This window comes from Diospyros lotus, chromosome 6 (assembly GCF_014633365.1).
Source record: "Diospyros lotus cultivar Yz01 chromosome 6, ASM1463336v1, whole genome shotgun sequence".
Lineage (NCBI taxonomy): Eukaryota > Viridiplantae > Streptophyta > Magnoliopsida > Ericales > Ebenaceae > Diospyros > Diospyros lotus.
The window spans coordinates 36,704,937-36,771,826 of NC_068343.1; the positions used below are offsets into that span (position 1 = coordinate 36,704,937).

General features: G+C 37.0%; 5 protein-coding genes and 1 non-coding gene across 6 annotated transcripts; 3 read left to right on the forward strand and 3 right to left on the reverse strand.

Annotated features, from left to right (window-relative positions):
* The first annotated feature begins 2,610 nt into the window (after positions 1–2,610).
* Positions 2,611–6,399, forward strand: LOC127803196 (disease resistance protein SUMM2-like). Its single transcript, XM_052339268.1, has 2 exons — positions 2,611–2,838; positions 3,038–6,399. Exon 2 carries the CDS (start codon positions 3,056–3,058, stop codon positions 5,849–5,851), a length of 2,796 nt encoding a protein of 931 aa, XP_052195228.1. The 5' UTR covers positions 2,611–2,838; positions 3,038–3,055; the 3' UTR covers positions 5,852–6,399.
* A 6-nt stretch (positions 6,400–6,405) lies between these two features.
* Positions 6,406–9,821, forward strand: LOC127803197 (uncharacterized). The gene is made up of 3 exons (XM_052339269.1): positions 6,406–6,738; positions 8,686–9,443; positions 9,572–9,821. The coding sequence occupies exons 1-3, from the start codon at positions 6,412–6,414 to the stop codon at positions 9,696–9,698; spliced, it is 1,212 nt and encodes a 403-aa protein (XP_052195229.1). The 5' UTR covers positions 6,406–6,411; the 3' UTR covers positions 9,699–9,821.
* A 9,377-nt stretch (positions 9,822–19,198) lies between these two features.
* LOC127804500 (uncharacterized) lies at positions 19,199–21,133 on the forward strand. The gene is made up of 2 exons (XM_052341371.1): positions 19,199–19,334; positions 19,452–21,133. Exons 1-2 carry the CDS (start codon positions 19,199–19,201, stop codon positions 21,131–21,133), a joined length of 1,818 nt encoding a protein of 605 aa, XP_052197331.1.
* LOC127805397 (small nucleolar RNA R71) lies at positions 19,559–19,665 on the reverse strand. Its single transcript, XR_008024129.1, has one exon. It is a non-coding gene; the product is annotated as a small nucleolar RNA R71 (small nucleolar RNA).
* Positions 21,134–33,529: 12,396 nt separating the features above from the next.
* Positions 33,530–41,894, reverse strand: LOC127804302 (peptidyl-prolyl cis-trans isomerase FKBP43-like). The gene is made up of 14 exons (XM_052341149.1): positions 41,735–41,894; positions 41,284–41,357; positions 40,938–41,170; positions 40,397–40,536; positions 39,794–40,127; positions 39,262–39,498; positions 38,966–39,085; positions 38,708–38,881; positions 38,396–38,635; positions 34,429–34,705; positions 34,231–34,318; positions 34,095–34,136; positions 33,927–33,975; positions 33,530–33,798 (listed from the first exon to the last, which is right to left on the reverse strand). The coding sequence occupies exons 1-14, from the start codon at positions 41,745–41,747 to the stop codon at positions 33,717–33,719; spliced, it is 2,103 nt and encodes a 700-aa protein (XP_052197109.1). The 5' UTR covers positions 41,748–41,894; the 3' UTR covers positions 33,530–33,716.
* A 17,391-nt stretch (positions 41,895–59,285) lies between these two features.
* Positions 59,286–60,200, reverse strand: LOC127804502 (uncharacterized). Its single transcript, XM_052341372.1, has one exon. The coding sequence runs from the start codon at positions 60,198–60,200 to the stop codon at positions 59,286–59,288; it is 915 nt and encodes a 304-aa protein (XP_052197332.1).
* Between the last annotated feature and the right edge of the window lie 6,690 nt (positions 60,201–66,890).

A 66,890-nucleotide genomic window follows, 5' to 3' on the forward strand; every position in this document is an offset into this window, starting at 1 on the left:
TTGCTACTAACTTTACAAATTCGACCTTAATTATCAAAATTATAAGGATTAGATAAAATCGCCAAAACTCGAAAAATTTTAGCTTTTTGGTGCTAATAGCCCTATTACTTTTTGTATTTTGAACTCCTATGATTTACTTTAACCCTTGATATTACAAACTAATACCAAAAGAATCAAAGCAAATTCATTTGTGTTACTAAAGAGACATATTTAATTTTAAAAAATAAATAAATTATAATAATTTAAATATTAAAAATAAACCACAAATTAAAACTACATAGAGATCGAGAGGAATTGACCCTTTTTTAGTCTCATGAAGATCATTTAAATCTCATATAAGTCTCTTTAAATTTAATAAAAAAGTATTTTTTTGGTCAAATATTAATAAGATTTTTGTATATATCCTAATATTTAAAAAGAAATCACGCAATGAAAAATCACAAATTAATTTCCAAGTGTGTTATCTTTCAATCAGTCGTAGAATAATGGGGGAGATTGAACAAATTCACAATCCCATTCATTCTTGATGCCCATCAAGAAACGCATGACATGAAGAACAACTTTGGAATTATTGATGTACATTTCAAAGTCTAAATTCAACATTATTGGAGCATTAGTCATCAAAGTCGATCTTGGGCTAGGGTTACAGCCCAAGAACTACAACTAAGGGGACCCAAAAATTTTTATTAAGCCTATGTATATATGTGTATAAAAAATTAAAAAAAAAATTAACAAAACAAGTTACCACCTTCCCCGTCAATGAAAAGGAAAGTCAATCAATCAATTATCAATTTCAAGAAAAAATGTAATCAGAAAGAAAAGTCTCTTATTAATTATATAATATAATATAAAACAAATAAATAAAATATGGGATACACTTGATAACTTTTATTTTTTTTATTTAATTAGTATAAAAGAGCACACCTGAGAAAATTTTTCCTAGGCCCTAGAAAAAAGACCGGCTCTGTTAGTCATGACCCCATACTCTCGTGCCCCTTACTTTCATACCACAAACAATAATATCAAATAAAAAATTAAGCTTTTATTGTCCTTTATTTTTAAATTTTAATTAAAGTAGAAAATAGAAAACATTGTTTTTTGGTTTTTCAAATCAAATCAAATCACTCTAAAATATTTAAATAACATTTCCTCTCTATAATTGCTAGATCCAGTCAGCTCTAGAATAAATCAAAGCACAAAAGAAAAGCACACGAGGACAAACAAATAAAGGAGATAATATATATATATATATATAATTATGAAAAAAAATATTATTGATATACCTTTATGTACATTTTAGGCTACACAAAAGTGTATCAATGACGAAAAAATCTCTGATGAGGTGTATAGAGGAGCGTGAGGCGCATAGAGATTATGGGTATTTTGGTCATAATACATTTTTATGTAGTCTAAGATATACAAAAATAATGTATATCTAGCATGATTCAATTATAAAACAGCAAGGAAACGGATATAAAAGACAACAGGACACAAATATTTTGAACAATTTTCATTCATTGGCCAAAATGCTTAATAATCATAATGATTGATAAGCTTAATTTTAATAATTGAAATTACTAAATTATACACAAGTGGGCTTACTAAATAAATTTGATCTCATCCAAAAATTAAGAATTACTAGAAATGTGTTAGAATCCATTAAATTTGCAATGAAATATAACAAGGTGCCCTTAAATCTTTTTTGGGCAAATAGTAAAAAAAAAAAATCTAAACATTTTTTACAAATTTATAAATTTTTTAATTTTAATAATTATATCTTAATTAGTTCAATTAAATATAATTTTATCTAATATTAAAATTAATTTAAAAAGTGTGTATCATTAGTAATGTGATATGCCATCTATTGTAAAAATATTTAAATAATATTTTTCTTCCCGATTGCTAGATCCCGTTAGCTTTGAAGTAAATCAAAAATCAAAGCAAAAGCCCGCATGGGCAGTCCAGTTGGTCAAGAAGGGGGTATAAAGTGCCTCTCGTGGTGAATCTTAGATCAAGACCGAGGATCGAGTCTCGTCAGTAACAGTGTAGGAGTTTCCTCCAAATGGGGAGCTCTTTGTGCACAACGAGCTTGGGTCTAGCCACTGTATCTGGCTGAATCACCATGATCAACCCCTTCACATTCTGTTGGGTCAAGGTGTGAGTGCGCTCGGAATGAGCAATTTCACCTTTTAGACCAAAAATCAAAGTAAAAAAGACAATTACATGAGAAAAGGTAAAGGAGGGAATATAATAATTATGAAGCAGGTAAGACACACAGGAACGAAGACGGATATAAAGGACGAGAGGGTGCAAATATTTTGGACAATTTTCATTTATTGGCCAAAATGCTTAATATATGTTCTTATATTAATTTTAATAATCATAATGATTGATACGCTTAATTTTTTTTAAAAAAAAAAACAAAGTTTTTGTAACTTTCAGTCTAAACCATGACATAAACAATTATATGTGCGGTTTATATATAATTTATTTCTTGAACTCTAGCATGCATGTGATTTCCTTGGATTCCTCCAAATTGGCTTCTTATATAAACGCCATTCGCCAATTCGGTGCTTCAATTAAAAAATGAAGGCCTCCAGAACCTTATAAGGGTAAAGGTGCAAAATAAGCTGACGAGGAAATACGTAGAAAGGAGGGCAAAGCTGGGAAGAAGTAGCAGCCTCTGCCTGCCTGCCCATTCTTTTATCTCTTCCTCTCTCTCTCTCTCTCTCTCTCTCTCTCTCTCTCTCTCTCTGCATATATATTTTGATGATTAACTTGCTGAGTAGCAACACCAAGGATTAACAGTTTGTTCATCTTGCAAGCAAGAACGGCCGAGTGAGTCTCTCTCTCTCTCTCTCTCTCTCTCTCTTATTTTCTTTGGCAGTTGAATCAAGATATGAGTTCGAACGGTCCCAACCTAGATAGAAAAAAGAAAGAAAGAAGAATATTGTTTGGATGATCTTCTTCTTCTTCTTCTTAATCTTCAGACACACACACACATATATAGCTACCTCTTTGAAATCTCATTTCACAGGACGAGAGGAATTTGATTATGACAAACATCATGGATTCATGTGTGGGGAAGATTCTCAGTTTTCTCGCTGATGGAGTGATTAGCCAAGGGGCTTATGTGATTCAATACAAGAACCAGGTCCAGCTACTCGAACAAGAAAATAAGAGGCTCGGTGAAAAAAAGGACAGAATCCAGGGAATGGTGGATACAGCCACAAACAATGGGAAAGTCATTGAAACTGAGGTCTCCAGTTGGCTAAAGGAAGTAGAACAGATGGAAGGAGATATCGCCAACTTCCTGCATCAACAAGAAAACAGAGAATCTTTCACGTGTTTTCCGGGCTGCATGTGTCCCAACTTATTGTGGCGTCACAAGAGGGGTAGGGATGCTGACGACAGGAAGTCGGAGGTCAGTAAACTGATAAGTACGGGTGACCGACTAGAGAATTCACCAGTGGCACGTGATGCACCTTTCCAATGGGAGCTGCACTTTGATTCTCCTCATTATTACACCACGTTCCCATCAAGAGCTTCAGTTTTTGAGGAAATCATGAATGCTTTGAAGGATTCTGGGGTTGACATGATTGGGGTCCATGGGCCTGGTGGTGCTGGGAAGACGACGATGGTGAAAGAGGTTGCCAACGAAGCTAAGATACGAGGAATTTTTGATAAGATTGTGTTGGCAGTCGTGTCTAAAGATCCGAACACCTCAAAACTACAAGAAGATATTGAACCCCAACTGGAACTCAAGTATGAACGAACAAGTGAGTTAGGAAGAGCAGATGAGCTACGAAAGGCATTGTTAAATGGGAAAAGAAAGATACTGGTAATATTGGATGACCTTTGGCAAGTACTAGACTTGAAGGCAATTGGAATTCCTATTTCGGGCCTTGGCGCAAAAGGTTGCAAAATTATGCTAACCTCGCGTAAAGAAGAGGTGCTCAAATGGATGAACGTCGGTCGTTCAGTTTTTTTCATTGATTACTTGAAGGAGCAAGAAGCGTGGGAGCTGTTTACGAAGGTGACAGGAGGTTTTGGAGTTGATGAATTGACAGCAAGAAAGGTATGCAAGAAATGTGCAGATCTGCCTATTGCTATAGTTGCAGTTGGAGCTGCACTAAAGGACGAGGAAGTGGTTGAGTGGCAAAATGCACTTCACGAATTAGAGAAGTCCCCCCTAAAATACATTGAAGGAGTTGAACTAGTGGGTTATACCCCCTTGAAGTGGAGCTATGATTTTCTAAAAGACGAGGGTGCAAAGTCGTGCTTCTTACTCTGTTGTTTGTTCCCCGAAGATGATGAGATTTCTATTGATGACTTGGTTAGATATAGCTTTGCCTTGGGGTTCCTTGGAAGGGTGGATACGTTGAAAGATGCGAGAATTAAAGTACAAGCCATGGTTAATATGCTGAAAAGGTCCTGCTTGTTGCTAAATGGAAAAAAAAAGAATGATGTCAAAATGCATGACGTTATTCATGACCTTGCAATTGTTATCACGGGGGAGAAGCAAACAGAACACGGAGGTGGTCGTGATTGGCCAGGGCGACAACAGTTCATGGTAAATCACGATATTCGAGAGTGGCCGAAGAATGATGCCTGGAAGCATCACACAGCAATCTCATTGAGGATCAATGATGACAACTTTCCTTTTCCTTGCAGCGTGCTCGATTGTCCACTATTGCATACCCTTGTATTGGAGCATGGAAAATCTTCACCTATAATTCCAAATAACTTCTTTCAAGGCACGAGGGATGCAATCGTTTTAGATTTGAAAAGCATATCGTTGGAGCTCTCATCATCAGTTTTGGAGTTGGATCATCTTCGAATGTTACGTTTAAGTAATTGCATATTATTGAGAGACCTGACTACAATTCGAAATTTAAAGAATCACCTTGAAATACTTAGCTTTGAAAAATCTAAAATAAAAGAGCTGCCACAAGTAATTGGAGAATTGACTCGTTTGCGGTCCTTGAATTTGAAGTGCAAGCAGCTAAAGGTGATTCCAAAGGGTGTGATATCTAATTTGATTTGTCTAGAAGAGTTGTATGTTACAATAAATTTTCAAGGATGGGATACTATTGTAGATGTTGAGGAAACGAGCAATGCAAGCATCGCTGAGTTGAAATCATTGACTCAATTAACAGTTTTACATGTTGGTATCGGAACAGAAAGTGTCAAGATTATAGTGCAAGAATGCCCCGGTTTATTTGAGAAATTGACTAATTTTATTATATTTATAAACTTTTCTGGGAGACTTTCTTCTGTTAGGGATGAAACCTTGAATGTTTTGAGTATTGAGAATATTCATCATATGGATGATGCATTTTATCTCTTGGTGGACAAAGTTAATGAGTTGAAGTTGAGGAAGATTCCGCATTTGAAAAGGGTATTCAAAGACCGAAAGGATCTCAGTATACACGGCCAGCAAAACTTGAGATTTCTACGTGACAAGCCAAACCTACAGTTTACACCATATTATGGAGGGGGATATTTTAGTAAATTAACCCTTTTAACTATTTCTGAGTGTCATAGCATGAAATCTCTCTTTTCCCCATTCTGGGCCAGAGCACTCCAACAACTCCGATCACTAAGAGTACACAATTGTAGGGAAATGGAACAAATAATTGGAGTAGTAGATCATCATCATCATGAAGAAGAAGTCTTAACAGATGAAGCTATTATTTTTAGCCAGTTGGACAGCTTAGAATTAAGAGGACTTCCACAATTTAGAAGCTTCTACCCCAAAATGGAGAAGACAACAATTGAAAGAAACCTTTCAAATTATACCACAAGGGCAGAATACATCTTCAATGAAAAGGCATGTATTAATTCTTAACATGCTTTCTATTTTTTATTTAAAATATTTTTTTGAGAAGCTGTTTGATAAAATGTTACCAACAAAATTATTTTATTCTTTCAATTATTTTTTTTTATTTCAAAAAATAAAGTTAGGACGAGTTATCTACTACTTTTCATTTGTATTGTCAAGCTAACTCCTATTATTTATTTTTTCACCCATTTTTTGTGTTAATAATAAATTAAAAAACTAGAATACAAAAATGCATAACCTAATATTAAATTTTATGTGACAAGTTTTTTTTCCCGTCTTAACATCGTTGGTGATTGATAAGTTACCAGTGGAATATATTTGAACAAACAAGCGATTCAATCCCCAAAAAGATCAAACAAATTATCTTTTTCTCAATTGAGCATGTTACATGTTCACAAGTGTCCTTCTTTGACATTGTTAGTTGAAGACCTTAACCCTAACATCCAAAGTCATGCAGTTAAATCTAAATTCAATGATGTGTTCCCAAAGTTGACATTTCTTACATTATATAATCTTCCCAAGTTGATGAAAACATGGCTTAGTGATGAGGACTACTGCTCAAGTTGATGAAAACATGGCTTAGTGATGAGGACTACTGCTCCTATGACGATTCCGTCGATTTATACCTACAAAGGATATCAATTATAGGATGTGATAGTTTGAGACATGCATTTTCAGCTTTTGTTGCTAGACATCTTGTGCACATCAAATATTTATTCATAAAAGATTGTCTTGGAATGAAAGTGATAGTGTCAAAGGCCAAGGAAGAAGGAGAGATGGATGATGGTACGATTAAGTTCAATGAATTAAAAGAATTGGAGCTTGAAGATTTGCCAAGTCTCAGAAGTTTTTATGAGTTCAAGTCTGAAGTACCACATTTATTTAATTACCAGGTACGAATACTCGAACTCTTCTAATGGACTTGTGTAATAAAAAAAAAAAATAGTTTTAATATGTCAACATAGAACTGTAATGCATCAAGTTTTAATCATCCCTAGAAGTTGAATATATTGACATACAATAGATAATTTTATTATAATTTTTATTATTTTCACTAATCTAGATTACAAATGTAGTCGTAATAAAATAAGTGTATATTTTATTCATTTGAAGTTGAATCTTCTATCATTATTAATTAGATATTATCAAGAGTTCATTTTATAATTTTTATTCTTTCTTTTGATTTTATAATTATAGTTTTAACTTTACTTATAAAATCGGGAGTTACTCTGGTTATGAGAGCCTCTGCCTCTAAACTAGGGTTTCTTAGCAAATATCTCACACCTATGCTTTGGCCATTGGCCAGCGATCAAGTCGCCATCCTTCTAGCTACCAGTTCCAAAGGTTTTCTTGATTTTCTTCCTCCATGGCCACTTCTCACGATAATGGTTAACGTCTAGTTCGTCAACGATAACCCTCTCACTCAATCTACAGGGTCCTTCCCTCACAAATCTCATTCTCTTTATCCTTACTCGTCTCACCAATGACCTCTCATTTCCCTCAACATTGACCACCAAAAATCACCCACAACCACCATCAAACCTGGAAACTCCCTTGACCCCACACAACTCCTTTCGAAGCATCTCGGATAATCCCCTTAAAATCTTAGATTTCCTTTGTAAATCTTACCCACAACCATTCTCACCCTACTTTTACATAAATGGCAAACATTCTCTTCCCTTTCTCCCCCAGAATTAGCCCTCAACCTCACCATTATCCTCACTAGGTGGTCATTTGCACCATCATCAGCGTAGAGTTTAAAATTGATGTTCATTCCATGACCCCTGCACACTCTTCCTCAATTTCCCAAGGTTAGCCCCTCAACCAAGGCTTCCATTCACTCTTAAATAAAGACGAATGAAGCCCTCCCGATGAGACAACATTGGGATTCAAATGGTGGCTTTCTATGACCTTTCCCAATCAGGACATGATGATGATGGAGATATCATGCTCAATTTGCTGTTAATTTTTATCTTGTTTATTTGTTTCAGTTTCTCTTAATGCCTGGTATCTTGTCTTTTCTTTGTATCCCGTGGTGGCAACCTTGTTGGGAATTTTGGCTTTGGCTAGCTTAGAAACAGCCTAAATGCAAGCGATAACCTTTTGGTCATCTTCTCTCTCTCTCTCTCCTTAAGGAGGCAAAAGTTAATTTCGTTACCCCTATGCAATACGATGATTTTGTTGCCTTGCTAGTCTCTACTAAATTTCCCCACACAAGGGCTGCCCATTCGCTCTGCTTCTATTTTTGTGTTCTTAAGGCTTGTTTTCTCTTGGTTGTTGTTGTTTTAGGCCCCTTCTTACTTAGCCAACTTGCTTTGTTGGGTTCTTCCTCCTTTTGTGAGCTTTGTCTTTAATGTACTTAGCAAGAATTTTTTTTAAAAAAAAATCTTCACATTAATGACACTACTGTGTACACATTAATCTTTCAATTAAAAGTGTCTATCTCTTGCATATATAGTTGCTATTAAGCTCTTAAAATGAATATAGTAAACCTATTTTTCTGTAGTACAAAAAATTAGAGGTATGCAATTTGCTTCATATATTGTGAAGGAAAATGTGAAGTATAATATTCATTCTTGTTGATGATTGCCAACATAAATCAAAGAAATTAAATTATAATTTATGGCAACAAATTTCAACTCATATAACTTGGCATTACTTTATTTTAAGCAAGTATTATTTTGAAGTGTACAAAAAATATATGAATATGTAGATTTTAATTAAGAAAGTAAAAATTACATCTATATTATATATATACAAATTTTAATTTTTTGTTATTTATTTTTAATTTTATTTATTCTATGAGTGAAAATGGTAATTACAAACATAAGTTTTTGCAGGATGCTTGTCCCAACATTAAAACTCTCACTTTGAAAGACTTCAAAAGCACAAGAGAGATACAACTCTGGGATCTGACTATCGCACAAGAACATTTGCAAAATGTGCGCTTAATTGGATGGCAAGTCTCAACTAAGGTTTTATCTCATCATGTGAAGAAAAGCTTTAGAACGATATGTTTACAAAATTGTGGGGGGTTCAAACATGTTATTGACCTTGACAACGCAATAAATGTTGGTGAAGAGCAATTTATTGATGTGGAAAGGCTAATGCTCTATGATTTACCTGAGTTGGTGTCTCTTAGGAGCAAGAATCTTCATGAAATTGAGGGCTTTCGAAGCTTAAAGTACATAGATATCAAAAATTGTCCCCAAATGAAAAGTCTGCTTACACATTCCATGGCTACGACTCTTCAACACCTAAAAAAGCTAGTAGTTGAATCTTGTGAAATGATAGAAGAGATTATTATTATCGAAGAGAATAATATTAATGTTGTAGGGGAAGAAAAGACAACTTGGCAGATTGAATTTTCAAAATTAGAATATTTGGTTTTAATTAACCTACCAAACCTCAAAAACTTTTGCAATGATAACAGAGGTTCTTTTAGATTTTTATCATTGTGCGAAGTTAGGGTGAAGAATTGCCCAAAAATGAAGACTTTTGTTTCTGGACAAATTTGCTTCCTGCCGAGGATGATGCGAGCCGTTGTAGGAGCTAAAGAGTTTGAAATCACAGATCTTAATGCATATTTTGAGGCCAGGTAAAATTGCAAAATCTTACACAATTTGTGGACACTTACCTTATATTTACTCATACTATTTTATATACTTTTTAATTCATTCCATTTTGAAAGTCCGTAGATATTAATTTGCCATTTTTCCCTAACAGGAAGGATGAGGGTAGCAACCACATGATGAAAATCATACAGTGGGCAGATGACTTCGACCGGAATAAATTACATAAGAGACAATATTTCGGTGATTTTGAGGACAGGCAGCCACACATATATTGGTGATAAACTCTTATCTGAAAAGAAACTTTTTTTTTTTTTTTCTTCTCAGTTTTCTAATTAAATATAATATTAAATTTGCTTAGTTAATTTGTTATCAACTCTTTGTTTGGTGTGGTACAATTTAAAATATTCTTTACACCCATATAAAAAAACTAAATATAAATCTTAACACAGTCTAGTTAATACAAATTTGATGAATTGCTCACCTATATATATACAAATTTGCAATTCAAGATCAATGCCCACGATGATAAATTGAGTCCATTTGTTGTGAGTTGTTGCTTTGTTGTCTTTCTTAGGGTTCCTGGGTGTTTGCTAGATTGCTTTTGGGACATTGTGCACATGTGGTTACATATACATATGCATATATATATATATATATAAGTTAGGATATGAAATGAAAGATTCATTTATATTATTAAAATAATTATAACAAATTAAGCATTTTTGTTTAGTTGGGTCTGATAGACATATATGTGTGTATAAACTTGATTACTTGTATATTTATTTTTGGATACGATCTATTTAAATTTATATTTGTCTTGTTTGAAAAAAAAAAATAAAAAAAAAACTAAAAAAATTGTGTAGAATGCCTTTCGAAACAATCTATTGGAAATCACAAACTTTCCAAATTTGCTTGCCGCAAGGGGTGATATTGATACGAGCCATGGTATGATATGAAGAGGTTGAAATCACAAATCCTAATGCATTTTTTGAGGCTGGCTACGTAAAATTGTAAAATCTTATATTTACTCATTAATTATTTATATATTTTTTTAATTTGTTCAATTTTAAAAATACGTGGATATTAACTTGTTATTTATTTTTTCCCAACAGGGAAAGGGAAAGAAGATAACAACCACTTGGAAGATAACTCCGGCAACCATTTATATGAGAGTGACGATTACAATGATGATTAGTACATCATGAAATACATAAGTTGGGTTGGTGATGAACCCTTATTGTAAAAGAAGCTCTTTTTTTTTTCTTAATTTTTTAATTAAATATAATATCAAATTCAACTCTTTGTTTGGTGTGATACAATTTGAAATTTTTCTTATATCCATATAAAAAAACTAAATACAAATCTTAACACGTTTTCATGCAGATTTGATGAAGAAAAACCTATATATAAGCTGAGCAATTCAAGATCGACGACGACTACGATAAATTAAGTCCATTGTGTGCTATTGGTAGGTACCCTTGAATTATTTCCTTTTGTTTGTGAGTTGTTGCTTTGTTGTCTTTCTTGAGGTTATGGGCGTTTGCTAGATTGCTTTTGGGGCATTGTGCACATGTGGTTACATATACATATATATTGTTCATGATGTTGGGATATGTAATGAAGGATTCATTTCTATTATTAAATTAATTATAACAAATTAAGTGTATGCTTTCTTTGAACTTTTAATTGCAGAATTTGTTATAAATTTGGTTAATTTGTATAAACGTGGTGGAGCCAAATTAAATTTGATCTATTCATTCAGAGAGCAATAGTTTCTTCTTGTCACCCCACTTGTCTACATCTATTCATACCTTGCTTTCACTTGTAATTCAAATTTAATTTTCATCAATAATTAAAGCACTAGCGATTGTAATTAAAATTTATATTTGCCACCATTGAATTTTTATAATTATAACTCGCTCGATTCAAGTCATTTTTGAGTTTGGCATAACAAAAATTATTTAAGACTCATTCTAGCAGTGATTTATCTTGGTCTCCCCTACGTAGAGGATAAAAAATGTTGCCCTAGTCTCTTTCTGTGTTGCACGAAAACACCTTATAAAAGTTGTTTCCCCGTTTCGAAAACGTTTCTGAAATATTTTCTATTCCCGTTTTGGACCCTATTTATGCTTATTTTTTTTAAAAAATGTCCGTTTTCACGTTTCCGTTTCTTATCGAAAACGTTTTCCATTTCTATTTCCGTATAACATAGGTCTCCTTCCTTGATAGTGGCAATGTTAAAAGAAACATACAACTATATATGTGGATAAAGAGGAAATAAAAGCTAATGACCTATTTGTTTCACTCTGTTCGAAAGGTAACCCACATCACATCACTATTATGGTTTGCATCACTGCACCACCACCCAACATGACTGTTCAAATGTGCTGTATACGCCATACCTAGCCATTATCCTTACTCTTATATGCTATAAACAAAAATTGATTTAGCAAAATAAATAAAAGCAGCTTAAATGGAGCATCCCTTTCCCCCAAATTTGAAGTAAAAGCCCATCAATGCGCCCAATGGCACTACAACCAAGTAATAGCACCCCACATTCACATATGCCACAAAGGTTTGCCATTCACAATATTCGTCAAAAAAAAAAAAAAATCATTTTTATATTTGCTCATTATCAATAAGAGGTAAAATAAATATTACAACATCATTTACATCATCATCTCGGGCTTACCACCCATACATTTTCAAAATAAAATGGCACTAAAACTTTAAATACAAAATGAAGTACTCTACTCATGCCCTCAACACTATACCCATGGATCTTGAGGGTAAGATATCTCTATATACATCTAATCGAGACTCATCCCAAATAACTATCTTCCTCTTTCCTGGAATAACAAAAGAAGCAAAGGTGAGTCACAAATCTCAGCAAGTATATAGTAAATGAAAACATTAATAGCTCGATATATGAAGGCATGAACAACTCAAAGCCAAAGAAAAATCACTACCCGACATTTAGACATCAATTGGATTCATGCCTTCTATACTTGACAAGAACATCCTCAAAGAAATATAATTTCTTACATTTTATCAAAAACCATTTTTCAAGATGGGCCATAAGACTTGGCAAGTGTATAGAAATAATGGAAAATGAATATGATCGGGCTTTCTCTAAACATGATACATATCATGTCGTATATGAAAACACACGCCAGTCTCATATACATAAACAACACACAATCCATGCCATGTGATTATATAACATGATACCCACCCATAACATAAATGCATAGATGCACACATAAGATCCTTGGGGCCCACATAAAATGCAAACACTGGCACCCAAGAACAGATATACAACTTGCCAGCAGTCAAGGACAGGCTACCAAATCAACCTCATGAGCCCAAGGCTCCCATACCACATCCATAGATATCATATACATCACGGTCCTTATCATGTTCCACAACACCCACAATCTCATCAAGGTCACAAGTTGCTGTGGGTCTCCACCTATAGTCTTATGCATCACAAGATCCAGTTGCTGTGGGCACCCACCCACAGTCTTACACATCACAAGATCTAGCTGTTGTGGGCCTCCGCCCACAGTCTTATGCCTCACAATCACAAATCAATTTCTACCACCATTACCACCGTACAATGCAGCAGATAATGAATGCAATGGCTCTTGCAGCATTAATGTGATGGCAAGGCCCCTATAAGCCAAGCATCAGGCCATACTACGCCCACGTAGGAATTCACACACGAATGCTCTAATGCATATGCTCGCCTGACATACACAAGTTAGCACTCACAGGCCATCTGTGTCATGCCAATGCTCACGCTCCCAACACATACAAAGCATGACCCCCTAATGAATGCAACGCATGTCCCAACATCATAATGCGAAGCAATATAGTAACCCAATGCAATGCGACACAGCCACAAGCAAAGTTATAATAAGTGACATTCACACACCCTCAATTTTCGTCCATTAAGATTCTTGGTTATTTCACACAATTCAACATTTAAATGGGTTCCACCACATCAATTAAGTACAATTATTTGATAATATTGGTAACCGGGTCAAGGTGGAAGTATTCAATTCCAGAATTTAAGATTGAACGAATTTTAAAGAATGAGAAAGTTACAAATCAAGCATACATTTCCAAGAAATCCCATAAGCTCAATAGTTTCCCAAATGGCTCAAATCATAAACCAAATCGAAACTTATCGAGTTAGGGTTGTAATAAAAAAAAAAATGAATCTTAATTTCGATATTAGGATAAAAAGTTATGGTCAAAGGAGTACAAGGTGCGTAGTGTAAGTCTTTGTTTGGACAAGTTTCGAAACATAGAGGGCAAGTTTCTAAATATATGTTTTTGTTTAACCATGTTTCAAAATATATAGGCCATGTTTCGAAATATAGGACTTAGGTTTCGAAACCTTAAGCTCAAAAGTTAACTAAACACATGCGAAACTAGAAACCCATGAACGACAAACTCCCAAAACACCCACGAACACAACCCTAACCCCCAAGTTGTCATTCCTTGAATAAAAGATGGGGAAAACAAGCCTCATAGAAACCAAAACGAAACTCAATGACACCTTTAAAGGAAATCCACAAGATTTGAGAAAAACACAGAACTAATGCATTTAACTACAAGCTTTCAAAAACCACCATTGAAAAGATGATAGCAATAGCTTTGATTAAATATAAGGATACACCTTGCACTAAAAGATAGGAGAAAATGATAATGAAGCTTGCACAAAATATAATAAAAGTGCAAGGATAACTTGCTTTCGTGATGCTTGAACCAAAATAAGAAGTGGACCGTCCGGGCCCAATCTCTGCCCTCTTCTTATACCCAATCTTGGTCCTCCCTCTAGACCCAGCCTTAGCCCAGCGTCAGCCTGCCACAGCATCATTGCAATCCCATTGGATATCCGCGCGACAGTCCCAGATCCTGTCCTCATTAATGGAGGCTCTCATTCACATTAATAAGGGTCACGTCACCACCATGTTACCGCCTGGGAACCTCCAACGGCACCGGATAGCCAGTCCCATCACCTATAAATGCAAGACTCATGCATGCAGGATGACATCTCCTCCTTCTATATCAATTAGCTCTCTTCAGAGCCAAGGTATGTTCTGATCCTTGACTTACTAATACACTACTTCTTTTACTCACTCGATCGTTGGAGTGCTTGCAAGTGTCATCCACCCCCCGAACAGACCCGTCGCCGGAGCCCACGCCCCGCCTTCGATTGCCCTCTTCGGTCAAGAAGGAACAAAAAGAAACATCCAGCTGCAATCTCGCTACTTGAAGCTTCAATGGAGAATAATAATGTGAGGGGGAAAAAAAAGATGAAAAAGGAGCAAAGAAGAAAAGCAAGGAGAATTCTCGGGGAATGAGGAAAGAAAGAGAAAATAAGAGGAAACAAGAAAAAATGAGAGGAATGGCATTCCATCCACTCTCCAACTACCCCCTGCACTTTTACCATTTTGCCCATCACCATGCACACACACTCAACCTTTAAAAGATGCCCCTTATGGTCATTTTGCCTTCTTTTTCATTTATTTTTCCATTTTCTTTTCACCCAATAATTCACACAAAATTATTTATATAAAATACCCATTTTACCCTTAACTTTACCACACTTGACATATAGGGCAAGCCCTCTTTAGATTTTTCATAATTCATTCTTTTTTATTAAATAAGATACACAGATTTTATACACATGGGCCCAATGCCCATTCCCCTAGCCTAACTCAATGGCCCAAACATATCCTTACGCCCAATGGGCTTCATAACTTCACTTCAAATAAAACACAACAAAATTTACACTTGCCTCAACCCAAATTTCAACACCCAATCCACTAAATTAAACATATAACAATAACATATGGGCTTAGGCCCATTGGCAACCCCTTTTTATTAACATAAAATATTTTTTTCCCACATATGATAATGTTTCCCTTAAATTTGGCCTTACTCAACACTCAAAATATTTCCAACATTTAATTTTATAAAGACAAATTCAAATGCCCCCAAAATATGAAATATGAAATAAAATTTTTAATAAATACTCTAGATGTAATACCCCCAAGAGTACAAAGAATTGTAGTATATATCGAGGATAAGTAAGGAAGGAAACAATACCAGTTGGATACCTTTTAGGTTGAATGTAGGCAAAGGACTTCTCAGGGGTCACCCATCCTTAAGCTTCTCCAGCTCAAGCACGCTGACCCCTAGTAAGTTCTTTGTCTACATTCAGCCCAAAAGGTATCCAGTTGGTATTGTTTTATTCCTTACTTATTCTCTATATATATTACCTATCTTTGGGCTCTTGGGGTATTACACTAGACCCACTAACGGGTTGTTACATAATGTAAGTGGATAATTCCTTTATTGATTCATCGCTTATTAATATCGTTTATTGTAAATTATACTTGTTGGGTCTTGTGACTCATATTTGTTTTGTATCATTTTAGGTAAGAGTGAAGCTCAATTGAGGGCGAGCTAGCGTAGCTAGGTTTTTGTGGGTAGTTGTGTGTATAGAGTAATCCCAACTAAAAGATCTGTGGAGGTTCGTGGAGGTTTGTGTTGAGGGTAGATGAAAAGGGTTTAATTTCGTATTTAGATTTTATTGCCCTTTTTATTTTGAGATGGGTGGTTAAACCCTAATGTGAATGTTAAATGAACGGTGATGCAGATGTTTATCGATATCAAAACTTGTGTTTAAAAAATATATACATGAGAAAAATTTCGAACCCTGACACTTCAGATATAGAATAAATATGTATGAATGAAAAGCAATATTTGAATATAAATATAAGAAATAGTTATCATGATCACAAAAAAAAAATTCTCAGTTTTTGTTAAATGTTAACACTTATTAGGCAATACAAGAAATCAGAAAGGTTTGAAAACCTTTATACATGCAATGAAAACCGACACTTGTTTTATTAATGATGAATGACATAAAGTGAGAATATATTGAATAGTATATGAAAAGATATTTTATGAGAATCAATTTAAATCTTAGAGTATTTTAATAAAGGTGAAGGCTATATTTTTAAGATGAGAAAAAACTGTTATGCTAATACAAAAAAAAAAGAATAGCTTATTCAACCATCTTATAAAGAAATACTCAAGTATTAACATTTATTATGCGATTACCTTAAAGACATGCATTTATATATGCAATGATAAGAGGAGCACTCTTGCAGAATGATAATGAAGTTGATCAGATGAAAAATGAAAAATCATTTTATGGCGGGAGAAAAAATTACCTTAGAGACATTTATGTGATATATATGGCATAGTATCAAGGAAACTACACTTGGTCTTTTTATAGACGCTTGAGACTTAGGATTTGCCTTGATACCTACACATACTCACAGATTCTTTGATTTAACTTATAACAATCAAATTAGTTAAAAACCATATGCATATTATATAGATAAAACATTTTTCACATAAATGCATAACCATATTTTTCATTTTTATATAAGAGAATATAGATAGACTTCATAAAAAAAGAGATAAAGCTCTAACAGTAAAAAATGTTCTCTTTTTCTTCTCTGAGTAACAACTATATCTTTCAAGATCCAACACCAGTTACTAGACTAACATTTAAGGATACTTGACTAATATAGCGTTTACTCGATTAGACTTTTCAAGTAATCGATTATCTATGGGGCTTACTTGAGTATGATTAAGTCATTACTCAACTAACTAAGAAGCCATAGAGACTATGCATCTTTCACTCAATTACTAAGCTAAACTTACTCGACTAGCAGATGCATTTACTCGAGTACAATCATTTGATATTCAATTAACTTTAAGATCAGAGACTTAACTAGAGATCAATCTTTCTTCACTCGACTAACTCATATATTTACTCGATTAACTAAATACATTAGTCGATTGAAAATAATCTTTGCTAATTTAAAAATATGCTAAGATCTTTTTATATAAAGATTTACTCGAGTACAAAATACTGATACTCAATTGAAAAAAAACCTATACTAGATTAAATATAAGATAACAAAGGAATACACTAAGAGGTTTGATAAGTGTCTTTTATACACTTATTTTGGTCTATAAACTTAGCATTTATACGTTCAATGAGCATGATTTCTACTTGATTTGGTTCTATATATGGTTATGTAGATGTGGAGCATGTGTTAAAGCGGACATGGAGCAAAAAGAGTGATTTTTGGTGCATGATGGGAGTGAAATGAAGTTTGGAGGCATGGTCGGGTTTCGAATTAAAAAGAAGCAAAAGAGTATCGAGAACAAAAAGTTGAAGATGATAAAGCAAGAGGCCAAAGAAGAAAGCTAGCGGGCTTAGAGCGGTATGCATACCGCTGTAGCACCGCTATAAGACTTAGTTTCTGGAGCTCATGGTCTTACAACGGTATGCATACCGCTGTAGGACCGCTTTAGGAATTATTTTCTGGAGCTCACGGGTCTGCAGCAACAAGCACACCACGGTAGGGTTCAAAGCTTCGTGACAAGGCCGTTTTAAGCCCGTTTTAATCCAAATAAAAGGGAAATAGACTCCTTCAAGGTGAAGGACTTTGATAACCTAAAGATGGCTATATAAAGGCTTATTTTTGGGATATTAAGGACCTTTTGGAAGGAGTAGAAGACGGCAAGTTGAGGCAAAAAGAGGAGATTTTCTCGAAGATCTTCGGTTTTGGTTTTATTTTTCTGTTCTTTATTCTTTGCAACATCATGAACTCCGTTTTTATTACTTTTTCGTTGGTTGAAACTATGTTAGGCTAAGTACTTTGTGGCTAGGGTGATTGATGAAACCTAGTTCAATGATGGTTTAATTAAAAGTACTTGGGTTTTATTTTATTCTTGTCTTTTGAGTTGATCGTTTGTTATGCACTAATTCTGTTTTGATGCTTGGCCGCCATTAGAACGTGTTTGTGATTTATATTGCTTTCGAGAGATTCAATATAGATTAGCACTTGATAATAAATGACATAAGGTTCGATAATAGGTAGAGATACCGTTATGCCTTGTGAAATCTTATTTTAATGATCATTGTGGATAAATGCATGTTTTTATATTTGCAGATTAATTAGAGATAATTAATCTCATATGTGAGCATAGATTCGATTGACCATCGAGAGAGGCTTTTGATTAACTTAGGATCATCGATTTTCAGCTCAAAGCAAGAATTATAAAACTCAATCACTGAGAGATTAAACCAAATATAGAACTACGGTAGATTCATGAACCCTAGCGCATTAGATTTCCATATTTAAAACCTAAAGAATTATTTTGTGTTTTCCTTTGGTGAGTTAGTTTTAATTTATATAAAACTTCCATTGAGTATTATTTGAATTGTGTGTGGCTTATTAAAGTTAATAGTGGTTAAAGTAGGGACCAAAAACCAATCCTCGTGGGAACGATACTTGATTCATCATTATATTACTTCTTACGATTTCGTACACTTGCGGGAAAGAAAAAGTCTAACAAGTTTTTGGCGTCGTTGCCGGGGATTGGTTATTTTGATTACTACTTTAATTAAGATTAGCTTTAACACTTGTGTTGCTTTCCTTATTCTTGACGCTGAATTATTTCAATTTTTGCTGTGTTAGGATTGAAATAGTGCATGCGGCGTTCAGAACGTCTTGATCTTGTCGAGTTTGATCCAGAGATTGAACAAACCTTTCATCAAAGGCGTCGTGAACAAAGAGCAAAAAGGGAATAACAGCAAGGCATTATGGCCGACAATGAAAATCAGCTTGTTTAAGTGGAGCGTACTGTTGAGATTAATGAGAGAGATATCTTGATGGGGGATTTCATGATGCCTCCAGTCGTTGAGAACCGGTCGAGCATAGTTTATCCTCCATATGGGCACAATAATTTCCAGTTGAGACCGGATGTGATAAATTTGTTCTCCAACAACATTCCATTCTATGGGAGAAGTGATGAAAATCCACACTACCATCTCTCTCGGTTTCTAGAGTATTGTGGCAACTTTAAGTATCAAGGGATCAACAAAGAAGCAATGAGGATGTGACTTTTTCCTCATACTTTGAAAGACAAAGCTCGGGAGTGGTTGGATTCACTATCACCTGGTAGCATCACTACATGGGCTGATTTGGTTCACAAGTTCACACTTAAATATTTTCCACCAGCCAAGATCAGCAAATTAAAGCATGAAATTTTAACTTTCCAGCAAGCTGAAATTGAGAACTTTCATGAAGCATGGGAACGGTACAAAGAATTGCTAAGGAAGTGTCCAAATCATGGGTTTTCTTTACCAGCTCAAAATCACTATTTCTATGCCGGGTTAACTCCTTACAGCCGTTCGGCGGTTGATTCTATAGCAGGTGGTTCTATTAGAAACAAATCGGCTGGAGAGTTACATGATCTTTATGAAACAATGAGTGAGCAATTTGTAATGTGGCCGGATAGGAGTTCAAATAGGAGAGCAGCTGGAGTACACGAAGTGGATATGAATACATTGATGTTGGCCAAGATTGATGCTCTTTCAAAACAGATGGAAAACTTAAAATACTCTCCATCAGTTAACATGGTGCAAGGATCTCTTCCAGTTTATGTAACTTGTGGGGCAAACCATCTGTCATCCGAATGCCCATTGACCGTTAGGGATCATTCACTCACAGAGCAGGCTGCTTATGCGCAAAATTTCCCACATCAACAAAATTTCCAGCATCCACAAAATAATCCATATTCTCCAACATACAATCTCGGCTGGAGAAACCATCCTAATTTTTCATATGGCAACAATCAGGGAGTTCAAAACCCACCAAAACAAGGAAGACCACATGAGGAAAAAGGAGGATGGGAAGCAGCAATTTCAAAACTTCAAGAACGAAGTGAGCGGACCGATGCAGCCATCAAAAATATAGAGACTCAAATTGGGCAGTTAACTAAAATTCTTACTGAGAGGCAACAGGGCACATGGCCAAGCAATACCGAAGTTAATCCTAAGGAGCAAGCAAATGCAATCACTACAAGGAGCGGGGTGCAATTACCAGAAATTCATGTTAAAAGACCAAGTGTGGAAAAGAAAACTGATGTTGAAAAGAAGACAACAACTGAGAATAAGGAGCCCGAAGATATAGCTGAACAAGAGGAGGTGATTCTACCCACAGTCAAGCCTTATGTTCCACCTATTCTGTTTCCTCAAAGATTGCGCAAGCACAAGTTAGATAAGCAATTTGAGAAATTTTTGGAGGTATTCAAGAAGCTACATATCAATATACCATTTGCGGAAGCTCTGTCTCAAATGCCCAGCTATGCAAAATTTATGAAGGAGATTCTATCGAATAAAAGGAAGCTCGAGAAGCATGAAACCGTGATGCTAACAGAGGAATGTAGTGCCATTTTACAAAATAAATTGCCACCAAAGTTGAAAGACCCAAGGAGTTTCACCATCCCGTGCACCATTGGCAGCTTATATTTTGAACGGTCCTTATATGATTTGGGTGCTAGCATTAATTTAATGCCATTCTCTATCTTTCAAAAGCTTGGTTTAGGTGAAGCAAAACCTACAAGGGTGTCATTGCAGCTAGCGGATCGGTTCGTGAAACATCCACGTGGAATTGTTGAAGATATCTTGGTAAAAGTGGACAAGTTTATATTTCCAGCAGATTTCATTATTTTGGATATGGCTGAAGATAGGGATATTCCCCTTATTTTGGGGCGACCTTTTCTAGCTACTGGACGAGCTCTTATTGATGTGCAAAAAGGATAACTTATGTTAAGGCTGAATGATGAGCAAATCACTTTTAATGTGTTTGAAGCACTGAAATTTCCTACGGCTTCAGATTCTTGTTTTCAGATTGATATTTTGGACAAAGAGATAGAAAATACATTCGCTTTGAATCAACCGTCAGATCCTTGGGAAGCATGTGTGATGCACTCACAAGTTGAAGATATCGACTTGGCTACGATTGAAGAATGTGTCAAATATTTGCAAGGATCTGAACTTATTCAAAAGGGAAAGCAGTACAAGGCATTGGGCACGAGACCTCCACGACCTTTACCTTCCATTCAACAAGCTCCGAAATTAGAGCTAAAGCAGCTACCATCCCATCTTCGGTATGCCTATTTGGGTGAGTCCTCTACTCTTCCAGTTATCATTGCTAAGTCCATTAACCAAGAAGAAGAGGAAAAGTTACTCCGGGTGCTTCGGGAACATAAATCAGCTCTTGGATGGACTATAGCTGATATAAAAGGTATTAGCCCATCTCTTTGCATGCACAAGATATTAATGGAAGACACTTACAAGCCGGTAGTGCAACATCAGCGACGGTTAAATCCTCATCTGCAAGAAGTGGTTAGAGCTGAAGTACTGAAGTTACTAGATGCTGGAATTATCTATTCTATCTCAAATAGTGCTTGGGTTAGTCCGGTTCAAGTGGTACCTAAGAAGGGAGGTATTACAGTGGAAAAGAACAAAAATAATGAGCTCATTCCAGTTCGACCTATTACCGGATGGCGGGTTTGCATCGACTATCGTAAGTTGAATGATGCAACGCGAAAAGATCATTTTCCCCTACCATTCATTGATCAAATGTTGGAGCGCTTAGCAGGTCATTCTCACTATTGTTTCCTTGATGGCTATTCGGGATACAATCAAATTCCAATAGCTCCAGAAGACCAAGAGAAGACAACGTTCACTTGTCCATATGGTACATTCGCCTACCGACGGATGCCGTTTGGTTTGTGTAATGCCCCTGCCACTTTTCAGCGGTGTATGATGTCAATCTTCTTCGATATGGTAGAAAGATTTATTTAAGTGTTCATGGATGATTTTTCGGTCTTTGGTTCTTCATATGACGAATGCTTAAAAAACTTGACACTTGTTTTGAAGCGTTGTGAAGAAATAAACTTGGTGCTCAATTGGGAGAAATGTCAGTTCATGGTCCAAGAGGGAATTGTATTGGGACACCGAATTTCAGTTAGGGGTATTGAAGTTGACAAGGCAAAAATTCAAGTGATTGAGAAGCTTCCTCCGCCCACATCCGTCAAGGGTATCTGCAGTTTTTTGGGACATGCTGGTTTTTATAGACGATTTATTCAGGATTTCTCCAAGATTACAAAGCTTTTATGCAACTTGTTGGAGAAGGATGTAAAATTTGCATTTTCTGAGGAGTGCCTAAAATCATTTACCACTCTAAAGGAAAATTTAATTTCCACACCTATTATTGTGGCACCAAATTGGAACATGCCGTTCAAATTAATGTGTGATGCTAGTGACTATGCAGTTGGGGCAGTGTTGGGATAACGAAGGGACAAGGTCTTACATGTGATTTACTATGCAAGTCGGACTCTCAATGATGCCCAAATGAACTATGCCACAACAGAAAAAGAGCTCCTAGCGGTGGTCTTTGCTTTCGAAAAATTTCGATCATACCTCATTGGTTCAAAGGTGATTGTTTATACAGATCATGCTGCACTGAAATATTTATTTTCAAAAAAAGAGGCAAAACCAAGGCTAATCCGCTGGGTCCTACTTCTCCAAGAGTTTGATCTGGAAATTCGAGATAAGAGAGGATGTGAGAATGTGGTAGCCGACCACCTCTCAAGATTGGAGCAACAAAATCAATCCGAAATAGGGGATATTAATGAAAAATTTCCAGATGAGCAGCTTCTAAGAGTGGAACGAGCAAGCAGCGAAACAGAAGTACCATGGTATGCCGACTATGTCAATTAGCTTGCAAGTAACATTGTACCTCCTGATTATGATTACCATCAAAGAAAAAAATTCTTTTCGGAGCTCAAATTCTATTTTTGGGAGGATCCCATCCTTTATCGGAGAGGAGCAGATCAAGTAATTCAGAGGTGTGTTCCAGAAGATGAGATGGAGATGATCTTAGAGCAATGCCATGCCTCCCCCTATGGTGGACATTTCGGAGCAACAAAAACAGCAGCTAAGGTACTCCAATCTGGGTTTTATTGGCCAACTCTATTCAAAGATGCTTATACCATGATAAAAAAGTGTGATAAATGCCAAAGAATGGGGAACATCTCCAGGAAGCACGAGATGCCATTACATGGCATTCTTGAGGTTGAATTATTTGATGTTTGGGGCATTGACTTCATGGGGCTGTTTCCATCCTCGTTCTCCAATTTATACATCCTAGTGGCAGTGGATTATGTCTCCAAGTGGGTCGAAGCAGTAGCACTACCAACTAACGATGGTCGAGCGGTGGTAAGTTTTCTGAAAACGAACATCTTCACTCGTTTTGGAACTCCTAGGGCCATTATCAGTGATGGGGGGAAGCATTTTTGTAGCCGGCATTTTGAATCTCTTTTGGCGAAGTACGAGGTAAGGCATAAAGTTGCTACACCATACCATCCCCAAACGAGTGGCCAAGTGGAAATCTCGAATCGAGAGATAAAGAAGATCCTTGAGCTTACGGTGAGTACTTCTCGAAAAGATTGGTCTAAGAAGTTGGACGATGCATTATGGGCATACAAAACGGCTTTCAAAACTCCGATTGGTATGCCCCCATATCGCCTTGTTTTTGGCAAAGCATGTCACTTACCTGTTGAGCTAGAGCACCAGGCGTATTGGGCAATGAAGAAGCTGAACTTTGATCTCAAGCAAGCTGGTGAGAAACGGTTGCTACAGCTAAATGAAATGGATGAGTTCCGGTTGGAAGCCTATGAGAATGCCAAGTTATATAAGGAGAAAACCAAGAAATGGCATGATCAACATGTACACCAAAAACAGTTCCAGGTGGGGCAAAAAGTGCTGTTGTTCAACTCGCGTCTCAAGTTGTTTCCAGGCAAATTACGTTCGAGATGGTCAGGACTGTTTACCGTGGTCCAAGTATACCCCTATGGGGCAGTTGAAGTGACTCATGACACAAAAGGCACGTTCAAAGTGAATGGGCAAAGGCTCAAATCCTATCTTGGTGGTGACTTCCCAAAAGACAAGGTTTCCACCGCGTTGGGCAACCTTGCATAAGCACATCGGAACCGTCAAGCTAACGACGTTAACTAAGCCCTTTTTGGGAGGCAACCCAATTTTCTATCCTTTCATTTTTATTTTTTTTTTATTGGTGTTAGTACTTTTATTTTCCTTATTTTGCATTAGAGAGTGCTTTGGGTAGGAGAAGTTCATCCTTTAGAGTTTGGGTTTAAAAAAAAAAAAAAAAAATTCAAAGGGGGAGCTCGCGCCATATCCGCGGCCGCAAGCGCGAGCCAGCAGAGTTTCTGCTGCTCGCGGGCGGGCCGCGACATGCATGCCGCGACTAGCCCGCGCCACAGCAAAGTTGCTGTGGCTCGCGGGTTGGCCGCGGCATGCATACCGCGACCGCGCTGCTGTGCGGGTCAGCCCATTAAGGCCGACCCCCCCCCTGCTTTTTCATTTCCCCTTTTGCTCTCACTCTCCCTTCTCTCCCTCCAAGCACCCTTCCCCCACCTTCGCCTCTTCTCCTAGCTTGCCCCCCATCCCATTTGCCAAAGTTCTCCCTCAATAGCCTCCCCTCCACTCCCTCCATCTTCATCATTTAAGGTATTTGTGAACTAATTTTTAATTTGTTTGCACGAATTGATACTTTTTTGTGGAAATGGGTGGTGAGTTGCTTGTGAATGGGAGTAATGAAGTTGTGGTTGGTGATGTTGGGGTTGAATTGTTGCTATTTGTTTGCTTTCATTTAGGGAATTTCAATGTATCCTAAGCCCTATTTGCTTTCTTCCTTTTCAGCATGCCCACCACGTGTTCGCTAAAATGCCTCAACCACACATTTCCACACATTTTCACACATTGCATTAGGAATTGAGGGAATGGAATGAATTCAGTTTGGGGGGGGGGGGATCTTGTGGCATCTTTGGCTCCTCCAAAATATTTATTTCTTACAAAATAAAATAAATCAAAACAAAAAAATAAATAAATAAATAAATGAAGAACAAGAAACAAACAAGCCAAGAATTAATTGATTCTTTCTCTTATTCATTCTCATGTTTTGATTTTGTGCTTCCAGGACCGAGCCCAAGCAAAGATGGCACCCAAAACTCGCTACACTCCAGCCGCAAACAAGGGTAAAGCCATTGTAACAAGTTCAAACACTTCCAAGCGGCCGCAAGCTGATCCTCTATCATATCCAATCTACCTCACCAACTCTTCTGCCCAGGTATCTTCCTTCCTTTTTAATGCCTTTCGAGCCCTTGGGACAATGGCTCATTTTAAGTTTGGGGGGAGGGTTTTGATGATCCAATCATGCATGATGAGTTCGCCTATTTAGTTGTATGACTTGTTAAAAAAAAAAAAAAAATTTATCTTGTGTTGTTGGATAGACGTGCCATCAATGATGAATCTTATTTGATACCATTTTGATGAAACAAGTAAAGATAGTGATGCTACTCATTTTGTTTTGTGATTCATTATCCATATGAGACGAATGTTTGAGCACAAGTGTCAGGAGGTTAAATGCATATGTTCCCATTTAAACTTTTACCCTTAAACCAACTTTGTGAGCAACTCAATCATCAAACATTATGAAAAGAAAAGTTTGGGGAAGGTTGAGCCACGATGGCAAATGTTGAGGAATGTGTTGATTCCGTGCATGTAAAATTTGTGTGGAATGTGTTAGGCATACTAAGAGAAGCTAGGCAATGACCATAGGCTAGTGATCTCATCCCTATGTCACTATGTCGTGCACCAAATTAAATTTGAGCCTGCATATATCTTATACCTTTCTTCGTAGCCTGAATGACTTGAGTGATTATGCCCGTAGAGGTATCTTAAAACCTGGTCCCCGTGGTCATCTGGCTTGGGAGTCATCGGCTGAAAGCTCGTTACAAGGGTCATTCAGAAAGCTTAATGGAGTGAAGGCTTCACATAAGATATCAAAAAAAAAAAAAAAATGAGATGGAGCATAAAATGCACTCGTTCAACCAAAAAAAAAAAAAAATCTCAATAATGGTGTCGATGTTTGTAACTCTTAGGGATTGAGAAAACTGGTGGGTTTGACTGTCTAGTAAATGTTAGCATGTCGAAGCATTCAAAATAAAAGAGAGTCTTCACAAACCAAGACAACGCCATTTTTAGCTGAGTCCAACCAAACTTGAACAAGAAAGAAAAGAGTGATTGAGAGCACCTAGGGACTGAATGAAAAGACCAAGTTTGGGGGTGGAGTGCATATTACGAGCGAGAAAGTGTACAGGACCATCAAAGGGTCGGGATACCAACAACCTTATGCATGATATTGTACCTGACAGGATTTGCACACACACACACGTCAAAACATGGAATAAGTCCAAAACAGGTGTAGCATTACTAGAAAACTCTGTGTGAATTCTGAATGGTCCCAAAATCTGAGGCTGCCTGGAACGATATCCAACTTGTGGGTGAGTTAGAAATATTAATTATTCTCTACTTGAGGGGTGATATATTTGAGTCAATAATCTTGCTCGGGACGATCAAAAGTCTAAGTTTGGGGGTATTTGATAAGTGTCTTTTATACACTTATTTTGGTCTATAAACTTAGCATTTATACGTTCAATGAGCATGATTTCTACTTGATTTGGTTCTATATATGGTTATGTAGATGTGGAGCATGTGTTAAAGCGGACATGGAGCAAAAAGAGTGATTTTTGGTGCATGATGGGAGTGAAATGAAGTTTGGAGGCATGGTCGGGTTTCGAATTAAAAAGAAGCAAAAGAGTATCGAGAACAAGAAGTTGAAGATGATAAAGCAAGAGGCCAAAGAAGAAAGCTAGCGGGTTTAGAGCGGTATGCATACCGCTATAGCACCGCTATAAGACTTAGTTTCTGGAGCTCACGGTCTTACAACGGTATGCATACCGCTGTAGGACCGCTTTAGGAATTATTTTCTGGAGCTCACGGGTCTGCAGCAACAAGCATACCGCGGTAGGACCGCGGTAGGGTTCAAAGCTTCGTGACAAGGCCGTTTTAAGCCCGTTTTAATCCAAATAAAAGGGAAATAGACTCCTTCAAGGTGAAGGACTTTGATAACCTAAAGAGGGCTATATAAAGGCTTATTTTTGGGAGATTAAGGAGCTTTTGGAAGGAGGAGAAGACGGCAAGTTGAGGCAAAAAGAGGAGATTTTCTCGAAGATCTTCGGTTTTGGTTTTATTTTTCTGTTCTTTATTCTTTGCAACATCATGAACTCCGTTTTTATTACTTTTTCGTTGGTTGAAACTATGTTAGGCTAAGTACTTTGTGGCTAGGGTGATTGATGAAACCTCGTTCAATGATGGTTTAATTAAAAGTACTTGGGTTTTATTTTATTCTTGTCTTTTGAGTTGATCGTTTGTTATGCACTAATTCCGTTTTGATGCTTGGCCGCCATTAGAACGTGTTTGTGATTTATATTGCTTTCGAGAGATTCAATATAGATTAGCACTTGATAATAAATGACATAAGGTTCGATAATAGGTAGAGATACCGTTATGCCTTGTGAAATCTTATTTTGATGATCATTGTGGATAAATGCATGTTTTTATATTTGCAGATTAATTAGAGATAATTAATCTCATATGTGAGCATAGATTCGATTGACCATCGAGAGAGGCTTTTGATTAACTTAGGATCATCAATTTTCAGCTCAAAGCAAGAATTATAAAACTCAATCACTGAGAGATTAAACCAAATATAGAACTACGGTAGATTCATGAACCCTAGCGCATTAGATTTCCATATTTAAAACCTAAAGAATTATTTTGTGTTTTCCTTTGGTGAGTTAGTTTTAATTTATATAAAACTTCCATTGAGTATTATTTGAATTGTGTGTGGCTTATTAAAGTTAATAGTGGTTAAAGTAGGGACCAAAAACCAATCCTCGTGGGAACGATACTTGATTCATCATTATATTACTTCTTACGATTCCGTACACTTGCGGGAAAGGAAAAGTCGAACAAGGTTGTTTGGCTTAGCAGTTTGACCGCTTATAAGCTGCACAAGCAGCGTATAGCTATGCAACTTCTGGCGGTTAAATGTTTGGCTTGAATAATTAGCTTAAACACTATATGGTTGAAAAGCTGTTATAACAACATTTAGGAAAAGCTAGTACCCCCAGCTTTGGCAAAAGAAACTGCTACGTTGACTGAGAAAAATACCATTCTACCCTCAGAAACTCTCTTCTCACATCATCTTCTCCAACCTCTCTTGTGCTTTTTATCGTTGCTGTCGTCCGCCGTTGCCCAGCTGGAGCCATCGCAATGCGCCATCACCGGTTTTTCTTTCCAGATCCAAATCTGCCGCCCAGCACCGTCAACCCTCCATCGCTGGTTGTCGTTGACCCTCCATCGTTGGTCATTGTCACCGTCGCCATCAGCCGCTGCCTCTAGCCTCGATCGTCGCCTCCTCCTCCATCGGGCATCCCCAATCGACTGTAACTGTAAGTGTATATATATTATATATACATATATAATTGTATATATATATTAATGATAATATTTTTTAAGGAAAAAAATAAAAGATGTAATATATATTGTATTAATATATTTTTTAATAAATATGTTTAATTTATCTAACATTTAGAAATTAATTTATAATTTTTTTATAAAAAATAAAATTTTTATAAATTTTATTTGTATTATTTAGTATCATGTCTATTTTAGTCTTTTTGTCAAGTTTTGACAACTTATCAAATTTTACAAACCAAACACATAACTATTAATTGACAGTTTAAAAGCATATTTATCCAAACATGTTATCAACTTAAACACTACACAACTTTTATACTAACAACTACCTCACTTAAAAGCTCCAATAAAAAACGGTAAGCCAAACAGCCTCTAAGCACTTAAGTATAAGGACATTAATAGTTGATTGAAAAATGATTTTAGTAAAATATATAATCGACTATTTTGAAAAGCATACAAAGCATTTACTTGACAGAAAATATGTTTAGATTTTATAGCTATAGAAATACTTAATTTTCTCAAAAGCTTACTCGAGTGATGATGAATTAATACTCGATTGTAAAAGTACCATACTCAACTTGGCTTTAGGAAACAGAGTTTTGTAAAAACATACTTAAGTAGGGATTTTATAATAGTCTATTCAATCGCCTCAATACTTAATTGTTTTGAAATCATACTGAGCAAATACTCGATTTATCAAAAGCTATATTTAATCAATTTTTTAAAGAATTTTTCTCACAGACTTTGTACTTTACTTATATAAAACATACTCAGTTATTTTGAAAGATATAAATATATGAGCATGAAGTTCCCCAATTTAAGAGTGTTTATAAAATGATTTAAAAATTATCAATAAATCAAATTTACTGAAAATATATTTTTCAAAAACATACTCGGTTATTTTAAAGGAGATATACGCATATAAGCATGAAGTTCTCCAATTTAAGAGGATTTATAAAATGTTTTGCAAATCATCAATAAACCAAATTTACTAAAAAATATTTGGTCACTAAAAAATATTTTCTCACTATTTTAAAAAATACTCAATTCAACCTCCACCTCCATATGTGGTGTTGTGCAAGCAAAGGTTATCTGACACCAACATAAGGTAACCTTCAGAGGACTTTGTTGAAGGACTACCATGACACTAAGGTTGTGTTTGATTACATTACCTAGAATTTAATTCTAGGTAATATTAGTTAGAAAACAAAAACTATCTCATCCCCTTGGAAAATGAATTCCATGGAAAAAAGCTTTAAATGCTTGTACCTTACATATTTTTCCATAGAAAAATTAGGAGTGTTTGATTGTTTTCCATAGAAAATGTGTAATGATTACACATTTTCCATGGAAAATATATGCAATCAAACACACACTAAGAGTGTGTTTAATTGCACATATTTATCATAGAAAATATGTAATCATTATATATTTTCTATGGAAAGCAATTAAACACTCTTAACTTTTTTATGAAAAAATATGTATAGTACAAATATTTAAAAATTTTTTCCATAAAATTTATTTTCCAATGAGGTGGGATGATTTTTGTTTTCTATACAATATTACCTAGAATTAAGTTCTAGATAATGCAATCAAATACACCTTAAGTGGGCTGTCTATATTGATTTAACGGTGGACTCCAACTTTACTAGAGAGCTCCTATTATTGACCACAAATTTGAGATAATGTGGAAACATATGTGACTACCTATTTAGTATGCTAACGGGACAAAAGTTAGCATCAATTTCCTAATGAGTTTTTAGAATCCTTGCTTATCCCAAAGCAATCTTGGGGAAGTATTCCTGGACTTCATTCCAACACTACCAAATGTGGATGGTTGAAGTTTTATCCTAGTTTTCATGGATAGGTAATCCAAATACAATACGTTTATCACAACACCAACTAATTGCAAGGTTGAAAAGGTAACCTAATTGTTATTTGGACACTTGGTTAAATACTGGGGCTTGCTAAATACCATTGTTAGTTATTGGGGACCCCCAATTCACTAGTAAACTATGGATAGAGTTATTCAAGCTCTTAGGCTTAGAGCTTTATTTCTCCTCAACTTTCCCCTCTAGATTGTTGGTTGTTGAGAAATTTGTGTGTTAATTTATTGAGAAAATATTTTTGGGTGATACAAATATTTTTTTAGTAAATTTGATTTATTGGTGATTTTTAAAATATTTTAATTTTCTCTTAAGTTTGATAATTTCATTCTCAGATTTTTTTTCAAATAGTCGAGTATACTTTTGTAGTCGAATATGTTATAAATCTTGTGAGAAAACTTTTATGAAAATCGATCAGGTATGGAAAAACCTTTTTGATAAAACTCAATTGAGAATTCCTCAGCATACTAGCATACTTTCAAAAACAATCGAGTATGTGAATTGGTCCAATCAACTATCATAGGTTCCACTCGAGTATATTATACAAATTTCTATTATCTTGAAACTAAATCAAGTAAAATACTTTTGAAATTGAGTAAGGATTTTTCATTACTCGAGTGAGCTTTTCTAAAAAATTAAGTATCTCCAAAACTATATAATCTAAGCATCTTTTTACTCAAGTGAAGGTTATTTTTCAATCGACTAATGTATTTTATTAATCAAGTAAATATATGTCTTAGTCGAATGAAGATAGACTGGTTTCTGACCACGTCTTTAGACCTAAATGCAATCCAATAATATATGTTGGTACTCACTGAAATCTTATATTAGTCAAGTAAAACTAACCTTGTAATCGAGTGCATTATGAAAAGTTTATGTGCCTTCTGTGTTAGTTGAGTAATGATTTAATCATACTCAAATATAAAAAACTAATTATAATAGGTTACGTCTTATCGTAAAAAGGCAATAATTGTGCCTAAGCCTTGTGAAAAAAAATCAACTGTAAAGATTGTGTAACTAACCATGTTAAATGCTACAATGTATAGTAAAATATACTTTGTGTGTTTGTAAAATTCTTGGTTGTGAACCAAGATAGTGGATTAAGCTATATAGCTAAACTACTTTAAATCAAGTGTGTTGCATTCTTTCATTTACTACATTCTTAATTAAATTTCTCTTATTTAAGTTTAAATTTTAAAAATGATAAAAAAAAACCTTTATTTACCTCCTCTTAAGTTAACATTTGTATCAATGGTCAAACAAAGCAAGTGAACAGTCTAGAAGTGCTACTTGTGGCACTTTGTTAGTGCCAACTAGTGAGATTGCACTCACCTACTAGATGTAGCTCAATTTCCGCACACACAAAAAAAAGTCCACGAAGAAGAGTCCATTTGAGATTATGACTACCTAGCAACCCATGACCCTACCAATGGTGGATCCAATGTATAGGGGACAAAATACATGAGCTGATGGCATGGTAACCTCTTGATAGGAGAAGGCCAATAAACATAATCCTTTATTGTTAAGGCAACAAAGAGGATAACGAAATGGGTATACCAAAAACGGTGCATGGTGCACTTCCAAGTTAAAGACAGGGTTATGGCGAATATGATACCCCTCGAATTCAAAGCCTATTGGAAGTTACATAAAAGGGCGAGTCCAAAAATATGAAGGCTCATATCCAATCATGGCATAGGTGAGTAAGACTTCTTAATGGCTACCTTACCCACCTTCCTTGAAAATCCATCCAATCTCCACGTTAGTCTACTGAAAGCCTTGTCATGAAGATTAAGAGGACCTGAATAGACTGTCTAACGAGGCTCTTCCGACGGTGACCACATCTTGTGAAAAGGTAGCTAAAAAGATCTTGACAAATCGAGTTCTGAAGCAAAGTAGTGAGTCATGACGCATTGAGTACTTAATCTAGTGAGATGGATCGTCCAAGAGTAACGCTAGCTGGAAAGACAAGGAAGACTTATGGTAGTTTAGAAAGTTGATGAACCACTATTAGTAGGCACTGAAATAGTTGCCACATTAGGAAAGGGAGAATGTTTTGCCCCGCTACAACAAAACTCTCTGTCATTTCATTAGGAAATATGGTTTTGCCATGCAAGTACCACATAAGCGATATGGCAATAATGAGGAGTTCTATGAATGATCTAGATAGTCCAAATAAGATGGGTCGAATAGATGTTGATTAGATGCGCTACAAAGATGCTACAAAAATACAGATTACTACCCCTCAAAATATCTAACACAGGGGTCAACATGATAAGTCAATCTTCTTTTCCATTCTTCAATTCATTTAGAGCCTAATAAAATTCTTAATAAACAAAGCCGAGCTTTTGCATGCTCAACTTGACTCCACTCAACTTGTTTGCAACCTTAAGAGAAAAAAGTTTTAGCTACCATATTGACTACTTTTTTGACGTTGCCTTCACCTCTTCGCAATCTCTTCTCCATCTTTGAAACCATTATACGGACTAGAGTTTCATTCTTCCATTTCATTCTTCAATTCTGTAAAACTTTTCTTTTTTGTTCCCAATCTCTTTTAAGCTCAAACACAAATTCAACCTAGTAAGAACCTAGGCATTGGGTTCTTCAAGTTTTTAAAGAATCCTAGTGCTACTATAAAGAGAGAAAGAAAGGGGCGCTAAAAGAAAATTAGAGATATATATATATATCATAGAGATATATATATATATATCATAGTTTTTTCAATTTTTACTATAGGGGCATTTGTTAAAACAAGTTATCTTTACATGTAATTTTTCAAACTAGATAGATAGCCCCTGTAACACCCCCCCCCCCCCCCCCCCCCAAAAAAAAAAAAAAAAAAGAAAAAAAAAAAAGAAAGGAATAGAGGTAGTAGTATTTATTAGTCGCAAAACGTACAAGACACTTAATGTTCCCTTTGGAGTTGGAGCTGGGACTGAAACTTCTCTCTTAAACTTCAAAATTAGAACCACCCACTATTAACCATGAAATAAATTTCTAATAACATTAATATAAGACCAAAATATGACATAGGAAGGCCAAAACAGTCATCACCGGACAGCAACCAATTCAATTTCATATTCCAGCCAAGAGTTCGGTTGTACTACCTCCCCAGCTCCTTCACTTCCATAACTGCATCATCATCACCATAAATTTAACATATATATATATACACATACATATAAACCAAACCAAAGCCAAACAGAGCAAAGCAATGGGAATATTAGGGTTTAAATAAAAAAAAAAGTCTGATCCTTTACCCTAGTGATGGCGGGATAATAAGCCTTCTCTTGCCCCCAGCTCGCATTCCTGCAAAAATCACCCAACACACAGCCCTGTAAATACAAACCACTGACGCTAGGGAAAATCATTTGTGACAAATGGCATTTCTCAAAAATTAATATTTTCAAGAGTTATAAGTTAGCTACCCTCAATACCAACATTCCATCCCTCAATGATATCTTCAGCACCTGTGCAACACAATACAGTGAGGTGAGAAAGAACAAAAGTAGAACAAATAGCAATTACGTTGAAGAAATATGTTGTTATCTGCCAAGGTATTACCTAGACGAAACCTGAAGGGCTTTTTGCCAATATTTGAGTCAAATACTAGTCCATTCCCTCTTATCTTGCCAATAAAATGGACCTTGATCTGTGCCAAGTACTAACTAAATCAATCTATAAAGTCAATAATACATAATACATAAGGATGAATAGAATAAGACTAAAAAAAACACAGAAATAAGAATACAGACAACATGCCTTTTTTCCAGGAGCAGCAGTTTTGCCATCAGATTTACCCATTTGTAAATCCTCGATGATCACCCCACTTGGCAATGTCCTTGACTGAGAAGATTTATCTTCCACATTCTTGACCTTGAATCCCAAAAAAGATATCTTCTCTTTTCCTGACAATGAAGATATGTCGGAATCCAGGTTTCCCTCATTCTCATGCAGTTTACTATTCTTTTTCTTTCTACTTTTCTTTCTCTCATATTGATCTCCATCACCTACTTGGTCAGGATCAAGGTTAACACCCCTGCACAGAATGCAAACAAAAATTGCCTATAAAATCAGAGGACAACCAGGAAACGAGTACTGGATAAGCCTGTTCAACAAGCATGAGACTCCACCCCAGTTGGACAAAGGTTGGTCACCAAACAGAATGACCAAGCCTACAACATCTGTTACAACCAGCAAAAGGGTTAAAAGGAAATATGCTACATATGCTTTACACATGGACAGGAAACAGTATGTAATCAGTGTTATTAAAGGCGCACCTTTGGTGCCTAGAATGCTCCCAGGCGGGTGCAGACCAGCCAGGCGCGCCTAGGCCCGCCAGGCCCTCAGGGGCAGCTGTGGGCTTGGGCGCACCTGGCTTTTGAGATTCCAATTTCCAATTATTACTAAATACTAAATAAAAAATAAATTGAAAGGAAAAAAAACAACATAAGAGCCGGCAGCCATAAAAAATAAAAAAAGAAAAGAAAACTGAAGAGACATAAACCAAGCGACGAATAAGAACTAAAGAGACTCTTGGCTCTCCCTTCTTCAAACGGCAAAATCTCCTCCTTCAAACCTACATCATCTCCCTTCTCCAAACGGCACTCTCTTGAGGCAAATGGCAAATGGCAAATGGCACAAAGGGCAGCAAACGACACCAATATTTCCAGGTATGTTTGTTGTCTTGTCTCCTCTTTTTATTTATTTTCTAGTTTCGTTTCTCTGTTTTTTTTTTTTTTCCCATGCTTTAGTGGTATAGTAGTGAATCTTGCAAGAATTATAATGTCATCCTAAGCTCCTGATAGTAGCTGTTGTGGTAAAAAAAAAAAAAAGATCCAGTATGAAAATATCACTTTGATAAATCCAAAAGATACGAACTCTTTCAAATATAATTTTTGTGGGAAATTAACTAAAGGAGGTGTTTTTCGAGCCAAACAACACCTTGTTGGAGGTTATAGGAATGTTGAAATTTGTCTGAAATGTCCTCCACATGTCAAAGAAAAAATTAAAGAGTACATGTCAGAAAAGAAAGAGAAGAATGACATTAATGTTATACAGGATTTTGATACTTTTGATACACTTGGAGATGATGATGTTGATGAAGTGGCCTTCCAAAGCCATGGTAAAAAGACTATGCAAGGTTCATCTGTGCAACAAAAAAGGTAAAAGCAAAAGCAAAAAGAGCCTCTTGATTCGTTTCTGTCTACTAAACCTAAAGTGAATAACTGAAAGGATGCAAAAGGGAAGCAAACAACAATAGAAAGTCATGTTAACAAAGAGTTGAGAGAGAATGCTTGTGTTTGGTTTTCTAGATGGATGTATGAAGCTGGTATACCCTTTAATTTAGTCAATTATCCTAGTTTTAAATCAATGATTGAGGCTGTTGGGCGAGCTGGTTTAGGTATGAAACCCCTAAATTTTCATGAGGTCAGAGTACCTTATCTTAATAAGGAGTTGGCACACACAAATGAAATTATGGAGAGTCAAAAGGAGGATTGGGCAAGATATGGATGTAGGATTATGTGATGGTTGGAAGGACAAGAGAGATAGGTCTTTGCTCAACTTTTTGGTAAATAGTCCAAAGGGGGGCCATGTTTATTGAATCTATTGATACTTCTTCCTATGCTAAAGATGGGTTGAAAGTTTTCCAGTTACTTGACTAATTTGCGGAGGAAATAGGAGACGCAAATGTGGTTTAAGATATTACTGATAATGCTTCGACTAATGTTTTAGTTGGTAAGCTTTACTAATTTACTTTTTTTTTTCTTTTAACTGTTAGTGAAGTAAATGGCTAACTTTTCCCATTAATTCACATCTTGTAGGAGTGTTCTTAATGGCTAAACACAATAATTTTTATTGGATGCTATGTGCTGCCCATTGTTTGGACTTGATGTTGGAGGACATTTTCAAAATTCCTAGACTCAATAACACATTTCAAAAGGCATGTTCAATAAATGACTACTTATATAGCTCTGCACAAGTGTTAAATATGATGAGAACATTTACAAAGAAAGCAGAGATGCTAAGACCTAGGAAAACAAGATTTTCCAGGACTTTCCTCACCCTTTCAAGATTTCATAAACAAAAAGCTAATTTGCAGAAGATGTTCACTTCAAAAGAGTGGACTAAATCTAGATTTGCAAAGGAAACACAAGGTAAGTATGCATCTCAAACAGTGCTACAAGATTCATTTTGGAAAAATGTTCTTTACACTCTCAAGGTGACTGGCCTGTTGTCAAGGTGCTTAGAGTGGTGGTTAATAAGGATAAACCTACTATGCCTTATATTTATGAGGCTATGGATAGGGAAAAAGAAGCTATTGAAAAATCTTTTGATGATGAAAGCAAATACAAGAAAATATTTGAAATCATTAATGAGAGATGGAATGTTCAATTGCATCGTCCTTTACATGCAGCTGGATATTACTTGAATCCAGCATTTGCTTACTTAAATGCAAGCATTAGAAAAGACAATGAGGTTATTGAAGAGTTGTATCCATGCATAGAGAGGTCGGTTCCCACAACAAAAGTGCATGATAAAAACTTGAAGGAGTTAAGCTTGTATGCGAATTTCGAAGGGTTATTTAGCAAACAAATATGTATTAGAGGAAGGAATCAATTGGCACTAGGTAACATGGTTTTTTAAATTATCTAATTCAATTCAATAATCTAAACTTTTAATTGCTAATTTGTATTTTTTTTTTCCTCAGTTGAATGGTGGTCTCAATTTGGTACCGAAACCCCTAATATGGCAAAAGTTTGCCATGAAGATTTGTAGCCCCACTTGTAACTCTTTAGGCTACGAAAGAAATTGAAGTATCTTTGAGCATGTAAGCATTTTAATCTTATTCTTAATGTTCACTATATGATTTCTTAGATCTTTTAACTTACTAATTCTAATTTAATTATTATGACAGTTTCATAACAAAAAAGAGAAACCAATTAGAGCGACGTCTCAATGATTTAGTATTTGTTAGGTATAATAGAGCTTTGAGACGTCACTTCAATTTACATAAATCAATTGATCCCATTTCCTTAGATGAAATTGATAAAAGTGATAAGTGATTGCTTGGGCAATTGACAAACTTGGTGACTTCGATGGTGAGCTTCTACATGAGGATAGTGATTTGACATGGGCTAATGTTTCTAGAGCTTCTACCATTGAAGAACCTTACTATGCAACTAAATAAAAAGCAATAATTTCTTCAACTCCAAATTTGACAATGAGTAAAAGGGCTACTACTTCAAGTGCTCCAATTGAACTTAATAAAGATGGAGAGGTTGATGATGTGAAAGAAGAGGATATTGGAGATGATGCTTCTACCAATAAAATAAGGAAATGTTTGATCTTGATGATGAAGATGATTTTTAGATTATTTAAAATGCATAATTAATTAATCTTATTTAGGATTTAAGACCTATAAATTGTTTAAGACTTTTAAATTACATCTCTTGGCATTTTTTATTGCTCTTTTAATTATATATATATGCCAACAATAAATTTCAATATTTCTTACAAAGTTTTAAACTTTTACGATGCTTAGGCATGCGCCTCATCTTGCGCCTTGCGCCTCAAGTGCCAAGGACCCTTTGAGCCTTAGTGCGCCTAGCCATGAATAACACTACATGTGATCTAAACAACATAAAATATTCTTAGTCACAGCCACAAATATGGTTTCCCTTTTCTTTTTTCAATTAAAAAGGGGAAGGGTGAATGGATTACTCACTTATCGTGAAAAGACTTCTTATCTGTTTCACTTTTCTCATCGAGATCCTTGACAGTTTTGCCAGCCCCACCTTCATTTTGCTTTACACTGTCCTCTTCAGGGATGTTATTATTGCTTGTATTACCTTCCAGAGATTTTCCATAAGAAGTTGATTCTTTCCTCCTCTTCTTTGGCTTTACACCATTGTCTGAGCCAGCATCAGTAGAAGACAGCAGTGCATCATACAACTGGACAGTTATCCTATTCAAGAAAATATGTGAGGGCATAGCAAGACTCCAGAAACAGAGCTGTAGACAAAATAATGATTCTCACTTCATGTTGGTTGGATTCTCATTAACTGCCTTGTCTTGTAGAGTTCCATTATCCTTCAAGTCATCTTCTGTTTTTCCCTCCTTTTCCCTTTGTTTTCTTTTCTTTGATTTTTTATGGATATCAAGACTCACGTCATCAGAAGAACGCAATGAAAGATGTGATGGGTCGGATTCCCTGCTTGGTTATAGCATTTAGGGAAGAAGACAACCATAATAAATATGTGATTCAACAAGTTACAAAGAACAATACAGTACTCACTTATCACTGGTTGATTTTTGATCTTGTCCATTCTTAACTAGAAGATACCCATTATCAATCTTTTCTTCTGTGTGCTGCAATTCCTCTATTTCTTTGTTCAATGCTAAGCAAATTTCAGGACTAATTCCATCAGAACGCAGCATGGAATTGTATGGCAGGTCCATATCCATACACAAGATGAAGATGAATAATCAAAAATCACAATTATCAATCAATTCACCAACATTACACATAAAAGATTCATATAGATAATACATGTGTGATTCAATGGCTCCCAATAATGATACGGTACTCACTTGTCATTGGCTGATTTCTGATCATCTCCATTCTTACCAAGCAGATCCTCATTATCCCTCTTTTCCTCTGTGTGCTGCAATTTATCCTCGTTGATAGCATCACAACCAGTAACACAATAAGTGTCAAGAGTTTTCTTCTCAGTAGGCCTGTTTGCTATTTCTTTGTTCAGTTCTAAGTCATTTTCAGGACCAATTGCATCAGGGGGCAGAATGGAATTACATGGCAGGCCCATATCCCTGCTCATGTATACACAAGATAAAGATGATGAATAATCAGAAATTACAATTAACAATCTAATCGCCAGCTAACATTATAGATCAAAGATAGGTATATAAGTGCCTAACAAGTCTAGTGATGGGAACGAAGCAGAGGTCCAAAACTTCTGCTTTCCTTTTTTTCTTTTGCATCATTATAACAAGTCTTCAAAATTTTTTAACCATTACACAAAACTCAGTTCTAAAGAGAAAATCGCAGATGATATGCAGTACCAAAAATTCCATCAGAGCACAAGACCCAGTTTGTGGCACTCACCTTCCTACACCACCATCAGCAACAACATTGGCTTCACTATTTGGTGTACTAGTGGGGTGGTGACCATCTTCAGATTTCTTGTTGCTCATTTCACCAATTTCCATGTCAATATTACGTCCTGCTTCAGGTGTAACAGTTTTACATATAGACAGAATAGGCAAGTTGTCCTCATCTTCACTTTCCACTCTCGGTACAATGGTACAGTGATTGGGAATATTCTGTGGGAGTGAACTGTCATCATCAGACTCAATTGGCTGGTACTTCTTCTTAAGTCTCTTACGGGTGCCTTTCCTTCCTTTTGATTTTTTCTTATCCAGCATCTCCTGATCAGACTCTGAAGTCAAAATAACCACATTACAAGAGAAGCCACCTTTTGTAGGATAAAAGGTATTGCTTAAAAATATAGGTAAGCAATGTTATATAGGAACAATTTAACTGAAGCTTGGATCACAACCAATACAAAGGATTATATAGGAAAAAAGTGTACATCCACCACAAGCATCTAAACAAGGTGTGCAGTGATTTGACTAAAGACAAACAACATTAGTGTTCAAAAGCATCACAGGGCAAAGAGAAAATATGGCTACTGTGAGCAAAGCATACCTCTTCCAACTGACAATGGTAAAGGGGGAGAAACTTCAGGTTCACTATCATCAATAAAACTATCCTCATATTCATCTTCCTTGCTACTGTGAATAGATTTCTCTGAATCTGTGTTCCCAATGTCCTCTCCATAGGATTCTCTTTACCAGGATGGTAAAGGAAAATAGAAAATTTTCCAACAAATAAACTTGGACATGTAATAATAGTAAATAAAAAATCATTCTGGTCCCTTTTAGAAGGTCAAGTAGTTCAGATAAAGCTATTCTGTATTAAAGCAGGATTATCAACACTCCCCAACACAGCAGATCTAACAAGAAACTTCTTCAGGAAAAAGGCACAAAGAGATGGACCAGGCCTCATCAATTTGGCATGGAAATGAGAGGGAGTAGCCAAAACCAGTCAAATAGTGACGTATAGCAACTAATGACAGGAGAACAGGAAAGAAAACAAGTCACCTGGTGATGTATGGCATCTAATGATAAGAAAACAGAAAACATAAGTTGAAATGCGCAACAATTTGCCAAACAAACAAAAAGGATACGTATTATCATCCAGATTCGAGGGACGGCTATTACCAAGAAAGTAACCAGTGAGGTGAACACTTCGAGTACCAATAACAGAAAAGATTACTTCATCGGCCTCTTCAAATTCCAAGTCCAAATGGCAATACTCTGTTTTTTCAGGAATTAAAGCACACAGTAAAACAGGACTTTTATCTCCGACATTGCACTGAAGTAAACACTTCTTAGTAGAAGCACCAATCCCCAAGGTTGCCTGATAAATCACAACCAATAAATTACCCAAGTCTATAAATCCTTACAATTTTCATTGCTCAATTAAATAGAAGGCGATAAGATCAATCAAATTCTAGTTTAGTTCTCTTCTACCTGAGAAATGCGCAGCCTTCCTCTTACTCGATTATATGAATGGGTGAATGGTCTTCCAGGTCTTATTTCAACTCCTAAAAAACCCAAGTCACAAATTGTTCAGCAACAGAGAAAGAAGATCCGTGTACTTAATTGAAAATTTCGAATTGTTTTTCTTTCTTTTTGCTGTTTGCGACACCAGAAACCCTTGGATCACCATAGCACCGGAACTGACGAAAAGTTCTTTCGTACAAAATAAAAAATGTGGTTTTCTCCGACAGTTCCCATTACGTAATGTTCGACTAACATCAACACAAAACCAAAATTCGGAAAACGCATCCGAATCCGGCTGTAGCCAATTATTACACGCGCATACACATCTATGTAGAATCTGTGCGTGCGTGTTTGTCTATATATATATATATACACACACACACACACAAAGATAGAGAGAGAGAGGGCGCTAACTAACCCCAGAAGGCCATTGTCGGTATAGATTGAAGATCAAACGTGGAACCAGAGCCGTAAGGTTGGGAACTATGAATTTCTCTGACGTTCCCCGGTCACAGTCGAAACCCTAGATATATATAGGCGGCCACAAGCCGCATCATGACGTGGCGGGAGTTTTTTTATTTTTTCTCTTTTATTGAGGCAACGAATTTTAAAGCCGCTTGAGTGTAACACTGTCTCACTATGCTAGTCACTTTACCTTGCCACCTCGCATCATTTCACTATCTTAAATGGAGTATTTTGGTCATAAGTCTCACCATCTCATAATGTCTTATTTTATTATTTTAGGTGAGAGGTATTTTAGACATTTTAATTATATTATACAATTCAAAGTGTAAATCATGATATATTAATAATATTTTTCTTCTAATATATAATATCAAATTTGACCCTATTTTTAACACTAAACAATAATTTACACCAAATTTTTTAACACTAAATTTTTGTTCATTGGGACGACAAATGCTCAACATCAAATTGGTGCAAAAAATATCTTTAAAAAATATTTTATAAATAATTATTTAATTAATATAATTAATTTATTGAACTTAAAATATTATTATTAAAAATAATTAGTCACATTTTATAAAAAAAAAATTAATAATTACTCTCATAATTTCTTAAAATTTTTTACAAAATATGTTATTCTAATTAAGTTTTCAACTAATTTTTTAATTATGTATTTTCACCTAACTTTTATCCAACTAATTGTTTATCCACCTAATTATTTATCCATCTCATTTTTTCAACTAAAATTTTAAATCAAACTAACTTTTTTCCCAAAAATGTTTTCTTCACTTAATATTTCAATTAATTTTCTCACCTTCCGAATTTTTAAATAGTAGTTTAGAATTAAGTATAAAAACATTTTATTTTTAAGCCATGTTGTTATTATTTTTTTATTTTAATTTTTTTTCTATTTTCATCATGTATTTTTAATTTAAGTTAATAGAAATTTTATTACTTTTTATTATATTATTGAGTTTTTGCATTAAGAATATTATATTTTTATCAAGTAATTATTGAAATAAAAAAATTTCATATACATAAACAAAGTTAGTTCATTTTATATTAACATGATATTTATAATATATATTAAATATTTTAAAATATATTCAATATTATACTTTTTTATAGATCTTAATAAAATATTTTATTCGATATATATTTTCTATAACAATTTAATTTATATTTTTAATTATTAATCAAAGTATATAAATATAATAAAAATAATAAAGGACATAAAAGGAATAATTTATTTTGAAATTATAGCAAGATGGGAAAATTGGAAACAAAACCAAAAAACAAATTTGGTGTTGGTGAATAGTATAACACCAAATTTGGTGTTGGTATTGTACTATTCACTTAACACTAAATTTGATTATTGAAGTTTGTGTCCAACACCAAATTGGTGTATTCATTGGAGTGTATTTTGACACCAAATTGGTGTAGAGAGCCAATTTGGTGTTTTGTTGGAGATGTTCTAAACCTATTGGCTGTTGCAACCCCTACAATCACCGTCGTTTCCCTATCTCCATTCCTTCCCTTTGTATATATATTTTGGAAAATGTTATTTGTACTCTTGGGTTACGCCTTGGGCTATAAAAAATAGCTCAAATAATAAAAATACTCTCGTTTAATTTGTAAAATTGCAAAAGTCATTTGTTAGCAATCGACACACGAAAGGCGAGGTAGTGCAAGGCGAAAGCGGCGACAGGATTGCAGCTATGAGCAATTGCTAGAGGCGGCCATGGGAATGGGGGAAAGAGGATAGAGGAGGCAGCCATGGGGTCGTTGGGTGAGAGGAGAGAGAAGAAGAACAAGGAAATGGCTTTTGCAATTTTGCAAATTGAGAGAAGGTATTTTTATCATTTGAATTGCTTTCTATAGCTCAATGTGTAACCTAAATAGTACAAATAGCATTTTTCATATATTTTTCTCATTATTCTTCTTTTGTTATAAATAACTTGCTCATGCTTAGTGTGATTTGAAGTGGCATTGCATGGATGTTATAAAATTGGTTAATGACTTTTATTTTTATTAAGTTTTTTTAAATAATATAATTGTTGTTATTTGAATACAATAATCATATTTAGTCTCAAATAATCTATTTTCGAGTCTATAAAATCCTACAAGGAAGAACATTGTTAGAGGGTGCAGAGCGATTTTTCTGTAAACACTCTGATACTTAAGTTAGTAGATGATTAATTGCTGAAAAATTCCCAAAACACTTGATATCGGTGAGAATGACTTACCTTAGAACTATGGGTCATTCTCTATTTATAGGAATGGTTTTCTAAAGGAGATAGAATTTCTTATTATTGTTGGGTAAGTATTGTTAACATATTAGTCTTATTTTTTGAGAGATTCTCAAGAAGAACATCAGAGGTAAGCTGCACGTTTCTTTGTGGGATGCCCCGCGACTAGTCACTTGTTAGATTTTCTCAGGAGACTCAGTCAAAGAGATGCTTGGGACTTTCCGAAGAGACTCTCCCGAGAGGCTTCTTAGAGGGTTGAGGCAAAAGGGTCTTTTAGAGACTCTCCCTCACCAAGGAGATGTTATCGGATCCTTTGGCCTAGTTTTTTACCTCCTTTTGTTTATTTTTATTTTCTTTCTTTTTATTTTCTTTACTTTATTTTTATTCCATTTTTGGTTACTATATATATCTATTGTTGCTAAGATACAACAATAATTTTGTAATTACAGGAGAGTACTTGTCATAAGCTTCTAGTCTCTGAAAGACTTGTCAAACAAAATAATTAAGGCACAGGTATCTTTTATGCAGGCTTTTTTATGCTTAAGTTAGTCAAATTGAGTAAATATGTAGGAATAATAGATGTTTAGCTTAACTAGAGTTCAAATCATATCTCGACCAAGTGGGATTACTCCCTATTTAATGAAATTGACAAGTGGAAGAATGTCCACATCTATGGAGATAATTTATTTTGGATTTTTAAGCAAAGACATTGAAGATGGGTTTGACACATTTTTGTAGATTCATGATTCATATGGTATTTGGAAAGGTCTCACAATGGTATGGGAGACACTTTTGGGACTTTGATCTCCAAAAGGGTCTTTCGATGGTACTGGGAGAGGCTTCTAGGACTTCAGGACTCGGGAAAGGCTCCAAAAAGGTCTCCTAGGAAATTTCAAGGGAATTCTCATGAGAATCTCTTGGTCTCTTGGTGTCACCTAAAAGAGGTCCTTGGATTGCCATTTTGAGTCATTTGGGAGAAATCCTTAAAGGGTTAGTTATAACACAACCAAAAAACCCTTCAGAAGAGTAGTAGCTTGGAAGTGGAAGACTCAAAAGGCCTTTCAGGCCAATCTTCCCCCAAAAGCTAACTCAAAGACTCTTCAGGGCTACTCCACCACAAAGGCACCAACATAATTGAGGTAGCCTCTTTGGGGTCTTCAATCCTCGAAGGCATCCTTTTGGCCCTCTAATCCTAACTTTGGGACCAGAAGACTCATGCCTCTCACCCGAAAGGTCTTGCCACGTGTTTTTGTGCATGCGTGCCACATGTCTATGTCCTTGATTACTATAAATACCCCTCAGTCCCACACCTTTGGGATTTAGATCCAAACCCTGAAGACCTAGACCTAAACCACGGTTAAGCACTCCAGATCCAATAGCATAACCCTTTTGAAGATTGATAACCCTTCCAAAGACCTCATTGCATACATGGTATCTCATTCGCATAGCCCCTTTCGCATGATGATGACTTTTAACTTAGGTATCGGAGGGCTCACATAGGAAAGAGATCCTGGTGTGCCTTCTAACTACTTTTTTGTTGCAAACCTGAAGACTTGAAAGATTTTTTTGACCACACATTGGCTTTCCAAATACACATCAACTCTCCTAGACATTGAAGACTCTTTTAGAGGCACTCTTGAAAACCTCCTGGAGACACATCCAACTCTCTCAGAGCTACCAAAGACCCTTCGAGTCCTACCATGCATCAAGGACCCTTTCTGGTTCCATTGCCTATCGAAGGCCCTTTCAAGGCTCGCCTCATTCATAGACTCTTTGGGTTACTCCCTTCAAGTGACCTCATCGAAAAACCTTCTGGGGCTTCATTCTCGATCTCTCAAATAGAAGATCAAGCCTTACCACACACACACACACGTCACTATTCTCCCAAACAACAGATCGAGTTATTTCTCGAGCAATCTTGAATGCTCACTAGCACTGTTCCATAATACAAACCTTGCTCTGCCTACCTTCTCATTTAGCTTTACCGAACTATCTCTGAGCTTCCACAAGATGAACACTTTTTTTTGTTGTATCCCATCAATAATAATTTCATGTCATTTGTCAGAAAGAACTATAAGCCCTTAAGATGGTTAGAAAATCAGGGTCTTCTAATGTAAGAGTGTCGTAGCTCAAGATTGCGCACATCGACCCTCCCAGACAGTAGGGGGTTGCTACTGGGGAATGTCCTTCCATTATCTCCCCAATCTACTATGAGTCAGGCCCTACAACAAGACTCTCACAGTAAAGTTAGGGGTGTCGAGACGCTAACTAGCAATATTCGTCAGAGCAAGGCAAGTCAATTGATCACTTATTACCAATGCATCTTTCCCCAATGCGCCCTACTAGATAACGAGGGCGCCCCTCTGAGTAGGTTTTTGTGCTTGAAAAACCTAGTGGAGTGTTGTTCCTAGGTTACTCTGCAACCCATGCAAGAGATGCCAAACTTAGACTGATGCATTAAGGACTTTTGAAGTGAACAAGCCACCGACCATATCTCTTATGGAGTTTCAGAAGTTAAACCAGGTGTATGAAAACTTAAAGAAGAGTGACGAGAAGAAGCCTAGGGTGCTGAAGCATCTGTTTCACCTACTACATACACTTCTGCCAACCATTGAGGAGCCACTCTCGCCTACGCACTATTGGAATACGTGAATGACAGTGTAGGTAAAATTTAAATTTTTTTGCACATCAGACATACACAAGGAAAGTCATAAATACACACACCATACACAGTTTGGATATTTAAGTAACACGATATTTTCATTATATGAAATATAATAAATCACACACATGTAACCTGATATCAAGTGGGTATAGAAATTGTTTTCACACTGAGACATATTCCACCTCAAGTCGTGGTGGACCTAGTCTGTCCACACCTACCAAGCTACTCGATACCACGTCACTATCCTCGTCTTGTGCTAGCCTAAGGATGTTGATTCACTGACACCTATGTGTCTCATCGGGCAATCTGGAATTTTTCTAGCTTAACAATTATGCACATGTAAAATTAACAAAAGCCTAAACGAAAGCTAACAGAGAAAGAAGAACTAGCTAAGAGAAGCCTCCAAAAACCCTCTCCTTCTACCCAAATTTTTGCTCCAATTTTTACCCCCACCCCCTCCAATTTTCATGCCATGTGTAAGGCACTAATTTTAGCTAAAGTGGTACTGGAGTTAACTAGCAACTTTAGGGAGTGGACTGCCGCCATTAGGAGTCGACTGCCAAGTCAATTAGCAGTCTCAGGGAGTCAACTCTCGCGATAGTTAACTGTCTGAACGAAGCAGTCAAATCTGAAGTGCATGAGTGCTCATTAACTTTTAAAAAAGGCTTAATACATAATTTAGTCCCTGAACTAATCAAAAAAATGGCTTTAAGGATATCAACTAAATTGTGCTCACTGTTCATCTCTGGACAAAATAATTTATACACTTTTAGTCCCTGACTTAACCAACGTTAACTGAGACGTTAACTTTGCAACGTCACGCTGCCACGTCACTTACACATCACTCTTTAGTACTGCCACGTCACCACGGCTTAATGCATTTTTTAGTCCCTGAACTAATAAAAAAAATGACTTTAAGGATATCAACTAAATTGTGCTTACTATTCATCCTTGGACAAAAATTTTTTATACACTTTTAGTCCCTAACTTAACTGACATTAACTGAGACGTTAATTTTGGCTCGTCACGTTACCACGTCACTCATAATATCCACATCTATTGTCTATATTTTTATAAAAAAAACAACAATGTCTCCACAGTTGGGCTCCCCAACCACGGCCATGGGGAGGCTGGGTTCCTTAACCCAGTTGTGGCTAGGACCGGGAACCTAATGGTCGAGTGATTGGCCGCCATGGCCGTCAGCTGTTGGGGGTCGGGGAACCCCAGAACCTTGGTCCCCGACCCCTAGCCATTCCCTGATCGCTGGGTTTAGGGTCCTCGACCCCTAGTCATTCCGAGGCGATCGGCAATGGCTGAATCGACGACGGGTGCAGAGGCAAGAGTGGTCCAAAATGAGGAGAGAGGAAGAAGGGGGAAAAATGGTTCCCATTTTTTTAAATAAAAATATGGATAGCAGACGTGAATATTATGAGTGACATGGTAGTGACGTGGCAGCGTGATGAGGCAAAATTAACGTCTCAATTAACTTCGGTTAAGTTAGGGACTAAAAGTGCATAAAATTATTTTGTTCATGGATGAATAGTGAGTACAATTTAGTTGAAATCCTTAAAGTCATTTTCTTTATTAGTCCAGGGACTAAAAAATACACTAAACCGTTGTGACGTGGCAGTGCTGAGGAGTCACGTGTCGATGATGTGGCAGCGTGACGAGGTAAAGTTAACGTCTTAGTTAACGTTGGTTAAGTTAGGGACTAAAAGTGTATAAATTATTTTGTTTAGGGATGAACAGTGAGCACAATTTAGTTGATATCCTTAAAGCCATTTTTTTGATTAGTTCAGGGACTAAATTATGTATTAAGCCTTTAAAAAATCACTATCATTAACACTTAATGACACATCCAAAACCACCATTAACAATTAATGATGTCTGGGACACAATAGGTGCGCAATGCCTATACCAGATGCCACGCTATATGGTGTATGACTTTCTAGATTCATTGCCCTCTAACAAACAAATAACACCAAATGTAACATCCCGTTCGAGCGATAGGAAAGACTGGAACAACTTACCCTGATGGGCCTACGCGAACTTCTCAGGGGGTCACCCATCCTTGAGCTTCCCCAACTCAAGCATGCTTAACCCCAGAGTTCTTTGCCTACATTCAGCCCAAAATGTATTCAGCTGGTGTTGTTTCATTTCTTACTTATCCTCGATATATACTATTTTTCTCTGGGCTCTCGGGGTATTACATTCTCCCCCCCTTGAGCACATGACGTCCTCGTCATGCGACCTTACAACTGGTCCCAGATCTCCTCCATTTGCATGGCTGATGTGGGATTCACTTAAGATGCCTACATGCACCCCTCTTAGGGACTTAGGGTCCTCGCTAAGGTTTGCCCCATCACCGCTCTCAGAGGCTTAGGGGTTAGCTTTGATACCACCTGTAACATCCCGCTCGAGTGATAGGAAGGATTGGAACAACTTACCCCGATAGTCCTACGCGAATTTCCCTGAGGGTCACCCATCCTTGAGCTTCCCCAACTTAAGCACACTTAACCCTGGAGTTCTTTGCCTACATTTAGCCCAAAAAGTATCTAGTTGGTATTGTTTCATTCCTTACTTATTCTCGATATATACTACCATTCTCTGGGCTCTCGAGGTATTACACCAAAACTCTTTTAACATTAGCCGATACACCTCGACCCGTCACGAGAATCTCTCCATATTCTGGTGATAATCTAGAAGGTCCTAGGAAGTGCCTGGCAGCAGTCCAACACAAAATAAAAGGCAATGAAGTTAAACTTTAAGTGAGCCTATTACAGTTGACGATTATTGTGTAATACCATCCTTCCATCACCTAATGCCCAGATCGAGAGAGAGTCATCGTACAATAAACTCACAAACTCAGTAACTATGTGTCTAATCTTATCAACATGACTAGATGACACCTCATGAAACACTTTCCTGATTAATCATACTACCTTGGCTAGGGACTTTCTCATCACACTAACACTAGACTGTACAAGACGTTTGCCTCACTAATGACGATTAGGGTGGTTAGTGATAGTGCCCTAGATGCTAGATTTATATTACATGGGATGTATGTGAATGATAATGTTGATTATTCTTGATATTAATATAATGCTATATCTTCATTCATATCTCTCCCTCTCATTTTTATGATTAAGTGCCTAAACTTCCTGGTAGATTTCCAACTTTCAAGGTGTTGAGATTGTGTGACATGGATCTTTAGTTCAGGATTTCTTAAAGGTATTCCCGATCCTTAGATTTATCAAAAAGGGAATATGATATATTGATTAGTGGACTGACACATGGGCTACTACCATTGTTAGCATGGGATGCTAATGGGAATAGGGTGGTGAGTCACATCACATTGCATGGGATGTATATAGTAGACATGTGGGTGGGTGTTGGAGAACATTCATTGAATGTGATGCCTATGACAAATCCTATGGCTTGAGGATTAATGATCTATCACTGGCTCTCGATTATGTGTTTAGTCCTCAGACCAAAGGCAACATGGTGTCTTGTGCACTGGTGTCAAATATTTTTCGTTGAGCGGAACCATCTAGTGTAAAAGATGGGAATACTCTCTGTGCGGTCTCTATGCAATGGTGTATGAAGACAAATGCTTGCTAATGGGATCCATTAACCTCTATTGGATGGGGGGGGGGAGAAATCATTTGTGGTCCATGTTGGTGATTGTGATTGGAAATCCTCTGGCCAGGGTGAGCATGGAAATAGTTCCAATGTTAAATTGGATTTGACTTGCTAACTATATCACACACCATACTGGATCTATCATAGTTATTGAGTCCTATGAGCTTAATCAGTCTATGACTCTCACTCGATCGAGATGTTAATCAATGGAAGGATTATAGTGCACGATAATCAAGGAGACTTAATAGGTTCGTATGAAGTTAGACTTCATTACCATTAGGATCATCTTGAGTCCTAGCTAGAGGATAGTCAAGATCTTTCAGGGTGCTCTCGGGATTTGGAGAAATCCTCCTAATAGGTTAATGGGATTAATTGACGTCAAGGAGTTGACGTGTCTTGATTGCTACATGACTATGAACTTAGAAAACCACACGCATACTGAGTAACTTACCAAATTAATGATCAATTGCTCTTAGAATGTTCCTCGTCACTATGGGACAATGATTTGGTTGCCATTATGTGTTGAACACATGGATCTATAGATATGAGAGATTTCTATTGGATAATAAGAAGCCTTAGTTGCATTATTGAATAGTGCAAGGGTTATAATTAGATAATAGTTAGGTCAGAATGAAATATAATCAAAGTTGGTAGAGTTACCCAACTTAGGTCGACTGAACTTGGGCATGTTAGTGTAGGTGCTCTAGACCCAATCAGATTGGAAATGTTGTACATTAACAATTGTAATCATGTTTATTATTTGAATAAGGAGTTGTTCAAATTCACAAGAAGTCATTCTATTAGTTTCTTGTTATTATTGTAATAACAGAATGAAACTAGATAGAAGTCCATATGATGTATACTATGATTAATCTATAAAGATGTGAGATGATGCATCACAGTTTCTAGATATCATTAAATGTCCCAAGTCGTAGCAATGTTAAGAATAGACATTGACAATTGCGGTAAGACTTGTATGTGGTATGTTTTTACTATGTGATAGCAATGGGGGTCTCACACCTATAGGCAAGGGGATGTCTAGACAAGTACATAGGTGACCAATGTTGTAGAACGTGTCACTGGACATGACTCGCCATGAGAATCCATTTTGGTTATGTGTTGATGGAATTCTCATACGAGATGGGTGTAACTAATCCTTGGACCTGAGGTTGTCATGGTTATCTCATAAGAAGACCGATATGCTTTGACATCATTTCGATGGGCCTAGATAAAGGCTACACGTGAGCGATCGTTGGGCATATCGTGAGGCTTATGGAGATGGGTGCATAACCAAGATGGGACTCGTCTATCCCTTGATAGAGGATGATGTATCTAAGGCGCCTTCGGTGGATATTCACTTTAAATCCATGGCCATGGTGAAAGAGATCAATAAGGAGTTATTGATTTACTTTCTAATTAAGTAAAGATATCCGGAAGACCGAAGAAAAACTCATGTGATCGTTATCAAGCAACACATCGCCATACTTGAGATCACATAAGATACATTGACGAGAGGATCGAATTACACGATAACCATGCTCGTGAAAGGTTATTTGTGAAATATGAATCCTTCTGAATAATTGGGTAGGCATGATGCCTTGCTGGAGGCCAATCTTGTCTTATGTGCTTGTACCGACACATTGCCAACATATTCGGAAGCCTAATGAGTCATACGCAATAGGCATGGTCCCTGGCTTAAACCAGGAGAGTGGACGTATGGTTAAGTGGGATATTTCGGCAAGAAGTTTTGCCATCGTAGGTTCTCACAAAAAAAGAACAAATAGACATAATGACGTTGATGTGACGAGGAGTCGTCATAATGAAAAGAGTTTCCTAAAATGGCAATTGATTAAATTAGGAAGGAGTTTCTAATTTAATAATTTTCTATTTGTTGGAGTGGCAAATAGGAAATAAAATATATTTGGGCTTAAGTTAATATTTGGACTAAATTGGATTTGGGCTAAATATTAAAATAAATATTATATTTGGACTAAATTAGATTTGGGCCAAATATTAATTATTAAATATTATATTTGGACCAAATTAGATTTAGACCAAATATTAAATATTATGTTTGGGCTTAAATTAGATTTGGGCCAAAATATTTTATTTATACTTATAAAAGGATTGGGCCATTTAATTATATTCCTAGTTGGATTAGAATAAACCCATTTAATTAAGTTCTTAATTGGACTAAATTAAATGGGCCAGCCCATGTCCATTAGGGTTTAAGAAACCCTAAAGCTCCTTATAAATACGCATTTATGGATTGCCCAAAAAAAATGAGGGTTTTTGGTGTCGTTTTTCAAGTGTTGAAAAACATATTGCCGTTCACTCTTCCCATTTCTTTTGGCATCAATACGAAACGAGGGCGTTCTTTTTCGTCCATACATAAGCCGCGTAAAGGAGAAGGAGCTAGCACTCATATTCCGCTCTCCTTGCCAACGGAAGCGTGCCGCGTATCACGAGTTAGAGGCCGGACGCTTGGACGACTCAAATCTGCGAACGACTCAATAATCTAAAGATTAGATTTATTTATTTGTTTGTGAATAATTTGATTTCGATGTTGATCCAATCGCCGGGATCGGGGTAAGGTTCAAAATTTTTGAACTACGCTGTTTGCCCCGTAGCGATCTTGCTTTACTTTCAGGACAGTAAGGTTCGATCAACTTAGGTTAACCGAAATGCTCAGCCTAGCCGATTAAACTTGATCCGTGAGTTTCAGGACGTCTTCAGTCCACTGAACCTCACAGTTTAGTCAATCAAACTTTTGTTGCTTTGTCTCATTAGAGTTTTTAATACACTGACGAAAGGCATGATGGAAAGGGGTATGGACAATGAGGGGAGGCATGGCCGGCAAGGGATTTTAGGAGCAAATGAAAAAGGGGATTTTGAGATTATTGGAGGCAACCTTTTTGCAACTCTCCAATCCTCTCTCTTTTTCTCTCCCATTGTTGCTCTCTACTTCATCTTCTTCCCTCCATAGCTGCAACCATTTTCTTGTTCTTACTCCAAGTTGGTTGGTGTAGCTTCTTCCTCTTTTCTCTCAATTAGATAGGCTATTAGATAGCCACGAAGCAACCAAGATAGAATCGTAAGAGAGTTTTGGATCACCTCCATCGAGAGGGTTCTAGCATTGCTATGTTAGAGGGTTTTGAGAGTGGATCGACTAGGTCCTCAACATTTGAGGAGGTGGGGTGGTTGCCTGATATAGCAATTGGTTCGAGGGAGCTCGTGACAATAAGGAGGATGAGCACTTCTTTCGGGACAACTAGCACCAACATTCGTTGAAAGGTTTACCGAAAACCCCCCATGGCATGGTTTTCCTTTTAATGCATATGGATGATTAATATCAAGTCTTGCAAGGATCATTTTTCGCTTCCACTTTTCCACTACTCTAATGTATGTTTTGGTTTTGAAAGGTTTTTTAAAATCGATAGATCCTTGCATTAATCCTCACGTGGTTGGTTTTTGGCCTCGGGCCCTTGTTTCTTTCAAACAGATCCTATCCATGAGCACTTACCTTCATGCACCAGCCACCAGTAATATGGAACTACATAGATGAATATCCCTACTTTTCAATTAGATGATTCAGGGCATTAGCAAATCCTGCACAGCAATACACAAGACAACCGTGTCAGTTCAACTCTAAGGATCAGTGATACAATTGCAACTTGATGATAAGATCATTATCCACAATGCCATGTGATCAGTCATCAGTGTCACATTCAGTGCGTTGTTCTCCAACACCCGCCCACGAGTGTATTAGAGACATCCCTATGTTATATGGCATATGACTCACCACCCTTGACCATTAGTGTCTCATACTAATCAAAGTAGTAAATATTGTGTCTGTCCATAATCGACTAATCAAAGTCCCCATTCGATTAATCTATGGGCCAAGAATATTTAAAAAATCCCATAACTAGAGAATCTTGTCACATATTCTTAACACCTTAAGAATTAGACTCTCAAATGGGAAATTCAGGGACTCGTTCATATAACAAACTGGAGAATTTAATGAATGACGATAAACTTGCTTTTTTATTAATTTATAATATACAAAGATACATCAAATGTATTTTAATTACAAACATGCTAGACGTCATCTAAATCTAGTATTAGGGCACATCACTAACAATCTCCCACTTGCACTAATACTAATTTACATTAAATGTACAACTAATGCATCACCATCGGTGGGTATCAAATACTATCTTCTCAAGAAGTCAATCAAGTTGTGACTGAGTCATAGCTTTGGTCAGTGGGTCACCTATATTATCCGGTGAATCTATTTTCTGCAACTGCACGTCCCTATGTGCGATAATCCCTCAAATGAGGTGAAACTGACATTCAATATGTTTGAACTTTTGATGAGATGGTGATTCTTTCACCTATGCAATAACCTTATTATTGTCATAATACAAAAGTATTGCCGACTAAATGAACAGAATCACACAGAGTTTAGAAACAAATTTTCAAATCTAAATAACTTCCTTAGCAACATCACATGCTGCCACATATTCGGCTTTAGTGGTAGAATCCGTTGTGATTTCCTGTTTGGAACTTTTTCAACTCACAACACCACCATTTAAGAGATAAACAAAACTAGACATTAATTTACGTTCATCAACATTTGACTGAAAATCTAAATTTGTGTCCCCATTAATATGGATATCACTAGCTGTGACGCCTCGACCCCACTAACGGGTGCCACCATAACCTACATTACAACCCCGGCCTACGCGAAGGACGGTTATGCCCCTGCCAATATAAAGCTTTAAAAAAAATATGGGCGCCTTGGGTGGGGTCCAAGTTTCGCTGCCTTCAACCGGACGAGAGCTCGGGAGTAAATTGCGAGGGCAACGGAAACTCACCCGAGCCTCGTACCTGATTAAGCCCTTGGAGTATAAATCCAATTTCAAACAAATATCAACAAGCTCAATAAATTACTTCAACCACCAAACATAATTAAACATAACTCAGTTTTCGGCCGTATTTGATAGGTACAAGTTCCCTACCCTACTGGGTTTACTTATAGTGGGAACCTTAACTTGGTTCCGGTTTACTTTAGGTTAAGCCATATTCGACACTTATAGTTATCACACAGTAGTTATATTATATTATTAATATTCGGGGTTAACCCACACCCCCCACGGTTAACGGTCGTTGCTAACTGGCAGCTCATCTATTAGTACCGCCTTTCCTTTCTTGGATCCCGAGCCACCTGTTGGGTTAGTGGGAAAATACAGGGGTGAGTCCCGAGGACTCAATAAGAGTAATATGAGTTACAGTAAATTAAAATGCATGACAATTATAGAATAATGTGAAGTGCATCATGCATGCAGGCCTGTTCACCTCACCCTGATTCGGATTTTGGTGGCCCCACTGATTTCATCTAGGACCCCATCTCGAGACTCACACGGCCCAAATCTACAGCCCTTGTTAGAAAACATGATCTGATCATACGCAGCGGAAAATAAAATCTGATTTTATTGGTATCACTTTTTTCAAATCTTACGGTTAAATTGAAGACACAAAAGCGAAAAGTTACCTCGAAACGAAATCCGATTTTGTAGCTGATAACCCACCTGATATCTCCCACGTGTGAGATGCCGAGTTGGTCCACCCAAAATTGTCAAGACTTTAATAGACTTGAGAGAAAAAGGGACACGAAAATTTTCTCTAAAATTTTCGTTTTTGATCCAACGGATTGTTTAATTGGATTTTGGGTTTAATGTTATATTTATAGACAAGAAACCCTAAAACCCTAAATGCTATTGGGCCGGGCTTTAGGTGCTAGCAAAAAGCCCAATCCAAATTATTAATTAAATAAATAATCATATTACTTATTTAATTATTCTTATTTCTTAAATAATTGTATTTATAATTTAGTAATTCCATAATTACTAAATTTGCCCCTTTTTCTTTTAAAACGATATCTATTGGGTGGAACTTTCTAGGTTCACAATTAAATTGGCAACGAGAATTAATCAATTATTAATTCTCGTAAAACATGAGTGACATCTAGTAATATGTCATGATTACCCAATTTAATGTGAAGCGGGAATGTGAACCTTACACTACGGTGCCCTGCAATACAGTCCCTCTATCATACTATATCCTGACGAGATATGAGATCACGGTCAGTAGGTCAAATCTCTCGATCTCGTCGTATGACCAAATCCAATAATCACACTTGACTAATATGACACACCCTCTACGGAATTCAAATTCCGTCGTCATATTACCTCGACCAAGGATTTATCGTCAAGTGACTACTGGATCGCATAGGACATCCTCCTCGTATATCTCGAGGTGATAGATTCCATGTCTGATGCACATATACCTTGTGTGTCACTAAACTAGGCACATAGATACGTACTGTTATCCCTGATTAGGATAACCATATAATATCATTGATATCCTAATTCACCAACACACAGATATCCATGTCATCTCAGGTTTAAGGACTAATGCAAATCCGTAGTTAATATTGAATCATTGACCTGTGAGATAAAACCCATGTGATTCAATATTAACAGTCTCGTTCAGTGAACTAATTCCTATAACGAGCACCCACTCGTCTTCCTTTTGTATCTTATACAGAGTGGTACGAGACCCACCAATCTTGTCTTTCAGTATCTTATAACGAACAAGGAGGAAGACGATGTGCCGGCCATTGTGAGTTACTAATTATCCAAGTTAGGAACTTTATGGCCAGGAACATATTTATAATATAACGTATTATGGATTATCCGTCTCAATTATTCTTAACAATTAAGAATGGTATTCACTCCTTATTATACTAAAGGATATTTATATGTTCAATTCAAATCATATTGCAAATTAAATTAAACATAAAACTTGCCATTAAATAAGGTTTAAAGAATTACAAGATTAAGCCCTATTGTGTCACTAGAACTGGTCTTAAGGGCTTATATCTAACAGCCCCATGCTTAGACACTTCTCCCATAGTCTAATATAAGCCACGCCAAAATAAATTTATACGTAAACCATATTAAACCTTACAGTGCGTTAATCTCGTGCTGCACGTCGGTTCCACGTTCCAATTTCCTATACAATCGTAAAATAAAAATAATTTAATTAAACGCGAGTCAATTTTAATTATCGCCACTACATCGCTAAATAATATAGCTAAACATGCCACTGACTTATAACTAGCACTTATTAAATAAATTTAAAACATTTTTATACCTCGCGTATACACACGGGCATAGTTTCGGCGTGTTAAATTTTACGGCATCTTAACAACAGTAAAAATACTGCTATTTATAGGCAGAGGGAGACATGAGCTATGGCCTAAGGAGGCCCCAGAAGCTGCCACGTGGCAGCAGGGGGGAGTGGGGTGGGTGGCGGATGGCCACCCACACGACACGACCAGGGGTGCGCAGCTGGCACACAAGGCCGCGTGGCCGTGCACGTGGGTGCCCCCTGGCGCCCCAAAACGACGCCGTTTTGGGGTGCCTTGGCTGATTAAAAATTGGCCTCCCCCAGCGCGCTCTCCCTCTGCATTCGATCCCTGGCCACCCAGTTGGTCCTTCAAGCGCACGACCAGTTGGGTTGGCCACACTCTTTGATAATCTCACCATAACCTCCCAATCTTCCAAAATTCCACATACACCCTAAATCATTAATTTCACTTATACTCATTAACTTAATTTATTAATTTTTTTTCATTATTTTCACAAATATCCCCATAGCCACAATTCTTTAATAATTCATAATTAATTCATCTCAACCTCATAATTAATCGATAATCATACAAATCATCATAAACTCACTAATTAATTATTCTTCAAAGTTCAGGGTGTTACAATCTTCCCTCCTTATGAAATTTCGTCCTTGAAATTTGGTACACTTAATTCTATCATACATAGATCCTCAACATTAATTGTGATTATCAAACAGGTAAGGATATTTCTTTCGTATTTCTTCTTCCATTTCCCAAGTCGCCTCTCATTCTGAGTGCTGACTCCATTGCACTTTTACCATAGGTAGAGTTCTACGTCTTAATTGGCGGTCTTGGCATTCCAGCACTCGTACAGGTTGCACCTCAAATATCATATCAGGTTGAAGTTCAACATCCTCAGCACGCACTTCCTTATCTAGATTGTATATATGCTTCCGTAACTAGGAAACATGAAATACATCATGCAGTCCGGTCAATGCCTCTAACAACTCCAGACGGTAGGCAAGCGGTCCAACTCGACCCTTGATTTGGTATGGTCCCAATTTTCCTTTTTGTTGATGTCTAAATGTTGGGCGTATTGGAGTAGCTTGAAGGTACACCAGATCTCCTTCCTCAAAATCCAAAGGTCGGGTCCGGCGATCTGCATACATTTTCTGTCTATCTTGGGCCGCCTTCATGTTCTTATGGACTATCTCTATTTGCTGTGTTGCCTTCTCCACAAGATCTGTCCGGGAAAGCTGTTTCTCCCCTACTTCAAGCCAGCACACCGGTGATTGACACCGTCATCCATACAACGCTTCATATGGGGCCATCCCTATGCTTGCTTGATAGCTGTTATTATAAGCAAATTCCGCTAAACTTAAATGTTCATCCCAATTGTCTCCAAAATCTTGCACACAGGCCCAAAGCATGTTTTCCAAAATTTGATTGACTCGTTCAGTTTGGCCATCTATCTAAGGGTGATAGGTTGTGCTAAAATTCAATTGGGTCCCAAGTTCTTCTTGCACAGCTTTCCAAAAGTTTGACATGAATCGACTATCTCTATCAGATACGATGCTCACAGGAACTCCGTGAAAGCGAATAATTTTTTGGATATAGAGTTGGGCAAGTTGCTCAGCACCCATAATGCTCTTTATAGGTAAGAAATGCGCTGACTTTGTTAGTCAGTCCACAACAACCCATATAACATCAGTCTTTTTCAGGGTCCGAGGTAAACCCATGATGAAATTAGTTGTTACATGCTAATATTTCCATTCCGAATCTCCAAAGGAAAGACATCGGCAAAATCTCGAGCTACTGGCACCTTGGTCAAATCCTTCTTGCTCCATTCATCAGTAGTCACAAAAGCTAGGTAGGCCTCACAACCATCCCGTAATAGCTTCTCTACTTTCATCACAGAGATCATGGGTATTGTAGATACAGGCTTGACGCCTCTATATATAAGGACCGGCTGTAGAGGTATCTCGAAAGAAATAGTCTTCTTACGACAGTCAACTTTAGCATAATGTCGAGATAACCAATCCATACCAAGGATCAAATCAAAGTCACTAATATCAAGAATGATCAAATCACCCAATAACTTCCTATCATGCACTCCTATCTCACAATTTTCAAATTTCTCCCGCCCCACCATGACTCTATCCCCAGGGGTAGACACAATCAAATGATATGGCAACGCGATCCAAGAATGTGGAATATAACACATAGCATGCGGTGCAAGAAAAGAATGTGTAGCTCCTGTATCAAAAAGCACTCGAACATCATGATCATAGAGAGATAGAATACCTTGGATCGTCCCACTACCCTGCTCGGCCTCAGCTGATGTGAGAGCATATACTCTACCCTGAACATGGGGTCTCTCTGCCATAGGTGGGTGCTGAGCTGCTGGTAGAAGTGGTGTGGGTGCCTGGACTGCCACTGGTCCCCTAGCTGGTGGCCTTTGATTACCCCTCGGGCCCTGACCTCCTGCCCTCTGTCCTCCGTACTGCGGTGGACGTGTGCAAACATTTTCCTTGTGCCCTCGCTGTCCACACTTGAAGCAAGTTACCTCCTGAGCTAGGGGTGCTGGAAGCGCTGTCTGATTCCTCAGATAATCCTTCTTCATATGGCCAGCCTGTCCACACATATAACATACGTCCTGTCCAACCATGCATTGTCCCTTGTGCCACCTCCCACACTAACGGCATAGTGGTTCCTTCCCCTCATCGCGACCTGGCTCGGCCGCCCACTTCCTCTTCTTGCTTGCTTGAGACGAATTAGCTCCTTTCCTGTTTGATTGTATCACCCTCCATTCATTACGGTCTCTCTCAATAGCGTAGGCTCGCTGAACAGCTGCTGCGTAGTCATTGCACTGGACTCCTCCATAGGCATGACGGATGTCTGGACGTAGTCCTCTCTGAAATTTAGAAGCCTTCTTTGCTTCAGTAGAAACCAAATCTGGAGCATATCGGGCTAATGCTGTAAACTCTGCCTCGTACTGAGCCACCGTCTTGTTGCCCTGCACTAGATCAATAAATTCATATACCTTTTGCTCTCGGACCCATGTAGGGCAATATGCCGCATTAAACACCTCTTGGAACTCGACCCAAGTCGGCTCCCTCTCTCCAAACCTCTGGCGGGCAGTCTCCCACCATCTCTCCGCATCTCTTCGAAGTAGAAAGGTACTGAGTCTAACACGACGATCATCAACACAACCAATTGATCGATGGTGCTTCTCTATTGCCAACATCCAATTCTCTGCCGCTGAAGCATCTGAGCCACCATGGAACTCGGGTGGTTGAAAGGCCTTAAAATCTTTCAATAATTGGGTCCCATGATCTCTCGCCACTGGAACTGCTGGGGCAACTAGTACGACCGGCGGTGCATCTCCACTACCTCCTGCTTCTTGAGACCCTTGCCTCCCTTGATTAGCAGCTATGGTATTTACTACATGCATCAACCCCGTCAGCATACCTCTCATCTCGTCCATCTCTCGGTGATACTCATCTCTAGTAATCTCTCCAGGCGTCTCATGGGTCTGCTCAGGAATCTCATCATGAGTTGTTCTAGCCTGATCGTGGGTACGTGGTCGTCTTCGTCTACCACTCATCTTCCTGCATCACCACATAGGGTCAGAAAATAATAGCTACTTGGATCTAACCTACCCAAATAATAGACTCAGGTCCTAGCTTTACCCAACATCCTATGTGTGTACGGGAGACTTTGACTCGAACCTCCGCTATGATACCAACATTGTAGACACCCCCTTTCAGACCAAGGGAGGTGCTACATAAAATAAGGAATAAACGAATAACAACAAATAACAATTCTCATAAATACTGAAAATATAAATCTCAACATGCTAAACGCAAACTCAAACTGTACTCAACGTACTAGTCCACAACTGGACAACATCAAATATAAATATCCCTCATAAAATAAAAGACAACTGCGAAAATAAATAGCTAAATGTCAAATGACCAAAAGACCAAATGACCCAGACATCCTTCAGGTTTGAGTGGCCTCCACGTACACAATCTAATGCATCCCACTGCTAGAACCCACCTCGGGAACTCTCTCGCCACTACCTGGAATGGTGAAGAATACAAGGTGAGTCACAAGACTCAGCAAGCAATAGGCATGAAAGAAATAATAGGCTGAGTCAAAGAAACCTCGAACTCATCAAAAATAACTAATCTCAATACCACAAGGTAACTCGATATAAATTGAGGGAAAACTAACCTCATAACTGAGGGATATCTTAACTCTTCTTATAATCGAACTCATTGATGAAAGTTTGATATATTTGAATAAACTGTTATGGTTGCACAGGTTCTCATATGATGATGCTCAGAATGAATATATCTCATGCAGGTATGCACATACTGGCCTGACGGCCCACATAAATCTCAATGCACCTTAAATGCAACTCAAGGCACAAGGGCGTAAATATAAACTCATACCTGCCTGTGGCTGAACCTGCAACCAAAAGAAATAAGCACATATACTCACTAGGGTTTAAAACCCCTACTCCATAATAAGGAGCGTAAATAATTATCTCGCTAGGGCCATACGATGCCCCTAATTACCGGTAATCAAAGATCTCAAAATGAGCTCAAGGGATCCCATCGCGGACTAGGCCGCCTCAATGCAACAATGCACAAATAATATGCTAGCACACAATATGTAGTGCTCCACAATAAACAAAATGCTCAATGCTCACACAACATGAATGCTCATATTTCATAACAGATCTCATCACAATCTCCTACAATACATGTATCTTAATTAAACTTCAATCAAAAAGTTACATATTAGATCTCAAGTCTCATGAATTCAAGGATATGTTAGATGAATAAGACTTGCTTAATATTATTTTTAAGGCATAAGATTTCTTTAAATCTTATTAATCTTTATTTATAATAATTTAAATTTAATTTAGAACTTAATTACAGAGATTTTTACTTGCATTAAAATCATATTAGGATGAAAATGGATTTTTTTATCTCAGTGCTATAGTAACCCGGATTGCTACAGTAATCCGAATTGCTACAGTAACTCGCTGCTATGCTATTGCTATAGTAACAGCGCTACAGTAACTTCCTGCTTACAACTTAAAATCTCACGCAAAGTCTCTGCAATTTTATACATATGTATATTACTTCTAAAATTAGACCACCATCTACACCTATTGAGAAAGATGATTTAAGAGGACTTATACCCCGTTGAAGGGAATGAATTCACAACCAATCAACTATAATTTTTCAAAAGAAACGCAATGGATTTCAACAATTTATTCTCTGCAACTCATATACATATATATATATCTAAGTATCCAAGAATGTATATATGTATTTCAACAACTCCATACATACTAATATATATATATATATACATCCATCAATCTTATAAGCTACACCATTCCAAAGGGAAAATTATGATGAACAAATCATAATAAAGAATGATCAAATTCTCAGTTTATCAACAATAGGGTCAAACGTTGCTGTGATAATGTTACACAAATATTTATATATATATATGAACATGTAGATGGAGGAACATGAACAGAGAGCCAATGGGGAGGTTATTGGCGTGAAGAACTTTAAGAAAATCCTTGATTGAAGAAATTTAAATCCACATGATGAGAACATAAGAGAAGCAAAAGGGAAAACTTGTATTGGAACAAGAGGGATTTAAACTTGTAAAAAGAAGGCTTATGGTTTGCAACGGACAAGAGATATCAGTTTGCATATAACCAGAAAAAGACTATTGCATACAAAAACACGGAGAAGATCTTGCATAAATCAATAGGGTTAAGATGCTTGCCTCTTGAGATTGCTATGACGCACTAGCCTCTGATTTTCTTAATCACTTTGATCCCCCCTTCTCTGATTTCCCAAAACTTCCTCAACGGCACAAGAAGCATCCCAAAGCTTCATGCACTATTATGACTATTTAAAGGCTTTAAACCCTATGTCCTTCAAATCCCTCTTTAACAATAACTTTAATTTCTCTTTAATTTAAATACCTTAATTCACTTAATTAACTCCAATTAAATTCTTCCAAAATTACCCTCACTTATTTATTCCAATTTCTCCCTAAATAAAATAAAATCTTTATTCTACTAAAATCCTAAAATTCCAAATAATGATATTCATGCTTTCTTTAAAAATTTAAAATACCCATAAATATTTCCCTTGGCTAAAATCATATTAATTTGCTAAAAATTTAAATTCTCAACATTTCCAAGCCCTCAGAATATTTAATTCACTCGAAATTTCTTATGCCCTCTTACGGGTCACTACATCCCTACTTGGGTGTCGACAAATCTTACGATCTGTTTATCAGGTCCAATTAGTCTGACTATTCATTTCCCGCAGTCCAGCTGGGCTTGGTTTTGGGACAGAAAATCCATCCCTAGTATAATATTAAAATCTTGAATCTCCAACAAGCTCAAGTCCACTAGAAATATGGTTTTTCCTATCGTAATTGGACACTCTGGCACCATCCGTTGCGAACAAAACCAAGTTCCCATTGGGGTTTGCACACTCATAGGTATAGGGGACTCTTTGGTGCTTAATTCCGCACATTCTACCGCGGCATATGAGATGAATGAGTGGGTGGCTCCTGAGTCTATCAATGGATGCATGCATATATCTTGAACAAGGAGTGTACCTTCAATCACTTGTGGGTTTGCTGCCGCATCCACTTTGATTAGATTTAACACTCTCCCAGTTGCAAGGGCAACGGAAACTACGAGGGCAGCGGAAACTCACTCGAGCCTCGTACCTGATTAGGCCCTTGGAGCATAAATCCAATTTCAAACAAATATCAACAAGCTCAATAAATTACTTTAACCACCAAACATAATTAAACATAACTCACTTTTCGGCCGTAGCCGACAGGTACAAGTTCCCTACCCTACTGGGTTTACTCATAGTGGGAACCTTAACTTGGTTCCGGTTCACTTTAGGTTAAGCCATATCCGACACTCATAGTTATCACACAGTAGTTATATTACATTATTAACATTCGGGGTTAACCCACACCCCCTATGGTTAACGGTCGCTGCTAACTGGCGGCTCATCTATCAGCACTGCCTTTCCTTTCTCGGATCCCCAGCCACATGCTGGGTTAGTGGGAAAATACAGGGGTGAGTCCCGGGGACTCAGTAAGGGTAATATGAGTTGCAGTAAATTAAAATGCTTGACAATTATAGAATAATGTGAAGTGCATCATGCATGCAAGCTTGTCCACCTCACCCTAACTCAGATTTTGGTAGGCCCACTGATTCCATCTAGGACCTCATCTCAAGACTCACACGGCCCAAATCTACAGCCCCATGCTTAAACACTTCTCCCATAGTCTAATACAAGCCATGCCAAAATAAATTTACACGCAAACCATATTAAAACTTACAGCGCGTTAATCTCGTGTTGCGCGTCGGTTCCACGTTCCAATTTCCTATACAATCGTAAAATAAAAATAATTTAATTAAACGCGCAGTCAATTTTAATTATCGCCACTACATTGCTAAATAATATAGCTAAACATGCCACTAACTTATAACTAGCACTTATTAAATAAATTTAAAACATTTTTATACCTCGGGTACGTATACACACGGGCAGAGTTTTGGCATGTTAAATTTTACGGCGTCTTAACAGCAGTAAAAATACTGCTATTTATAGGTAGAGGGGGAGAGCAATTCGGCCAGGGGGAAAATTCGATAGAGGGAAAGATGAGCTGGGGCCTAAGGAGGCCCCAGAAGCTGCCACGTGGCAGCAGGGGGAGTGGGGTGGGTGGCGTATGGCCACCCACGCGGTGCAGCCAGGGGGGCGCATGGCTGCGTGACTATGCGCGGTAAGGCCGCGCGCGCGGCCGTGCGCATGGGTCCCCCCTGGCGCCCCAAAACGACGCTGTTTTGGGGCACCTTGGCTGATTAAAAATCGGCCTCCCCCAGCGCGCGCTCTCTTTGATTCAATCCCTGGCCACCCAGCTGGTCCTTCAAGCGCGTGACCAGCTGGGCTGGCCACACTCTTTGATAAATAACGCGCCCAAATTAAATTTAAGCTAATCTTGGGCCATTTCCGATAATCTCACCATAACCTCCCAATCTTCCAAAATTCCACATACACCCTAAATCATTAATTTCACCTATACTCATTAACTTAATTTATTAATTTTTTTTTCATTATTTTCACAAATATCCCCATAGCCACAATTCTTTAATAATTCATAATTAATTCATTTCAACCTCATAATTAACCGATAATCATGCAAATCACCATAAACTCACTAATGAATTATTCTTCAAAGTCCAAGGTGCTACACCAGCTCCATAAACCATTAACATATATTTAGTTCTTCTCTAGTACTTCAAGATATGCTTAACTGCGATCTAATGACTTTCACCAGGATCTAACTAATATCAACTAACAACGCTAATCGTGAAGTCAATATTAGACATTGTAAATATCATCGCATAGATAAGGCTCTTAATATTAGACCTTGTACTTTTATAGAGATGAATCCTATGTCTGACAAATAGAAGACATTTCTTGGAATTCAACATGCTAAATCGCTTTAACATTTTCTCTATGTACAAGCTTTAGAAAAGACCTATCAATTTGTTGACTCTTATCTTTATAAAGTCGAATTCTCAAAATATAGGTAGCATTTCCCAAATCATTCAGGGAGAACACTCTAGACAACTAGGGTTTAGTAAACATTATCATGTCTACACTGTTACCTGTGATTAAAATATCATCAACATACAAGACTAGGAACGCTACATAACTCCCATTAGCCTTCTTATATACACATAGCTCATCTGGATTTCTCATGTAACCAAACTCCTTGATCTCATGATCAAAGCGGATGTTCCAACTCCTCAAAACTTGCTTCATACCATAAATTAATCTTTTAAGCAAACATACTTGATGAGAATCGATGGACTCAAAATCATGAGACTGTTCCATATAGATCTCTTCCTCAACAAACCGATTGAGGATCGTAGTCTTGATGTCAATCTACCAAATCTTATAATCATAGTACACAACAATGGCTAACATCATCCTGATTGACTTTAGCATCATGATTGGTGAAAAGGTCTCGTGTAACACCCCCTCAGCTAAAATATCATAGGAAGGCATACACGTAACTGCCTAAGGGGTGTTAGGAAACCCTAAACAACGAAAGCTATGGATCGAACCTGCCAAAAAAATTGAAAAGGTTTCCCCATGACTAATATAAACATATACAAGCCTTTCTTAGGTGGTGTTCAAGTTGACATTAAGTAGTACAATTGCCAATTAATACAACGCTTTGTTTACAACTCAAACAAGACAATACATTAAGC

What these genes read in the sequence shown, in the direction of transcription:
- LOC127803196 (XM_052339268.1), top strand. Translation starts at nt 3,056, where the DNA reads ATGACAAACATCATGGATTCATGTGTGGGGAAGATTCTCAGTTTTCTC.
- LOC127803197 (XM_052339269.1), top strand. Translation starts at nt 6,412, where the DNA reads ATGAAAACATGGCTTAGTGATGAGGACTACTGCTCCTATGACGATTCC. An exon ending in CACATTTATTTAATTACCAG is followed by an intron (nt 6,739 to 8,685) that starts GTACGAATACTC and finishes AAGTTTTTGCAG; the next exon opens with GATGCTTGTCCCAACATTAA. An exon ending in AATGCATATTTTGAGGCCAG is followed by an intron (nt 9,444 to 9,571) that starts GTAAAATTGCAA and finishes TTTCCCTAACAG; the next exon opens with GAAGGATGAGGGTAGCAACC.
- LOC127804500 (XM_052341371.1), top strand. Translation starts at nt 19,199, where the DNA reads ATGGGGGATTTCATGATGCCTCCAGTCGTTGAGAACCGGTCGAGCATA. An exon ending in CATTCCATTCTATGGGAGAA is followed by an intron (nt 19,335 to 19,451) that starts GTGATGAAAATC and finishes ATACTTTGAAAG; the next exon opens with ACAAAGCTCGGGAGTGGTTG.
- LOC127804302 (XM_052341149.1), bottom strand. An exon ending in ACCATTGTCAGTTGGAAGAG is followed by an intron (nt 40,128 to 40,396) that starts GTATGCTTTGCT and finishes TTTTGACTTCAG; the next exon opens with AGTCTGATCAGGAGATGCTG. An exon ending in ATGGAATGTTGGTATTGAGG is followed by an intron (nt 33,976 to 34,094) that starts GTAGCTAACTTA and finishes TGATTTTTGCAG; the next exon opens with GAATGCGAGCTGGGGGCAAG.
- LOC127804502 (XM_052341372.1), bottom strand. Translation starts at nt 60,200, where the DNA reads ATGGTTGGACAGGACGTATGTTATATGTGTGGACAGGCTGGCCATATG.